Source organism: Colletes gigas, unplaced genomic scaffold, assembly GCF_013123115.1.
Source record: "Colletes gigas isolate AHSC1104 unplaced genomic scaffold, ASM1312311v1 Colletes_gigas_Sc00120, whole genome shotgun sequence".
In the NCBI taxonomy this organism is placed as follows: Eukaryota; Metazoa; Arthropoda; class Insecta; order Hymenoptera; family Colletidae; genus Colletes; species Colletes gigas.
The window spans coordinates 18,111-90,199 of NW_025106744.1; the positions used below are offsets into that span (position 1 = coordinate 18,111).

General features: G+C 41.6%; 1 protein-coding gene and 1 pseudogene across 1 annotated transcript; both read left to right on the forward strand.

Annotated features, from left to right (window-relative positions):
* Window positions 1-13,025: 13,025 nt before the first annotated feature.
* Window positions 13,026-26,382, forward strand: LOC122404191 (fatty acyl-CoA reductase wat-like). Its single transcript, XM_043408121.1, is given in 8 exon segments — window positions 13,026-13,122; window positions 13,125-13,194; window positions 22,184-22,277; window positions 22,352-22,597; window positions 22,711-22,799; window positions 23,003-23,067; window positions 25,517-25,814; window positions 26,070-26,382. Coding segments are annotated over 8 exon segments (1,257 nt in total). The 3' UTR covers window positions 26,368-26,382.
* Window positions 26,383-51,025: 24,643 nt separating this feature from the next.
* Window positions 51,026-69,433, forward strand: LOC122404190 (annotated as a pseudogene).
* Window positions 69,434-72,089: the final 2,656 nt, after the last annotated feature.

Here is a 72,089-nt window from a genome sequence, read left to right on the forward strand (position 1 = left end):
TGGCCCATCAGCTGATTTTCGTTCGGGTCTTCGACCTTGCCATGATCGACAGCGGTGCATTGGCCGGGCCCTATTGTCAGCGCAGTAGGTCAATTTGCAGATGAATGGGTAAGTCGAATTTCAATTATTTCTCTATTAACCCTTTGCATTCGAGAAATGTTTCGGTACGCAGAAATCCAGTCTGCTTTTGCAGTACAGTTTTTAATAACAAACGGTTACAAATGGTTCTTACCGTATTTATTTTAATTTTCTGATAATAATTTTTATTTTAATTTTAAAACACTGGCGAGAAGCGTCACTCGGTTGCGAAGGGTTAATTTCCTAAAAATTCCGAGATTTTATTCCTTCTTTCTCGGAAACAGCGAATACAAATAATTAATAAATTCGATTTAGTAATTTACGTACTAATTACGTAGTAATTAACGAATTAGGTAGCAGTTGTAGTGGTAGTATTTTTAATTATTTGTATTCGTTGCTCGATGTATCTTCAACGCGCATCTTGCTACCTACCCGGCGCGGTGGCTCTCCGAGGTTGGACGGCCCTGAGCGCGCGGAAGGCGAGCGCCGTGATTGGTCAGTGTTTTTCGTTAATAATTCAAAAACGAAGCCCAATCCGACACTTTTGCAAAGGAAATTGTTGTTTAGAATCGTCTCACCTACCCCCCATTTCCGGTTCTTACACTATTTACGGGACACCCTGTATATGATTTTACTTCATTCACGAATGCGCTGCATTGCAAATGAATATCGTCTTCTCGATTTACCATATTTGTGGTTACAAATCTGGTAATTTTTCTGGACACTAATCTAAACATCTTTTTAAAAGTATATAGCCAAGTATATCCGGCTTTAAATGTTTGTAAATTTTCTATGTCCCTCGCTAGTAAAGCCCATCGCCGTAGATCTACTTCATGCACAATTACTCTTAACTGCCGAGCTTCCATAAATTTATTAAATGTATACTCTGCAATACGTTTTATCTTTTCCTTTTTTGTGCCACCCTGTTCAACTTGTAAAGCCCATTTACGAAGCATTCTTTCGGATTTCACGTGACGGAATTTGGAACGTACGGTGTCTAATTTTAATCGCTTCGACTTCCCGCTGTTCCAGTACGCCACAGCTTCCCTTTTATATTCGAATGGGATGTATTCCTTATTCGAATGACATACAACGTCTTGTTCGTATATGTTTGGAATATTCGGTGTCCTATTTTCCTCCTCTTCATCTACCCACAACCAGTTCAAATCAGCATCCTGATATTCTTGGTCGATAGGCGTCCCGTCCATTTCAACACACGTTTCATGTTCAACCAGGAATGCCGTGTCTTCGACACTTCTTACAATTAAATCGAATAATACATCCCTTAAATTTTCTTCTGCGCTATTAATTGGCGTGGGTCCCTGGTTCCACTCAACAAACGCAGCAGACAGTAAAGTTATTACATTAATAGGATTAATATTTACCATCTTTCCGAATACAGTAAAAGCTGGATATATGCAACAAAAGATTGGCTGGATAAGTGCAACGTTTAAATGCCCAGAATCGGCACCTCGGCTGTATGGATAACCAACAATGTTCTACACGCTTATAAAGAGCTAATTGCAATATATATATATCCAAGTTCTCCCACTTATCTACCAACAAATATTATTTTCACATGAGAAGGGCAATCAATTTAATTAACTTTACGATATGTCACGTTATCAAAAGGTATAATACAAACGCCATTTCAATATACCCATTTTATCATGTTTATTACAAAAACCGTCTCGATTTTAAAGAATGTTAATAACAACAGAGATACAGATGCACATACTAATCTCATTTGACACGTATTTTTATTATACAAATTACACAGAATGCTTTCACAACAGTGAAGATTTAGATAACGTGCGTAAACTGCATGATAGGCGAGCCGCAGAAATGACAATATTTATTTATTCAATTTGTATTTTAAAGCAAGTACATCATGAGAATAATAAGTGTATCTTTATCTCCTGGTATACACACTGTATGTATTTATAATTTATAAATCGCTCCCCCTTTGCCACAATGTCATAGGTGGGCATACAAAAAAATCTTTTCATTGCTGTTAAGAAACTTGTTACTGTTATTGTTACTTGTTACTTGTTACTGTATAATTTAGTGCAAGCCTACAATGCTTCACTAAAATCAAAGTTAGAACGGCTACTACCATAATGGATGTGCGCGCAAGATGTAAATCATCAAAATCTGCAAAACTGTAGGAGGCAATTTTAAAAATCGCATACCAATGGATTTGGAATAAAATGCTCGTCATTTTTTGTCATTATGAAAATTTCAATAAAATGAAAAATTAAGTTAATAAATTTTTTTTTGTTATAAACAAATTGTATTTTTTTAAATTTTTTAACACCATGTTATTGTACATAAGAAACCATCAACCTCGCCCATTAACAATTTTTTTGTATGTCTTTCCGTTTTCGAGATAGCCGTTTCGAGCCAAAACTTCAAGGGGTGGTTTCACCCCTTAAACTCGAGTTACCGCAGCTAAAAAAAAATACGTGTCGATTATTTTTGGCTGCTTTATAAGTGTACAAAGTTTCATCAAAATCGAAGCCGGACCGTTCGCGATGGTTCCTTGTCAATTTTTAAAATTATCTCCGGGCGACCGTATATTGGAAATAGATGGTGGAATAAAAAAAACAATTAGGACGATATAACTTTCAATTAAGCTTTATTAAAACACTTGGAAGGTACGTCTGCACCGTTTGAAAGAAACATACAGAATGAAAAGGGTCAGTGACGAAAAATTCGTTCCGTACCCTCAGACCCAATCGGTCCTATACTTTGTCTAAACAAGTCAAGGAAGGGACACAGCTGCACCCTCTTGACTTGTATCTCGAAACTTGAAACGCAACACACGCGTCGATGGTTTTTGTTACATAACGAAAACTTTCTCGTTTAGAAGAGAAAACCCAACACCGTATTTCGAAGATTCAAGAATTGCGTGCATGCTTTAATTGTCTCCAACAAGGCCATAGAAATATGGAATATACGCGTGGAGGATGTAGGAAATGTTCAAAAAGGCATCACACCCTCTTACATTTAGACAGTGGTGTACATAAACCATCAGTATCGACCAATGTTTCCCTCTCGCACGAACAAACACAAAATTTAAATATAGACACGGATACGAACCTTTTTAAAGAACAAGTCATCTCACACACCTACATTTCACATTCAAATGACAATTGCACAATGTTATCCACTGCGGTAGTATTCATAAATGATTGTAAGGGACATAGACAGAAATGTAGAGTATTGTTAGACTCAGGATCCCAGTCTCACGTCATCACTGACGCGCTGATTAAAAATCTAGAACTTCCGTGTAATACACGAATATTAGAGTTTCGGGAATGGGAAATTTAGCACGTAACTTACAATATCAATCATGCGTAAAAATAACGTAAAGATTCAACGGATTCACCAAATCGATTTCTTGTTCATTATTACCAAAAATAATCGGAAATATTCCAAGCACACACATCGACTTATCTGCATTACCGATTCCTGCATATATCATGCTAGCGGACCCCCATTTCCATTAACCCGGGGAAATCGATATGATTATCGGAGCAGATATGTTTTGGTACCTATTGTGCATCGGACGCCACAGAACTACCCATCATTACAGAATACACAACTCGGGTGGATTATAATTGGTAACATGACTCGCGCACATCTTACAACACAAACACGGACCACATGCCATGTTGTAACGAATCAACAGTTACATAATCAACTAGCTGATTTCTGGGAAATTGAACACTGTATTGATTGATTGACCTGTTCCCCTGGGAGCGGTAGTGGTGCCAGTCAGTGGTGGAGTGGGAGCAGTTGGTAAATTGGGTGCAGTTATTGGTGTGGTGTAGTATTATTGGGAGATGATTCGAGGGGAGGTCGTGGATTGTATGGCATTCCGAATAGTGTGGTGAGTTGGTTAGAAATATGTCTATGTTGGATGGCCTAGCATGCGGCTGTTTGTGGGAGTAAGTATCGCTGCTAGCTATGTGATAGGAATTTTTGGACATGTGCGTGTAGCGGCCATTGTATAGCCACTACGCCCTTGCCAGAGTATAAATGAGAATGGAATGTAAGGATAGTTTTAAGCTTTCTATTTTTCCATTTTCCCAGGGTCTCGTGCGAGCCTGGTCGTCCTGTTGAACTCTTGGCGACCAGAGCCGTGCGAGGCGTCTGTTTTCCTTCAAGGTTTCGCCTGGGCCTCGGACCACCCCGATCCGGGCTCGGCGAGCCTCTTGACTTTTATGACTCTCTTTCGCTAAACTTTTCCTACGCTATGTATGTTCCAGTTTCGTTTTTCCGTCTTTCTGTCCTGTCTCTTTTTCTCTACCTTTACTATTAGGGTAAGAAAGTGTATATATTCAGGGGACGTGAAAAGAAAGACCCCAGTCTGTTATCGACGCCCGAGTCTGGTAAAGACGTCGTCGCGTTTGCGAAGCCAGTTTTGGTAACAACTTAACCTACGTGTGGCTACACCCCCACACCCGCGAAATAAACATTAAAATAATTGTTGGGGTACATTGAGGGTTGTCATTTGAACCCCCAGCCCCCCTCATGCGTGTACAGTGTTTTGCCGTTGCTGTTTGTATTTGTGTTGTGCCAGCTGGGGTGCTTGGCATTGAAGTCACCCCCGATGATGAATTTTTGGTTGTGCGAGGTAAGGGTGTTGAGGTCGTGCTGGGAGAAGCGTTTGTTTGGAGGGAGATAGGCTGCTCCGAGGATGATTTTTGGGTTGGTGGTGAGTTGAATGAATACGCCCTCTACTCTGTCCAGGAAAGGTTGGTGGAGAGTGTCAAATAGTAAGGCTGTGGTGGATGATGATGGCTACTCCTCCACGTGGTGTAGGTCTGTCATTCCTGATTATATTGTAGCGGGTTAAGCGGATGGAGGCAGTTGGTTTCAGCCAGGTTTCTGTGATTAGAGCTATTTGGATTTGATGGTGTTCTAGGAAGATTTGGAGTTCTGAGGATTTATTTAGAATGCCGGTCGCATTCCAGAGGAGTATTTTGGGGGGTAGCTTAGCCATTGATGAGTTCAGCAGCTTCAAGGAATGCTTGGAGTTTTTGGACTTTGGTTTGGCGTGAGCTGAGTTTGGTGTACAGGAAATCTAGGGCTGCCGCCATGCTGTTGATATCTAGGATGTCATTAATGGCTTGGGCCCTTAGCAAATAGGTTGGACAGGTTAGGTTGGGAGGTTGTTTGCTCGTGGGTAGGATTATGTGAGGTAATGCTGGCGTAGGTTCTTCTGAGGGGTGGTGCGGGAAGGTTTTGCAGAGGGAGTGAGGCTATTGCTGCTGGAGGTATGCTACGAGGAGTGTTGTTTGGGATTATTTGGGCTTTATCTGGGAGGATGGGAGAGTTTTTAGGGATGGTCTTCGCGCCCGAATTGTTGTAGGTCGGATTGGAGTGATGCGATGTCGTCGTGTTGGAGAGGTTTCAAATGGTTTATTTTTAATAATAACAAAGTGGACTGTATGAATGTTTTCAAGCGCGTTGAACTGTGGGAGGAACTGTTTCCCCCGCGCTTACTTTATCAAAATGCGTTCAACTCAAGTAAAACTGCTGTACTGTTACAGACTTGTTAGTTAGACTTGTTAGACTTAGTCGGTTAACGACTGAACCGAGAATTGAAAACTGGTTTGTCGGTTGACGACTGAAACTCGAATGAACCTGGTTTGTCGGTTGACGACTGAAACTAGAATGAACCTGGTTTGTCGGTTGACGACTGAAACTAGAATGAACCTGGTTTGTCGGTTGACGACTGAAACTAGAATGCCCAATGTGTCCGGAGTCCGTTTCCTCCTCAGCTTAGATCCCCTCCAAGAGGTACACTTGGGGGTGTTTTGCAAATTCCTCTGTGGAATCGTGAGTCGATTGATTGGCCATCGACTTGGGAGAGGAGGACCCATTTTCCTGCCCCAGTTTGGCAGCAAGCTCCTCCTTCACCTCGGTGGTGGAGGAAAGTCCCAGGCCACGCTGGCGAGGGTGGCCGAGGTTTCCTCCCCAAGTCGACGGCCGCGTTAATTTATCGAGGAAGAAACGGAACTCCGGATTATCCACGCAACAAGGGGTTGCGTCTGGTCTACGTCTGCTTTTATGGCTATATTGTTCCGCGTGTCGGCGGTGGCCTTTGTCGTCGGTGCCTACATTTGGCCTCGACGACCGTACCACCCGCGGAACAATATAGCCCTTCGCTGGTCAACTCGAGTGTCGCGTTTCTTTCGTTTTCCAAAAATGCTATTCTTTTACATTGACATTTGCCAGATGCGAGAGACTCGAAGACGTTTGCAACGTAGTACCGATCCCGCATCTGGCAACATAAAGGACCGGAAACAACTCGAGTTGGCCAGCGGAATGAGCGAGCTTTCGTTTACCGAACAGATGGTACGTTTTTTAAGGAATGCTAGCAGGGATAGGCATTGACTGTAGTTATCCGGGCGTGGACCTTTGCAGTTGAAACATGTGGCTGGGGTTGTGGGAGGTTTGGTACAGTCATTTGTAGCGTGTTTACCTGCGCACTTCAGGCAGTTATGGTGTTTAGTGCAGTTGGTGGAAGAATGTTCGTATGCTTGGCACCGGTAGCACTGGATATACGGGCGAGAAATATTAAACTTTTCCCAGTAAGCTCGGGTGTGGGCTAATGTTCTTACGTGGTGGACTTGCTGCAAGGTGGTACCTCTAGCAAGAACTACTTTATATGTGGCAAGATAACTGGGTTCTTTGCGTTTAAGCTCAGAACATGTTAGGGCGTTAAGTCCCTTAGCCTGAATTTCGGTTAGAATTTCTTCTGTGGGTAATTTGGGGAGTTCTTTAAGGACTACTGCTGTAGTCTTTTCAGAGGTTAGTGAGTATGTGTGATATTGGATTCTGTTTTGGGATAGGAGATTTTTGGTAGCAAGGAAGTCTTTGGTTGTGGCTAGGGTGATTTTGGCTGGATTGGAAAGATATTTGATTTCAAATTTACTCTGTGTTGTGTTCTTGATCAGGTTGCATAGCCCGGTGTGGTCCTTGATGTGTGTGAGGATAAATATAGGTGGTGGCTTACCTTGTACCTTGTGCTGCTGGGGTTTGTTGTTCGGTAGGGTATACATTTTCGGCGGGGCTATGCTGTGGTTCGGAGTCATCTTCGATGTCGAAGATATTCGTCAAGATAGCGTAGCGGTTTGGGGTGGGCGTCGCTTCCATTGCGGGACGCATCAGGTTTGCAGCTGTGGTGTTGGGGTCCTTGCAAGTCTTCCTCTTGCGCGGCTGGATGAACTTATCCTGCTGTTCGGTGTTTACCAGGGATGATGTGATCGCTTGAGGAACTTCCATACTGGTGGTTAGCATGGGAGTTGGAGTTTCCGTTGTTCCTCTCCTGGAGTCAGAGAGCGAGACAGCTCTTCTTCTGTATGTTGGTGCATAAGGTTCTCCTTCCAGTCGCGCTGCCTGGCGATGGAGGAATTTCGCTTTGTTTGGCCCAGCAGCCAGGGTTGCTATGGAGTTGCCCTCCTTGCTTGCGCTGTCCTTTGTTTCGGCTTGTGGATCACACGTGTCCTTTTGCTGTTGCTTTTGCTCGCACGCTCGCTCTAGTTAGCCGTTTGTCCGCACTAGGATAGTCCGTTCACTATGGCGTCCCAAGGTCGAATCGAATTGTTTGCAGCTCGCAGTCTACCTTGTGTAGCGACTTCGTCGCCACTACGCCTCCGACGAAAAACGGTATTATATTGAAGGGGCTTGTACGAGCCCGGTCAGGGTCGATGGGCGCACATGGCGACCACCGGTGCAAGCCCGGGTTTTTCCGGCGGCCAGGAAGAGTCATCGGCGTTGGCCACGCGGCCGAAACATTTTTTCCCGCCGAATTTGGCGTCGGATTTGTGCGAAACAGACATACGCGCTGTCCTTGTCCTAGACCGGGTATAAAACCCCGGCACAACAGAGGGCAAAGAAGGCATTACTAACTTGCAATAGACGCCGTGCGCTTCGCACCTCGCCAGCGCGTTTCTTTGTCTGACCGTCGTATACATATACGCATACTGCAAGCAACGTTCAAATAAATTCCATTGCTCTCGCAGTTAACCAGTGGCGTGGATTGAGTAGATTATTACAACCCTCTCCTGTACCGATCCCCCACACTTATATATCTAATTTTAGTGGGTGGAGACGCCGGAATCGGAATGGAAAATTGGGAGTGGTTTATCAGGCATTGGCTAGTTGGGAAAAATGTAGGCTGGGATCTAGGAAAAGGAGTGGAGGTGTGCATAAGGCTGTTTTGGAAAAGGAAAGTCGGTTAAGAGGCACCAGGGCGAATGAAAACATATTGGAAATATGGGTGGTCGAGCGGCGCCTCCAACCACCTAGCCGACGTCTGGCCTTAAGAATATCATTTGCCCAGGTGACGAAAAATGCCTAATAAAGAGGCGAGCAAGTGGTTGGGCCTACCCTAACAATAAGTGGTATATTGCATCGCGACGGGACGTTCGAGGGTCTGCGACGCAACAGAACGCTTCCACCGTCCTGTAAGTGATCAAAAAATGCAACACTTGTAAGATAGGTTTCGTTAGCTACCTCTGTTCGATAAATGTACTATTCACTGACCTTGCGAAGATACGAATACGTACATGTTTGGAGGTGCCATTAAATACCTTTCCCTAACTCCACTAAGTCATTTCACTCGAAATTGCACACATTTTGGCACACAATTTCAGATTTTGTGCAAACTCAAATGTGCCGCTCAATTTTAACATATGAGGGTGGAGTCAATGAATTGTATGCCCATTATAATATAAAAGACTCTATAGACATTTTGGTGCACGCATAGGCAGAAGTTATGCCGGAAAATATACGGCATAGTTGGAATAAAATAATTCCAGCTCCTTCACAAATACAAAACTATTTTACAAACGAGAGTGAAGAAGACGGTTTGGAAGCCGTAATATCTGTGATCAGTGATGGGCAAAGGGCCTAACCGAATAAGCATGGTAAAAGTGCCCCCAAACCAAATTGAACGAGGTTAATACCACTCGATATGTGGTTCGAAAAAAACCCTCTTTACAGAGTTTCAACCCGGTATCTCTAATACAAGGGTAATTACGGGGTGAAAATCATTTTTTAGTTTAACCTTAGTATCTCCCGTTCTGCTCAATTAAAAATTATGAAAAAAATTATGGTTATTCTATCGACTGATGTACATATTCGAGAATTTTTTCAGAATTTTCGGATGCAAATTCGATTTTTAAAAAATTCGAAAATATTTTTACCAACGTTTTTTTGTCGAAGTTATCAAGTGACCACGTTTGTTTTTATACAGTATACAGCTCTCAAACGAATTACTAGTCTCTAATTTTTTCAGTTTTTTCGAAGGGGTGGAACGTAGTCAAAAAAAATAAAAAATGATTAATAAATGGTGAAAAAGCTTTATATTGCCTTAATTACTTATGTGACCATGCTCATAGTTTTACAGCTATAGCGTAACATTATGACTATTGTTAGGGGGAGTAGGTTTGAAAAAACCTCGCCTAACGGTGGTCCGGATCGTGAGGGAAGGAACGTGGAGGAAAGAATACAGATTTTCAATTTAATTTTCGCTTAGTCGAATGACTCGACTAAGCCGTTTATTCATAGTAACTTATGGAAACAAAATCTTAGATAAGAGTTGTCTGCCCGGCCAGACGCCGCTGCAGTTAATCCTGTTTGGTAAATCTGTAACAGAAAGAGACACGAATAGGCGTTAAATACCTGTGAACGTGAGTCACGCTGTGTGTCTTACTTTCTTCCGCGCTCGTCTGGTCTGTGCTTGTCGCACCCAGGAGCGGGGATCTCAGCCGCCGCGATGCGCAGCTAAGCTTGTGGACTGTATGTGTGAGCGTTCCCGTTAAATCGGGAATCGCTTGCTTATTATTGTCGTGTACGAGATTTCTGCTCGTCTAATTTCACGACTTCAATTTATGACTGTCGCAGGAGAAGGTGATCGGAGGGAGGTTGTAAGGCTCCAACCTTTCAGCCGGTCCCCGGCCCTTCACCGCCTTCGTAAGTGCGTACGGGCACTGTGTGGTGCAGGCTTGTCAACGGCGCCCTTAGGGCGACTTACGGTTGGGCCTGAGACCACGTTGCTGTCGGAGTCGCCGTCCTACGCGCAGTGACCGTACTCCACTGGCGATTTTGGGACGTGTCCTAGCTTTCGCCGATAACTGGGGTTTAAAAATGTCTCCCGCTTCGACTAGAAGACGGCAAATCCACCCAGGGTACTCTTCACCCCTGTATGGTGGGTTCGAAGCCGTTTTTGACAGTCAATTGGAGGAAGGAGTTTGAACCTCGATCCTCTAGGGCACGATGATTCCACTCAGGGTTTCTTCCCGCACCTGGATTATGGAGTCGTGCCCTAAGAAAAGCGCGAAGAACCTCGCACCTATAAATTGGGATTGAGTTTAACCCTCTATCCGTGGGGAAACGATTGATCCACTCAGGGTTTCTTCCCGCACCTGGATTATGGGATCGTTTCCCCGGAAGCACTCGAAGAACCTCGAGTCTATTCCAAATTAAATTAATTTTGAGTACCGAGCTCGGTCGTGTACCGACTGGCTCGCTACGATAACTCGCGAATAATTCCTTTGGAACTCCGAGGGTAGTCGAAGAACTCGACTCGGGTCGGAATGTTCGAATTATTCTTTTATGCAACTGCTGAGCGTGTTCGTGTACCGAAGTGCTCGTGGCAGTGGTTTGATAGCGAGTGACGGGCGAGCACGAGCTGCCAAAAGTGAGCGCGTGAGGGGGGAGAGTCTTCCGTCACGCGGCGCTGTCGCCGTGTCTCTCGTCCGTCTCTGTCTATTATAGAATTTTCGTACCTTCTCTAAACTCGGGCGTTTAAACCGCTTGCTTCAAAATCGAACGTTAATTTATCGTTCGCGTGACTTTACAGAAAACCTCGAGAACCGAGTTTTTCTGTCCTCTAATGTTTTGAATAGCGGACGCGTCGACCTAGAATCTTCCTGGTCGGTCGCGTAACCGAAAACAAACCAGGTAACGAATTGTTTCGGATTTAAATTAAATTTCGAATTTTACTCGATATTTAAACAACTATTATTGAGTACTTTTTTCAGATTTTTTGAAAAAGTGTTTTTCAAAAATTGTTAAAGAATTATGTTTCCTAATTTTTCATACGGAAAAGGGGCGCACATGCTTTTAAAATGGATATAATTAAAATATATTTGTTTATACTAGTAGTTAGTACTTTCAAATACGTGTGGTACCGGACTCCTGTTGATTAGAACCGAATTTTGGTAAAGCATCCGCGACATTGCCAACATTTTGTCTGTGTGTTTGTTTGTGTGGTACACTGACAGGGGCTTTAAACGAAGGTGACGAAAGTAATAAAGATATTTAAAAAATGCCGCTACGTCTCCGGTTACACTTCGCCTCACTGGTTCAAGGGGGATCTCTCTAGTGGTGGGGATACAAAAGTATCATTTACGGAACTACTTTTGAGTACATTTATCAAGTTTTCACGTACTATTATACTCATGGTTATAGTCCAAAAGGTTGCTGTTCAAGAATAAATGATCCACTAATTTTCATATGGAGGTGGTAACATTTATATGTGCATGAGGAAATGAATATCGTCTTAAAGGTATTGAAACGGGATCAGACCAGTTCGCAGTTGAAACTTAACCGTTGTTGAATTCACACCAGAAGAATTGCAATCGGTGTTAGTTCGGGACCGGTAGGAAATACTAAATCAAAATTGCCATTTTCTTTACCGATATTTGATAGCATGTTGTCTTTTTTAAATATTTTTTAAACTTCAATACGTTCAGTTTTCATATGTGTACGCATATTTCATATTTAAACTAAAAACAAATAGAAATATTTATTTTATTAACAAAAATTCAAGTATTTATGATATAATAAACAGAATGCAGTTAAAATAATAGCTGAATATGTTTCTGAAAAAATTCATGAACCGTAATATTCCTTAATATAATAGTTTATGCTTTATATATTTTGTTTTTAATTTCTTTTTAGTTGTCTTTATATTTTTTGTATTGAAAAAAAAGTAGCCTTCTTTCACAAATCCATAATTTTGTAATCGTTAGCTCTGATTGATTTAAGGGGCCTTTCTACCTTGTGGGATTTAAATAATCAAATTTTTTTTGCATTTTCTTTTAGTATGTAGTCTCGCAAATATATCTACCAAATATTAAATTGAAATTTGAAAAAATAACGAAGTTATAGCCTGCTGAAACGTACCGCGCGCAGGTATAACAACTGGACGTGAAACTTTAAAGCTGTTTTTCTCGAAACTAGATTTTTCGGCACTGCGTATGTGATAACAAAAAACCTATTCAAGATATCAACATGAAATTTATACGGTATCTTTAGAACTGGTCTCCCTATAGCATGAACAATGATAATTGCGATATATGCAATACTTTTTCTTTTATTAACAAAAAAGCAACCGAATATATGAAAATATTCAGTATTTTTTCGTAAAATAGCTGCCATTGACATTTTTTGTTTTTTTAAAAATATCCTAGTTCATGCTATAAACACACTCATCTACATTAAGAATATCGTTGGTTTTTGGAATTCGGACAACTTATTCGCAAGATATCACATACGCAGTCAGGCGCCGTTCTTAAAAACTATTGTATGTTCATCAACAAAAACAGCGTACTCAATAGATATTATGCATTGCAAAAATTCGTAAATATAGCTAAATATATAATAAATGTATCTACAAAACACGGAATTAATCGCTCTTTAATAGCCCGCAAAAAAAATCACAAAGAAACATGTATTTTTCGCGCCTACAAGGTAGAATGGCCCCTTAAGATAGATTTTTTACAAATGTTCTGATTGATTGTTTTTCACTAAGCTCGAGAAGGAGAGCGCGTATTTAAATGATTGTGTGTCCATCAGATTTGTATTAAGTAATTATTATACTGTACTACGTATATTACGTGTACAACAGGTATGTCATCGAGATGACATCTAAAGGAAGTGATGCGTATTTATATGATACGTTGGATATGTCCGAATCATCAGATTTAAAGAAACAACAAAGTGAAATTGCCAAATTCTTTGAAACACCAACATTTTGATAACAGGAGGGACAGGTTTCTTGGGTAAATTACTTATCGAAAAAATATTGAGGTAATCTTCCGATAACATATACATGATTTTTTTATTATTTAGTAATTTTTTTTTATCAACTTGTATGTGGTGAGTGAGAGGCGTGGCGCGTGAGTGAGACCGCGCGACGCGGTGATAACGTAAACAGGCGGTAGTTTTTAAGACGGGGACCCGATTGAGGAGTCAGTCGTCGCCCTGCGCCAAAGTCGATCACTTGGAAGTATTAGTCAATAAACTATCTTTTAAACATCTGTTCCCGCTGTTTTATTTCATCGTCAGGGGATTCCCTCGTATATTCCAATCTGCAAGGGCAAGAATCCCACATTTGGGGGCTCGTCCGGGATAATCAGGAGGACAGATAAAGTGTAACGAGTGAGATAGTTGAAGTCAATCAAAAGTGTCGCGTGAGGAAAGTTGACCGCCCGCGAATACTCAAGTACCGTGACAGTGAAGTTGTTAAAGGTGGTGCAAAGGTGAAAGTTACAAGAAGCAGGGGTGATGGCTCACGTAAGAATACCTGGAGGAAGTCAGGAAAGTTATGAAAGTGGGCAGGAGGAGCTTGAGGAAACAATCATCGAAAACACGTCGCAAGGAAGGCGACGTCCAGGACGGGAAGACAGAGGGAGGAACGAGACAGGTGAAGTCGTTAGATACACGTATGACCGGATCGGCGTCATGAAGTTAAAAGAATTGAAGGAAGCAGCAAGGAAATTAAGGTTACCCACCAGCGGTAATAAGCTGGAATTAAGAAATCGTTTAAAGGACGCGATGAGAGAAGACGAGGACAGTGAAGAAGAAGCTCAGCAGGGAGAGGACGTGATTACACGACAGGTCGCGTCATTTACCATAAAGGATGTTGAGGACAGCCTAGCACACTTCAGCGGAGACGATAAGTTGCAGATAGATCACTGGATTAGCGACTTTGAAGACACAAGTGAACTATTGGTGTGGAACGAGTTGCAGAAATTCATCTACGGTAAACGGATGCTGAAGGGATCTGCGAGACAATTTATCACCTTCGAGAGGGACATCAAGACATGGAATAGCTTAAAACGTGGGCTACTTAAAGAATTTAAAGCGGAGGTGAATCCAGCGACAATTCACTCGCAGTTATTTAAGCGCAGACAACAACCGAACGAAACTAGCCGTAAGTACGTTTACAGTATGCAGGAAATCGCGAATCAGGGCGATATCGAAGAGGTAGCTCTCGTTCAGTATATTGCGGATGGTTTACAAGGCGAGCGTCGCGATAAAGCAGTATTGTACGGATCTCGAACGTTGTCGGAATTGAAAAAGAACCTCGAAGTATTCGATAAAATTAAAGAAAGTACCGGACAAAGTACGCGTAATAGGCAAGACGAACGAAGAAAGATGGCGTCGCCGCGCGCGGCAACAGTAAAGATAAACCATTGTTACGGGTGTGGGTCGGCTGAACACGATTATCGAGCGTGTCCGGATAAAGAGAGAGGGCTCAAATGTTTTAAATGTAATCAGTTCGGACATATAGCACCTCATTGTAGTAGAACGAATCAGTCGGATAAACGGGTATCCGGCGTTAATTCCATTCATACTTCCGCTGAGAAAGTCGCACTCAAAATTAATGGGTTACCGGTGTATGCATTGTTAGATACGGGTAGCGAAGTAAGCGTTATAAGCTCAGGAGTGTATGAAAAGATAGGAAAACCAGCATTGTATAAGACCATTCGACAGTTCGCAGGATTTGGTAACGCGATCACAAGGCCGATAGGAAAGTTTACGGCTCATATCGATATTGGAGACGAAGTATATCAGACCGAAATGTTTGTCGTGAATCAATCAAGTATGCGTGACGAAGTCCTTCTAGGAAGGGAGTCACTGGGAAGTTTAGACGTTCGTATAAACAAGGGGCGAGTAGAGATACGGCGAACGGAAAAAGGACCGGTTAAGACGAGCGGCAAAAGCGGTCGTTGGAACGGCGATGTATCGGCAAAAATAAGCGGTAAAGGGGCGGCAGAAGAAGTTGATGATATTAGTAGACTGATGCAAATAAATTATATAGAGACTAATGAGATTAACGTAAGACAGCCATACAAGACGGACATCGAAAGACTGATACGAGATTACGAACCGGACGTTAAGACAAACGCGCGAACGGAAACCCGAATAACATTGACAGACGATATTCCGGTTTGTTCCAAACCAAGACGGCTGGCTCCGAAAGAAAAACAAATAGTGTCGCAGCAGATAGATGAGTGGTTAAAGGAAGGTATAATTCGACCGAGCTCAAGCGATTATAGCAGTCCTGTAGTAGTGGTTCCAAAAAAAGATGGAACCTATAGAGTTTGTATAGATTATCGCAAGCTAAACGAGAAAATAGTAAGAGATCGTTTCCCTATGCCTTTGATTGAAGACTGTATTGATGCGCTCACGCGAGCAAAAGTATTTTCAACAATCGATCTTAAGAACGGGTTCTTTCATGTTAGGATAGCGAACGATAGCACAAAATTTACGTCATTCGTTACCCCAGACGGACAATTTGAGTTTCTCAAGACACCTTTCGGTTTATGTAATATCCCTACTAATTTTCTAAGGTTTATCGATGAAGTGTTCGGTGACTTAATAAGACGAAAAGTTGCATTAGCTTACGTGGACGACCTTATCATACCGGGTATCGATGATGAGGATGCGTACAGAAAGTTAGAGGAAACATTAAGGGTGGCAGTTCAGAACGGATTGATTATCAATTGGAAAAAATGTAAATTTCTCCAAAAAAGCATCGAGTTTCTAGGGCACTTGATACAAGATGGGAATATTCGACCATCACCGGCAAAAATAAAAGCAGTGCAAGGATTTCCGGAGCCAAAAAGTCGTAAGCATGTACAGAGTTTTTTAGGTCTGACCGGATATTTCCGTAAATTTATTCAAGGTTACGCCAGTATAGCAAAACCTTTATCTGATTTGCTAAAATCTAATAGAACGTTTGCTTTCGGGACAGTTGAAAGGAAATCATTTTCAGAATTAAAATATCTTTTGGCTAAAGAACCAGTACTTCGTATCTACGATCCAGAAGCCATAACGGAATTGCATACGGACGCGAGTATGGAAGGTTTAGGTGCCGTATTGTTGCAACGATACGAAAACGAGAAGCAGTGTCACCCGATATATTTTATGAGCCGTAAAACGACAGAAGCCGAAAGAAAATACCATTCATACGAGTTAGAAATTTTAGCGATAATCCGAGCGGTCCAAAAGTTTCGAGTTTATCTGTTAGGCGTTAAATTTAAATTAGTTACCGATTGCCAAGCGTTCCAAAAGACCCTCAAAAAGAAAGATTTGTCGCCGAAAGTTGCACGATGGGCATTGTCGTTGGAGGAGTTTGATTTTGAGGTTGAGCACCGCGCAGGAGAAAAGTTAAAGCATGCGGATGCGTTAAGTCGTTTCCCAGTGATGTGTATAGAAGACACATTATTACAGAGTGTTAGGAAAAAACAAGAGGAGGAGGAGAGACTGCACGCTATACGCCGCGTATTAGAAACGGAACCTTACGATGATTATTTAATAGAGAATAATATTTTAATGAAGCGCGTAAACGATAAGAATTTGATAGTTTTACCTACAAGTATGCAGGTTAATATTATTAAAAAAGTTCATGAAAACGGGCACTTTTCAGTGCGTAAGGTAGCTGAGAGGATAAAAGAGGAATTCTACATACCCAACTTAAACGAAAACATAGAAAGAGTTATCAGCTGTTGTATACCATGCTTATTAGCGGAGCGTAAACAAGGGAAGAGAGAGGGACTGTTACAGCCGATCCCAAAAGGAGACAGACCTCTTGAGACATATCACATAGACCATATAGGACCAATGACGGCGACGAGTAAAATGTACAGACATATTTTAGTTATAGTGGACGGATTCTCCAAGTTCGTGTGGTTGTATCCCACGAAGACAACAGCGACAAAGGAAGTACTAGACAGACTGACCGTACAACAAAAGACATTCGGCAACCCGAGACGCATAATTACAGATCGAGGAACGGCATTTACCTCGACAGATTTTAAAGATTATGGTGCAAAGGAAGGAATCGAACATATTGTAACGACTACCGGTGTCCCAAGGGGGAACGGGCAAGTCGAGAGGATTAACCGTATTATTATTCCAATTTTAACTAAATTGTCAATAGATGCGCCGGACAAATGGTACAAAGAAGTAGACAAAGTTCAAAGGGCAATTAATAGTACATATCAACGTAGTATAGACAGGTCACCTTTTGAAATAATGTTTGGAATAAAGATGAAACAGCGCGAAGATACTCCCCTTTTAGCATTGATACAGAAAGAAGCGATAGCGCAATTTACGGATGAACGCGTAGAATTAAGGAACGTAGCGAAAGAAAATTTGTTAAAGGTTCAAGAGGAGAACCGACGTAGTTATAATCGTAGTTGTAAGAAAGCTAATGTATACAAAGAAGGCGACTTAGTTGTAATAAAGCGTACACAATTCGGCACGGGCCTAAAGATTCATAAAAAGTTCTTGGGACCATATAAAGTGGTTAACTATCATGGAAGGAACAGGTACGAAGTGGTTCGTGTGGGTAAAGGAGAAGGACCGAGCTTCACCACGACCGCGGCTGATTATATGAAACCGTATAAAGAGTGTGCTTCGGTGTCCGAAGAATTCGCAGGTATGGCCGAGTGTGGTGAGTGAGAGGCGTGGCGCGTGAGTGAGACCGCGCGATGCGGGGATAACGTAAACAGGCGGTAGTTTTTAAGACGGGGACCCGATTGAGGAGTCAGTCGTCGCCCTGCGCCAAAGTCGATCACTTGGAAGTATTAGTCAATAAACTATCTTTTAAACATCTGTTCCCGCTGTTTTATTTCATCGTCAGGGGATTCCCTCGTATATTCCAATCTGCAAGGGCAAGAATCCCACATGTATATGAACAGTTCTACTGATTTTAATACATTCGATGTTTATTACGATTTTCCAAACCATTTAATATCGTACACGAATATATAAGAATTAATATCTTATAGAAAATGAAAATTTTTTTCCGTGTTTATATTTTTGTAGTAATTATTCATAACGAGTCTAAATAAAATAGCATATTGTAATGAAATAAGGTAGAGACTGCTTGAAAAATGACGTAACATTTACTTAAAATTTGTAATTAATTTTTTAGTTAATTTGTCCATTTCCGTACTTTGTATCATTACATAATACAAAGTATCATTATTGATATCAAAGTATCATTGCTTTATCGAATGTTTTTTAATGTGTCAGATCCATCATTGATTTGCAACATGCATCAATTTTCTGTTCTACGAACAGGTCAAAAGGTACATCCGTTATACAGACTAAAAATATTATACTTACAATTTAATTGAATTAATACTCTAACCACATATTCTGGGGGGGAAAAGAACTGAAAATTTACTTTTTTTTAATGTGAGAAAACTTATCTCGTGTCCTACATCAAAATCGTAAATTTAAGAATAGTTCAAGCATAAACGAAATGGATCCATTAATTATGAAATGACAAATCAATTACTTTCAAGAATAACGTGTGAATAATTAATGAAATTTTTATAGTATTTTTAGGATTGAGACTTTCCATTCTTAATTTCATCGTTCTTCATTATCATTTTATTTCATTTTATGCATATAATTACGTTTCCGGTTTGGCATAAACGAAACTTTAATATACAACAGAACTCAAACAAGCATCAACAGAAAACAACAATAAATATTGCAGCAAAGAAAACTCGGCACTCGAATACGTCAGTTCACGATCGCGTTCCTTCTCCAAGTCTTCGCTTGACAGGTCGATCGATTCGATCGTCTCCTCCCCGCCGTCGCTTGTCTCACTCGCGGCTACCAGTGAGCCATGGATCTCTCCATAGGGTGCTCGCAACACTGCTTCCCCCTCTCGAGAAGCGATCGTCCCGATCGCTGCAGCTCCTCCGTCGGTCGCTGCCGTACCCAAGTACGGAAGAGTGGGAAGGACGCTGCGTGGCCTCTTCCGACTGTCGCCTCGACATTCGCCTTCACGCCCAAGGGAAAACCACCCAAAAACCCTGGGCAAGGCGTGGGTACGTGGTTCCCCGAAAATTCTCCTCGTCCCAACCCTTCTCTTGCGCCTTCGGGCTTGCGCTCTTCTTGCTTGTAAGAGAGGTCCCGTCTTCTTCAGCGATACGTTCTCTTCCTGGGACGAGACGGGCGGGAAAATCCAGTCATCTGACTGCCGGAACCCGACACTCCACGTATCTCCGCTCTCGGTGACGATGTGTCCTAGGTACTTCACTTCCCGGCAGAAAAAGGAACACTTCTTGGGGCTCATCAGTAGTCCGGCTTGACGTAGACGGGAAAACACTGTTCGGAGACGCTCGAGCTCCTGTTCGAAGTCATTCCCGTAGATGATGATGTCGTCCAGGTAAACCAGGCAAATCTTCCACGTGAGACCTCGAAGTACGTCCTCCATCAAGCGTTCGAAAGTCGCAGGGGCGTTGCAAAGCCCAAAGGGCATCACCTTGAACTGCCAGAGCCCCGTTCCAACTGAAAAGGCCGTCTTCTCCCTGTCCTTTACGTCCATGGAGATCTGCCAGTAGCCACTCTGTAAATCTACAGTTGAGAACCACGAAGACCCGGCGAGGGCGTCCAGGGTATCCTCAATACGGGGCAGAGGATACGAGTCCTTCTTCGTGATCTCATTCAGGCGCCGGAAGTCAACGCAGAACCTCATGGTCCCATCCTTCTTCTTGACGAGGACGATCGGAGAAGACCACGGGCTCCTCGACTCTTCAATAATGCCCTGCGCCAACATCTTCCTGAGTAGTTCCTCCGCCTCAGCTCGACGGTGTAAAGGCAACCTCCGCGGCGCCTGTTTGATGGGGCGGTAATCCCCAGTATCGACAGTGTGCTTCACCCAGTCGCAGTTCCCGATCCGAGTCGAATCCGTGGCAAAAACGTCCCGGAACTCACGGAGTAAACCAGTGAATAGTTTTTTCTGTCTTTCCGTCAAGCCCAACGAACAGCGTGTATACAACTCCTCCAAATGCTGAGGTACGACCGCTTCCATTACGAGCGTTTCCCTCACGTCCACCGCCCTCTCCTGGGCAGCAGGCTCATAAAAACGTATCTCCGGCATGCCGGGAAGGCTCAGCACATTCCGGGACAAGTCAATGCTGCAACGATGCTTCCTCAGGAACGCTGCTCCCAGGATGCACTTTTCCACCATGTCGACAACGTAGAAATCTTCCACGCTCGAGAGTCCTCCCACGCTAACCCCTAAGCTTTTCTTACCAAACACCCTCATTTTCTCTCCAGTGGTAGAGCGAATGTCGAGCTTTGCTCGGGCGATATGCGTCGACGCACACAGCCCTTGATCCAAAAGGTTGATGGGAGAACCTGTATCTAGGATTATCTTACAAGGTTTCCCACCGACTTTTCCACACACGGAAATCCCGTTGGCTGGGCTCCATTGACGGCCAGCCGCCTCCTGCATCGCCACGCTCTTGACGACCGGGGAACTGCTCCTTACAGACCGGCGTCTCCCCCTTACGCCGCTCTTCCCCCGTTTCCCCCGAAGGGCTTCCTGGCAGGAGCTGGTCCTGCTTGGCCGCTCCTGGCTTTGGAGCAGTCCCTGCGAAGGTGGCCCGTCTTGCCGCAGAGCCAGCACTTCAGGGCCCTCAGCGTGTCGTCCAATCGATCCCCGGATTCCTCGAGCCTCCGCTGCTTCGCCGGAAACCCTTCAAAAGCGTTGAAAGGTTTAGCCTTCCGTTTTTCCGAGTAACGCTCCCACAACTCGGCCGCGGAACCGCGCGACATTGTCTCAACAGCCTCGATCTCAAGAGCTCTGGTCACGGCGGCCCTAAGAGACGTGAAACCGCCGAGTCGCAGTTCCCGTTGCATGTCTGGGCTCGACAATGCCGTCACGAATTGAGACGCAGCGAGCTTATCGCGAGTCTCCGCCGGACAGTCAGCGAAAGCAGACTGCGCCAATCGCTCAATCTCGGTGGCTAGCGAGGAGATACTTTCATCTCCTCGCTGCCTACGGCCCTGGAAGAGTACGTAATTCAAGTTGGACAAATTTTTCGCCCCGTAGCGGAATTCGAGCGCCGAAACCAATTCCGCGAAACTCCCACATTGGGCAGCGGAGAGCGTTGTGAGGACGCTCCTCGCCGACCCTTCGAGGGCAGCGACCAAAGCCGTCCCTTTTTTTTGATCGTTCCAACCGTTCGCGCGCGCGATCGTCTCAAATTGCACCTTGTACTCCTCCCACGAATTTTTCCCGTCAAACGTCGGCGGCTTCACAACGTATCCCAGACTGAAGACGCGCGATTCCGGAACAGGGGCAGCGGCGACCGCACTAACGGGTGCGGGGTCACACGCCGGGAAAACACTATTTACAACCCCATTCACAACCCTATTTACAACAGGCACATTCTCCCCACCCCGAGAGTCCGCGCCGCTACCGAACAAACTTTGGCCGGTCTGTAACGAGGCGATTACGACCTGTATACGCTCCTCCATGTCCGACAAACGGCCCTCGAAAGCCGCCCGTGCCCGCCGGTCCTTGGCGTCCTTCTCCCTCCACCGGGCCTCGTCGTCCCTACGCTGCTCCCGCATCTGTCCAACGATGCTCAGTTGTAGGGTGGTGAATAACTCCCGCAGAGACCCGTCGCCCGTCGCTCCAGGGGAAGGCTCCGCACAGGCCGCGGATGCGCGAGTGGGCATGCCACTACGAGCGGGCATCCCACTTCTGACACCACTATTACGTTTCCGGTTTGGCATAAACGAAACTTTAATATACAACAGAACTCAAACAAGCATCAACAGAAAACAACAATAAATATTGCAGCAAAGAAAACTCGGCACTCGAATACGTCAGTTCACGATCGCGTTCCTTCTCCAAGTCTTCGCTTGACAGGTCGATCGATTCGATCGTCTCCTCCCCGCCGTCGCTTGTCTCACTCGCGGCTACCAGTGAGCCATGGATCTCTTCATAGGGTGCTCGCAACAATATTTACAGATCCTGTCCAGATGTTGCGACAATATACATGATAGTAAGGCCGAAAAAGGGGAAAAATTCACAAGAACGATTTAAAGAAAATTTTAATGGAATTGTATGTAATATAGATGTAATGATATATGTATATACATAGTTGAACAGTAATAATTGATATGTCATTGTAATCAGGAATTCAGTAGATTGAGACGTGAACAGCCAAACTTTCTCAATAAAGTAATAATGTTAGAAGGTGATGCGGCACAACAAGATTTTGGTTTATCACCGGAAAGTAAAAAGATTCTGATGAATACAAATATTATTTTTCATGCTGCCGCAACTGTTCGATTTGACGAAATATTTCGTGTAGCGATGAATACCAACGTGAAAAGTAAAAAATATATGTTATTATTTGCAAAAGAATTGCCAAATTTAAAGGTACGTTTCACACGTTTAAATATTAAATAAAAAATATAAATAACTATTAACAGTTGAAATAATATTATTTAGAATTTGAATTACATAAACTGTATTTATAAATCATTGTGCAGGCGTTTGTACACGTGTCAACTGCATTCTCACATTGTATACTTAAATCTATCGATGAAATACATTACAAAGTTCCCATCGATGGTGATAAGTAGACTGCGGATGTTTATGCATTTATGGGAAATTTTAATCCTCAAAAAACTACAGAATCCATTTAATATGCAAAAATATGGGAAATACTTAAAGTAAGATACGAATTATTATATTTAGGGGCTGAGACAGCCCTCTGCGAAGCTTTCGTTTCATTAATTCTATTAATAAAAATGTGAATTTGCATAAAGATCCGCAGTCTAGTGATAAGATATTAACATTGTTGGATGTTCTGGATGATGATAAACTGGAGAAAATTACTCCAGTGTAAGAATTAATTCAAAATGGATTAAAAATTAATTCTGCAAATAAGAAAGTTACAGTAGAGATAACAATGATTAATTATAAATTTTCCATTATTGTAGTATACTTGATTGTTAAAATAGGTGCGAGTTAATGTCGCTCTCACCCTTTAACGAGGTGTCCGAATTACGAGGGAGTGGGAATGTGTGGGAAAGTGAATGGTACACTTGCAAATTTCTTTCGCCTAGTCTCTTGGACTAGGCCGTTTATTTAAAAATGTGAAAATTAAACAAAATAAAAACCAAAAATTAAATAAACAAAAGAAGAAATTTGTATTTTAAAAAAAATCCACCACCAGGAAAAAACGAGCTCTGGTTGGGCTCGTAAAAAACCTGGCCGCGCCGTAGGCCACTACGGCTCTCGTCTCGGTCTTCTGCAACAAAAGAGACCGAAATTTGGTTGAAAATATGTGACAACGCTCGTCGCGTTGTCTGACTCGCGTCAATCCACACGCTCCTGTCTCTGTTTATGATAAACAGGAGCGGGATTCCTTCACAGCGATACGCAACTGTGTTAGTGGACTGTATACTTAAACGTTTCTCGTGTGATCGAGAAACGTTCGACTGCAGTTCTGGAAAATTTTATAACAGCAGATGGGGAAGACAAGATTTGAGCCTCGATCTTCCCACTGCTGCTAGCTTGAATTTTGGCTGGAGGTGACAACAGTTGGAGGTTGTAAGGCTCCAAAATTGTCCACTCCGTGATTCAGCGTCGTTTCCTGGTCCGTACGGGACCGGTGTGATGCAAGCCCTTAACTGCGCTAGAAGCGTCTGAAGGTTAAGGTGCTTACACCACGGCGCCCTTTTGAACGTCGCTCTACACCGAGTGTCCGTACACACTGGTGATGAGTGACCGACGTTCGAGCTAATCGAATTCAGCCGAGAGCACCCAGGGAATACGCCGAATAAGGCCCCTATGGGGGTGGTACTCAAACTGAGATTTCGACCCTCGGAAACGACAATCCCACTCAGGGTATACGCCAAAAGGCCCCTATCCGAGTGTTTGAATCGCACAAAAATTCAAGGAAAACCGAGAAGGTTTTCTCGGTTCTCGTTGCACGACAGCTGATTACAGCGGTACGTGCCTTCCACGCAACGGTGGCGACAATCGAACACTATGTAGCGGCTAGCTCGCGCAACAAAAGAAACATCTGGGTGTGCAAATGCTAGCATGGTTTACGACAAGCAAAGTCGAAAAGGCCACTTTTGAGAAAGCCGTTTCTTAAGCGTTTTATTACTTGGCATGTTTTTCGTCGAAAGTCTCGAACGGCCTCAGTGGCATATTGCACATGTCATAAACCATGGATTTCCGAAGGGCTGCAAGGCCGAGTCAAGCGACTCTCGGCGGGTGACATCACCAGGCCTAGACCTGTAGGAAATTCCGCTGCATTGCCAAACTTCCGTCGACAGAGGTACCCCCCACCGAGTCGCGTCGCCTTCCTCAAAAAGCGCGTCAAGGGCGCAAGGAGTAGGCGGCGACTTCCGAATTGCAAAATGCCTAATTGGTTAACTTCGACATATCGGTTCAACCAATTAGGTGGCTGCAAACAGTTCGAAGGAGAAAAAGGAAAATGTAGAACTCAGTCTTCGCCACGACTTGGAGTGGACAACACTGACAATAAAGAACACAAGGCGAACTACGGCGATTTATTTAAAACCTAATTTTATCCTAACACGCAACCCCTCAACTATTTAAATGTTACGACGATTGTTATCAGCCACCGGTTGTTAATGTGGGAAATCGCTTATGATTTGAAACAATTGACACAACGGTGGCGATAATCGAACACTATTGAAGTGCACACACGATTATGATCAGCCACCGGTTGTTCACTGTAAATTGTTTCAATGCTGCGTTTTTCCAGAACGGTTCTGTACACACAACGATCACTAAACTCACGAAACCGTGAGGTACGAAATCCGACTAGGTTAATTCTTTCGAATTTACCACAGTCTTAATTTCGTTCCGTTTCGGTTCTGTGGTGTAACTATACAATTAAACGGATTTAATTGCGCGTATATCGTGATCGCGGTGTTGGACGAGGTCGGCTTGGAAGAAGCGAACTCGTCGAGAACCAGATAGCAAGTGATTGTCGAGACAGACCCTCTTATCCGCGATCGCGAGAGGGGAAATTGTCTGTCTCGTTTTAATTTTGAATCCTCTCTGTTATTTCGGCGTAGTAACACCTGTTCTCATGGAACCGTTACTGGGCCGATCGCGTGACTATGATTGAAGGTAAATTTGGATTTTTTCTACACGGTATTGCTCCCGAAGCAGGTTACGACGCAGAGAAGGCTCTCGAATGTCGCGAACACTGAGGACAACACCGTATAAGAAATGTCCCCTTTTTTTCAAAAGATCACGCGAGAATTTAACCGCCGTTTCTTAATAACGAATTAACGCGTTATTTAAACATAAATGATAAATGGCCCAATACATATGTATTTTCTAAAGCACTTGGAGAAAGTATTGTATTAAAGTACAGCAATAAGCTCCCAGTATGTATTGTTCGACCTTCTATCATGATATCAACAAGCGAAGAGCCACTTTCAGGATGGACAAATAATCTGTATGGAGCAACGGGTGTAGCTATGGGATCTATTGTAGGTTTGGTGCATACACTACATTGTGTAGCAGAAAATATAGCAGAAATTATACCAGCAGATTATGTAATCTCTAATGTCATCTGTGCTGCTTGGGATATTGCCAATAGGTAAGTCTTTAATTGCATTATCACTTTAAAACTGGGACTGAAAATCTAATTTGTTTAATTACTTTCGATTATATATAATTAAAGCATGAACTAATATTGTTCTGCTGTAAATAGAAAAGAATAAAAAGATGACGATACTACTATTATTATGAATATAAACTATAGATGAGGACAAATTGAAAGTGGTAGACAAAATTACAGTTAAAGTAAATATGTCTAAAGCATAATCCTAATGGTAATTCTTATACTCTATAGAAAATCTTCGATAAAATCAAATGATTCCAATATATCTGATGAGGAAAGAATACCTATTTATAATTCTGTATCATCATGTCAGAATCCAATTTCTTGGATAGAATTTATGAAATGGAATGAAAAGTATGGTTTTGCAGTACCTAGTGTAAAAATTGTTTGGTATTATATGTTCATAATGGCACGATATTTCGTTGTGTATCAACTGTATAGTTTTTTCTTCCACATAGTACCAGCAGCAATTGTTGATATGTTGACATACCTCATGGGTCGAAAACCTCAGTATGTATTTAATATATGAAGTATAATGCATATACCGAGTGTACTCGCGTTAATCTGATAAAAAATATTTTAGAGAAAAGCTAATCTGTTTTCGATTGGCTATACATTGCAATCAAAAAAACGTTCGAATTTTTTTTTATTATTGTCGGGGCCATCTTCATTTTTTTAAATGGCACTTTATATTTTTGACTTAACAGTATTGTAGGCCGTATCAAGTCGAAATCAACGACCTAGTACAACATGACCTTCGGATGACCTTGAAGGCAAAGGAATTAAAATTTCAGCAAAAAATGACAATCTGCTTGAGGGAGTGATAAGAACTTGTGTTTATTATTAAGACTCGAAATTACATTCAATTCAGGAATCTTGACTAAATTAACACAAACGATTTCGTGAGAAAGTCGCATCAAATGTTCGAATTGAAGTCCATGTTTTTGTAGCCACAATTCCGCTTTACTTAGTAAGTTTGAATTGGTTGCTGTTACGAACTGTCGACAATTCAAAGATTGATGCAAGGGCTTCCAGAAGATATTCAGTAGCATATTTATTTCCAGGAATATGTTTGCCCATCTCATAATGCGCAAATCGTTCGTAATTACCTAAACTCAACGTTTGGAGAACATTATTGATTAGGCACTTATGGCCCTATTACTTGGTCACCACAATCACCTAATTTGATACCAGTTGATTTGTTCTTACAGGGTCATTTCTAATAGATAATTTATGTTGCTCCAATAGAAAATAAAGAACACTTAAAGCAGCGAATCTGTACAGCATGTAAAGAACTTTGCTACGACAGTATCGTAAGAGCAACCAATGCAAACTTACTATGTGGAGTATAATTGTGCCTACAAGAACATGGACATTCGTACATTTGATGTGAATTTCTCACGAAATTATTATTTTTGTTAAATTAATCAAGTTCCTGAATTGAATGTAATTTCAAGTCTTAATAATAGACACAAGTTCTTATCACTCCTTCAAGTAGAATGTCATTTCTTACTGAAATTCTCATTTCTTTGCGTGATAAAATTGAGATTTTATCGAGAATCTCATGCCTGATACTTTGATCTAGTTGATTATGTTTAAAATTTAATTCTGGGAATAATGCAAAATATGTAGATCCGTAACGATGGTTAATTTGTTTCGAAATCGTCCGAATTCAGCGATGCAATACAGAGGAAGTTCAGATTGCAGAAAGAAACCAGATAAAATTCGAAATTCGTTAATAATCATAGAAAAAAGTTTCTTAAATGAAAAAATTATCAATTGTGAAAATGGGATTTGGTACGTGGGTGTTTCGCCTCAATTCATAATCGCGTTGGGCCAACAATCGTTTATAGGCGTAACTGTCAAGCAAATAATGTATAACTGATTGATTTATTACATATTGAAGTTTAAAGATAGTAATATTGTTGGGAATTCCAACACTTATTAGCGGACTCCTTATTTAGTTAATATTAGTTTAAATTACTTAATTAACAATTTGACAAGTACCTTATGGGTACAAAGCAAGTTGCCGTACTATTAAGCTTTTGAGCACCGTATTTTGGGACCATACCTACCCCTTCGGATCACGGACACCCACTCCTGTACCACCCTCGGTGGTGGGATGTCGAATGTCGGAGGACCGGCCCACGAGGGATAGGTAAGGGTTTGATTGGCGACACCGAATCTCCACCTATTTTGGAATAGGTATAAAATCGCAGGACATAACGCTTTACGAGTTAGAACACCATAAGTACCGTTACAAATTAGAATCGAACCAAGAACATTAAAAATTAAACTGTTAACACATGTACATATTTGTAAATAAATTCAAGTGTTGTAAATAGTATTAAACCTACTATTTACTAAATAAAACGGCTCCACGAACATAGTGGGAGCCTACACAAGTTTTATTTCTGATAATAATAATTATGTATTACGCAACTTAATTATTGTCAGTTGCAGTGAGTAGGCAGGAACAACAATGCCTTTAGAACATATTTTAGTAGAACAATCATTGTTCAATTAATTATCTTTTATGCTCGTGAAGAAATTAAAGCACCGAAGTTACATTATTGCAACACTCACATTTTTATTTATGTTAGATATAGATCTAGGTCATTTCAAACTTATATGTTATCAATTTAATCAAGAAAATAATACCTTAAACATATTTTAGAATTCGAAATGAGAAGGAGTACTTTAAAAGGGAGGTAAACGGATTTAAAAACTGAATATGTACAAGTTTATTCTTAAGAGAATACATCCGTCCTCCTTCGTAACTGCGACAAGACTGCCTGACTGTAGCGTTTCCAGTCGCTCGCCGGACGCGTGCAGACTTATTCCGTTTTCTCTTTAAAATAAACATTGTCGATACTTCATCGATACCTTATCTTTATCTCGGTTGCGCGCTCGAACCCGTCGTAGCGGCCCTTCCATAAACACGCGGCTCGAGTTTCTATTCTCGCCTACAATTCGACCATCCTGACTGTTAATCGTCCCGATTAACTTACAATATTCGATTACAAACTTAGATAAACCAAAATATATTTATAACAACTACCCATAACGGACGTTAATACAACTACAACTAAAGGCGCATGTGATCTTAAACATTCAATAAAAAAACTACAGCTAAGTCGATCTTGGTTTCTATGGACGCATGTAGCTGCTCCCCATGTACCTTGGTAAGGTGTTTGAGTTAACTGAATCCCGTCAACATCTTTCACAACGTATCGATCATTACGTAATACTTTTGCGATTTCATAAGGTCCCTTAAACTGAGGTATTAATTTACTACATACTCCTGGAGTACTATCAAAATTCTTGATCATGACCTTATCACCTTCTTGATACGTTGTAGCCAGTTTATGTTTCTTATCGTAATTGATCTTATTGCGTTCCTGACTTAACAATGTGCGTTCAACCGCTTTTGTACGAATTTCTGAAAGATTACGAACCCTGCCTACGCATTCCTGTTTGTTTAAGTAATCCCTAAGACTATCGAGTACTTTTCCTCGCTGTAAAATTCCGTACAACAATACACTTGGACATTCCCCCGTAGATCGATTTATCGAATTATTCACGGCATACTCCACTTCCTCTAATACATTCGGCCATTTTGTTTCTTTCTCGTCACTCAATTTCGCGATTATCGGTATAATGGTCCGATTCATACGTTCTGCTTGACCATTCGCCTGTGGCGACGCAGTCGCAATCTTAACATGCTGAATATCGTTATCCTTCATGAACTCCACGAATTCATGTGACGTAAAACTACTACCCCGATCCGAGACAATACGTAACGGCTTACTATAATGCGCAAAATATTGTTTCATGCACTTAATAACCTCAGCAGTATTTGTTGTTTTCGTCGCATAAAGTTTTAAATACTTTGTAAACCCATCCACTACTAAAAATATATGTCTCTTTCGGGCGGAGGGCGATTTCGACAACGGGCCTAAGTGGTCTATGTGAATAGTGTCAAATGGCATATGCCCCTTGGGTATGTTATGCAACATTCCTTCGGACTTTCCTGACTTTGGTAAAAATGCAATGCACTTAAGGCAAGACGAAACATAAGCGTTCACTTTCGTTCTCATATTCGGAAACCAATAAGTAGAAAGAATATTTTGCATTGTCTTTTCCGGTCCAATGTGACCCATCTCATTGTGATATGCGTGTAATATGCTGTGTTCCATAGAATATGGAACATAAAACAAAACCTGTCCCTTGATTTTCCGATACACTAAACCATTTCTCAACTCATAATGTTTATCCTCAACCGTTTCCAATCTCATACGTATCTCTTTAATAACTTTGTCGCTATCCTGACTGAGTGCTCGATCAAATGTATTATCTTCAATAACTAATACCTGACGACTAAGGGCATCACATGCATCATCCTCGACCCCGGTCGATGTTCTAAAATATAATCGTAGCTTTGCATTTCCAAAGCCCAGCGTGAAATTCGCGGATTTGTTTCCTTTTTATTTAATATAAGACTCAATGTGTTCCGTCCGAAGGAACACAATACGCGAATATTTCGTTGTCAGTTGTTACGAGCCAGGGCCGTGCAGCGTGCGTGGCCTGCGAGTGCGAAGGAGAGTATGGAATATGGTATCAATTTGTTAATTAGGTGCACGGACGAACCCGATGCGAAATCGGGGAGCCGCTAGGATGGTTGGTAACGAGGACGAACCTGATGCGAAATCAGGGAGCCTCTAGGATGGAGTCACGTACGGACGAACCTGGTGCAAAACCAGGGAGCCGTTGGAGGGTGAAACGTCGTGAACGAACCCGATGCGAAATCGGGGAGTCACTAGGATTCTTGATAACGACGCAGACGAACCCGTATGCGAAATCGGGGAGCTGCTAGGAGGTTGGAACAAACACAGACGAACTCGATGCGTAGTCGAGGAGCTGCTGGGAGGTTGGATAAGTCACAGACGAACCTGATGCAAAATCAGGGAGCTGTAGGATACGGACGAACCTGATGCGAAATCAGGGAGCCGCTAGGATGGTAATAAATTGCGTGGACGAACTCGATGCGTAATCGAGGAGCCACTAGGTTGTAAGAATTTGTATTTGGATTCGGTATATGTTAATTGACCTCGTAACTTTCAATTATTAAATATAATATAACCCGAGCGGTAAGGTTATATTATTGTGGGAACGTTTAACTAACAATAATCGCTTTATATAATGATGGGTTAGAGAAGATAAGTAACTCTGATTTAATAATGAAACTAGATATATTCTTAAAACAAACAAGAAAGATACAAGTGTTCTGTGTATGTTTGTCGCGTCCAAAGAATAATTATAAATACCTAAAATGTTGTTGCTCGATGTTGACGCACTGGCGATGCGGGGGTAAGTCGGTTGAAACTAAAGGCCGTAATAGAATTTATGCCGGTTCACGGATTCTATATGGTTTAATATTGATACGAAAGGGTACTGTAGCCCGATCTCACTAGATATAACTGACTATCAAAACCGTAGACGCGTAACGAGAGACGTGATGTTGACTCTAAACGTGACGGTACGATTATGATCCCCTGAGTAATGAAATCGCGGGGTTTATATACCCAAAAATCTGTGGGGGCGTATTGAAAAGTACGTTAGAAATTACCGCATTCGGTATTCTCCGAATTGCGTTAATTACTGGGCTACTGTATTCTCGGAATTGCGTTAGTTACCGGGCTACTATATCTTGACGGAAGTGACCCCCATTCCAAAGGTTAGATACGTAGCAGGGCGATTTTCCAATGCACGCAAGTGGCAAGAAAAATTTGAGGGACGAAACGTTCGGCATACGTAACACAGTTTATGATAGGTCCGCGACGTAAAGCTATTTTTGAGAAAAGACATTTTATTCCATTGCCGGTGTTACATATCATTCATGCATGGGGCTGAAACGTTTGGTGACTTGGGCGTTGGCTCGAGCATCTAGCGTACAACCCTTTGAACGGGGTTGACTCATGCCGTATGCGAGCACCCGGCCCAATTTTCATTACCTTTTATGGTAATGCCCCGCCTTAGTACTGAGCATTTTTCAACTATATAAGGGCCGCGGTTTCTTACTCGGGGAGTTCAGTTTTACCTAAACTCTCGGCACGACGTTACTGTGACAGTCAGGGCAAGATCGGGCTATAATCCCCTTCAAGCAACTATCTACTACTATCTACCTTAGCGGTTTATCAATGAGTGCCCATTAATCGAGTAGTAGCTCCCGCGAACGCGCCGCGTAAAAGCCGATAACAAATCTTTCGCCTTCGAGGCAATTTAGCAATTGTACAACTTCTTGTAAATCCATAGCTGTACTTGAGCATCGTCAAAAATATATATTGAAGTAGCATTCCTTACGTGTGTTATCCACTCAATTCAACCCTGAACCATATTAACCGTAAGGCTAGGGGTATCTCACGAACCCAGTACACCTTTACCGCTCGAGGTGTACCATCACGACAGAGAGCAAGATCCTAAAAACATCCTAAAACCCTACGTGGCTCCCAGGGTATAAAGCCCCTGGTTCGTCCACTCCTACTAGCGGCTCCCATTGTATAGAGCCCCTGGTTCGTCCGCGAAACCTTACATTTTCCCTATAAATCTAACCCCGTGGCTCCCAGGGTATAGAGCCCCTGGTTCGTCCACGTAACCTCCGCCTACAGCTCCCAGCGTATAGAGCCCCTGGTTCGTCTGGACCTCCTTTCTTTTCCTAACCATACCCAAAACCACCGGTCGAGTACTGCCCCTCGACCGAATTCAGGATCTCGCGCTCGCGCTCGTAACACCGGCAATAATCATTTAACTTTTCGTATAATAAACTTAGAATTTCACGTTCATTTCGTTCTCAATAGCTCAGCCGGTCATAAACTAGGTCTTCCGAAGGGTACGTCGAAAACGGGACTTCGACCTTCGAACAGAAAAACCCAGAGGAAAGCCGCGACATTGTCGGATTTCGAAACATTCGCGTACAACCACGTATCGCCCCACTCTCTCCTAGAAGAAAGCGCGCCAAGGGCGCACTGAGGGTGGTGGCAATGCCTAAGGGGGCACGCTGATTGAATTTTTTGATTTCTAAAGATCAACAATTATCGTGTTTCCCCATACTTCCAACTCCGCGAGGAAGTTCGAACAACGCAGAATACTCACTTTCCAACAGCGATTCGAGTCACTTACATCTTAACTGCTATTCGATACACACAGTTCACTTCGAGTACCTTTTTCGTTCGTTTAACGTTTCGATTTTTCCCCTTCGAGTCAAGCATTCGGACCGAAGGCTTATCGTACGGCTAGTCAGCATTAACGTTCATGCTGTGTAACAACTTTAGAAACATTGTTTCCAGGTTAAGTCCTTGAAACAACGCGTCGCGACGGACCGTTTACCAAGATCGAAGGTATCTTAGAAACTTACAATTTCGAAGACGGGCACCACCGTGCGGGATATCACGACGCGATTGCGAGGTACGAAAACAACCTCGATACGGAACACAATGCTTGACAATCTGTTACTATCTTGAATTTAATTCCAAGAAGGTACGGTCGAAATCGCGTTCGAAACTATGATATTTGACTTCATGCGGTGTGGTCCTCTTAGAAAAATAAAACACCGGGTGAAATTTCCGATCCGCCTTACGCTGCAATAAAATTGACCCGAAGCCCACTGAACTCGCGTCACAATGTAGCTCGGTCTCGTCAAGCGGAGAATAGATACTCAAAATAGGCGCATCTAATAACATCATTTTAAGCCTCTCGAATGCTTGCATCTCTTCTTCGCCGAACTTAAACTTTACATCTTTCCTGGTCAACTCGCATAACGGTTTGGCTATAATCGAAAACTTATCCACTTTACGGAAATATGAACATAAACCCATAAAACTTTGCACTTCTCTAATCGTTTTTGGAACAGGAAATCTTAAAACAGCCTCTATGCCTCGTAATGTAGGTCGTATACCGTCTTTAGTTATAAAATATCCCAGGTATTCTAATTCTGTTTCGAGAAACTTACATTTATCTAATCGCAAAACAAGCTTATTTTCGACTAATAAAATAAATACTTTCTTTAGCAGTTCTAAATGGTGTTCTAATGTTGCAGTAGCTATCAAAAAATCATCTAAGTATATAAGACACATCGCCAGCATCAATTAAATCTCGAAAAATAGATGTAACAAAACGTTGAAATTTCAAAGGTGCTCCTTTTAACCCAAACGGCATTCTGAGGTACTCGTACTGTCCGAGAGGCGTTACAAAAGATGTATGTATATTTAATAGAGTTTTCATGCATTCTCACGTGATAAAACCCGTCTCTCAGATCCAGTGTTGTAAAATATGTCTTTCCGGCTAACACAGTCAATTAATCCTCTATGAGCGGTAACGGAAAATTATCTCTCGCGGTAACTTTATTCAAAGTTCGATAGTCTATACATAATCGAGAGTCGCACGTTTTTTTCTGCAACAAAACTATTGGCGAGGCATAAGCCGAGGTGCTTTCTCTAATTACCCCTTTTTCGCGGAGAGTATCTAAGATTTCCTTCAGCTTAATTTTTTCCATGTGCGAAAGTCTTCTGGGTGTACAATAAAATGGTTTGTTATCTAACAGTGTTAATTCCATAACGTTCTCTACTTTCGGATTTTCAGGTCTTTCCGGTAATTCGTAACGTTTCTTAAAAATCTCGCGAACTTGGAGTTTAACATCCGCTGGAAGGTCATTATTTATACATAAAAAATCGGTCATCGAACCGGTACCAGATGGCTGTACTTCGATATTATCTTGAACTTCTCGAAAACATAATGTTAAATTGGCAACCCTCATAAAATCGCGACCTAAAACTAACGGTCTACGCATTGCCTGATTATGCACAACATGCAATTTTATATCATAACCACTCCCGGTTAAACTAATCCGTGTTTCTACCGAACCTAACACCTCGAGCACGCTATCGTTAATACCGCAAAACCGATTTTTACTTACGGGATCCTTCGTCACCTTCGCTGTCAAACAACCCGCTTTTATAAAACTAATTGGGCTACCTGAATCCAATAATGCGTTCATAACAATGGTGCTAACTTCGCCGCACTCATCTGCAACTTGCAATTCTATCGTGCGCACGAATCCTTGATCTTCTTCTGGTACTTCTGCTACGTAATGCACATTTTCCGCCGTCGTCGCCTTCGTTGTCGTCGTCCGTCGGGCACAGTTCGGCACTCGATGTCCTTGCTCACCGTAGATATAACAGCTACTCCTCTCTCGTTTTGGTCTTCCGCAATACTTTGCGTAATGGCCAGTCTCGTTGCAATTGTAACATCTCTTCGTGGCCTCATTATTTTTACTTGATTGCGTTGCACTATTTGTCTTGACAGCGTTCGGTTTTCCTCCCTGTGATACGATCCGTCGCTGCATCGAATCACTAGGCAGCTTAATTTTTTCAAATGCCTGCAGCATCGCGTCCGTCGATCTGAAGCAGTACATACATACGTACCTGAGACCTAAGATCTGCACTCGGGATCCCGTAGATTGCATATTCTAGTACTTCGTGTTCCTGAAGGGGAACTCGACTGGCCAAAATGATCTTATCGTGAAGATAGTCCGTAAATTCTTCTCCTGACTGCCATATGCGTTTTTCGCACTCTCTATGTATGTAATTCCAAGCTGCTCACGCGATGACCAACAAACATCTTCTGCATTCTTCTTAACAGCTCTTCATAACTTAATTCCACGCAATCCTCCTGTGCATGGTACCATCGTAGAGCTTTGCCCTTCAGTTTACTACATACAAACGCTTTTGCCGTGTAGTCGTCCAAGACATAAGAGCGGACGAATTTTATTACTTGCCGCACCCAAGTATCGCAATTAGTGGAATCGTCATAATCACTAATTGTTTCTCTTGCATCTCTCCAAGAAGCGGTTGTCGATATTGTCGAAGCCGGACTCCCTTCGGTACGATGGCTACTGGCTCGCATAAACTCCATTTCTCGCCTAAGGAGCTGTACTTCTCGTTCTGCTAATTCTTTTTCACGGCGTAGCAACTCTAATCCATCCGGGAATCTGTCGGGAAGGTCTGCACTCGTTCTATTGGTGGGGCCGTCGAAAAAGTCGGCCTTCGTTCTGACTGAACTTCAAAATGCGTCAGCATGATCTCATCTACCGATTAGCATTCTGCTTGTCCCGGAACAACATCCTTAAGGAGATCTTCTTCCGTCACATCAGCTTCCAATAATCTGTGATACAGTTCAGTTTTAAGTCCTGTCGCCGGAAGATCCATCTCACGTAATTTCTCCTTCAACATTGATACCGTGATTTTCGGATTCATGGCGTAAATTAATTCAACTGTTCCTTCCTACTATCAAATTAATTTATAGTTTTTCAAGTCGCAGATATTTCACAAAACAATGAACGTAATGATACGGCTTGAACATAAAATTCCACAAAGGATCATAAGGTTACGGAAGGTTCACTTAAAAAGTTCACAAATATTCACGAACGATTCATAACACACCAAAAAAGTTTAGTTCACAAAATTTCATAAACGTTCAACATAAAAATTCATAAATTTCATAAATCACTCAAGATTTAACTGAGCACTTTGTAATTTGCACTACGCGCACGCCAGCCTTTTATCCCACTTCTGAATTTTAGGAATCGAAATGAGGAGGAGTACTTTAAAAGGAAGGTAAACGGATTTAAAAACTGAATACAAGTTTATTCTTAAGAGAGTAGATCCGTCCCACTTCGTAACTGCGACTAGACTGCCTGACTGAAGCGTTTCCAGTCGCTCGCCGGACGCGTGCAGGCTTATTCCGTTTCTCTTTAAAATAAACATTGTCGATACTTCATCGAAACCGTATCTTTACCTCGGTTGCGCGCTCGAACCCGTCGTAGCGGCCCTTCCATAAACACGCGGCTCCACTTTCTATTCTCGCCTACAATATGTTTAATTTAATTCGGTTTATATTATTTTTAAATTATTAAAATGTTAGAATTCATTTAATAAATGAAAGTTGCGTTTAACCGATGAAAAAATATGCATTCATAATTTGAATAATATCTTGAGTGCTTTTTATCATTTAAAATATTATTATTTCCTTTTATGCTGTTTTTCAATAGTTCAATATTCAAGATACATTGTGTTATTCTACTCATTGTCATAGTCCAAAAGGTTGCTGTTCAAGAATAAATGATCCACTAATTTTCATATGGAGGTGGTAACATTGATACAGGGTGTCCCGTAAATAGTGTAAGAACCGGAAATGGGGGGTAGCTGAGACGATTCTGAACAACAATTTCCTTTGCAAAAATGTCGGATGGGGCTTCGTTTTTGAATTATTAACGAAAAACACTGACCAATCACGGCGCTCGCCTTCCGCGCGCTCAGGGCCGTCCGACCTCGGAGAGCCACCGCGCCGGGTAGGTAGCAAGATGCGCGTTGAAGATACATCGAGGAACGAATACAAATAATTAAAAATACTACCACTACAACTGTTACCTAATTCGTTAATTACTACGTAATTAGTACGTAAATTACTAAATGAAATTTATTAATTATTTGTATTTGCTGTTTCCGAGAAAGAAGGAATAAAATCTCGGTATTTTTAGGAAATTAAACCCTTCGCAACCGAGTGACGCTTCTCGCCAGAGTGTTTTAAAATTAAAATAAAATTATTATCAGAAAATTAAAATAAATACGGTAAGAACCATTTGTAACCGTTTGTTATTAAAAAACTGTACTGAAAAAGCAGACTGGATTTCTGCGTACCGAAACATTCCTCGAATGCAAAGGGTTAATAGAGAAATAATTGAAATTCGACTTACCCATTTATCTGCAAATTGACCTACTGCGCTGACAATAGAGCCCGGCCAATGCACCGCTGTCGGTCACAGCAAGGTCAAAAACCCCAACGAAAATCAGCTGATGGGACGGCCCGATCGCTGTACCTGCTTCTCACCCCGAAAAAACTTCACGCACGGTCACTAACACTTTTCACTTTCACATACCGATGTGTTCCGTTGCATCCCTTCTTCGATTGTTGCTCCTTCCTGGGTTGATAACGGTGCCTGGATGTTGCTCCCTCCTGAATTGTTACTCCTTCCTGAATGGTTGTTGCTCCCTGAATTGTTGCTCCTTCCTGGATTGTTGCTTCTTCGAACCTTGCTCCCTTCAGGATTGTTGTTCCTTTTCGCTGGGATAATGGGCGCGATACGTGCGGGCGGCTTTCTTCGCGTTCCCCTTGGAGTCCGCGAAAACGAAGAACGAACGATAATACTCTGCGTTTACGCGTTCCATCGCGTGCGTCCGGTTCTGTTCAGAAACGCGTAGGTTCTGTGAAAAATTTTGACTGACAAATTGCATTTCCCTCCCCGAAAAAGTTCCAGGTAAAGCAACCCATTGTCGCGCGATTCGTAGTTACCTGCGATCGACGAACGTGCAGACCATGTTTGCCGCAAATGTTTGCTGCTATACCGTACGGTCGGCTCTTCTAATAGAATTTTTAAGATTCACCGTGAATATTTTTCCATGGAAAATTTGTTATAAAAAAGAAAGAAGAATATACCATGAAAAATTAAATATAATAAATAGGTTTTGTTTATAAAAAATAATCCACGAAGAAGGAGTCAATTACATAATAGATAATATGCGATAATAAATAATATTGGCGCAACAAAAAACAAAAATATGTAGCGGCTAGCCGTACAAAGTAAAAACGCATCGGACATGCAAACGGCTAGCACGGTTTATGACATGGACGACAGCGAAGCTATCTTTGAGAAAGCCGTTTCTGGAATTAGAGTTTTTAGAAAGCATGTTCATTGTAAGAATTTGTCGACGGCCTCGATGGTAAATCGCTAGTGTCATAAGCCCTGAGTTTCCCTAAAGGTCTTCGACGCAAGGTCTGGCGACCATCGGCTGGTCACGCTGCCGACCTAGGATCTTGGGAAATTCCGCGGCGTTGCCACCTTCGCCAGCAAGCGCAACCACCGTCAAATCGCACCCCCGTTTCAAGAAGCGCGCTGCGAGCGCAAGAAGGGGAACGGTACGATTTGGCGGAGTTCTAAGTCGCTAATTGGTTAACCCCACCTTTTAGGGGGTTGGCCAAAGAAAACGGCGACAGCCATGTAATGGTATATAAAGAAAGACTAGAGTTTTCTCGTGACAACAAATTTTTACTTGAGAACGACGCGCTAAGAATAAAGACTTCAAAAGTGAACTCTGTGATTAATACCAACACGCATCCTATCCCTTCAAATATTTAAAAAGAATATTAAATAATATTTTTTTTAGTTCTTATTTCTCAAATGAAAATGAAGATATATTTTTTAATATTTGTGTTAAATATTTTTGTTGTACAATTAAATATGTTATCCATGAAGAAATATTCACGGTGAATCTTAAAAATTCTATTAGAAGAGTCGACCGTACGGTTTAGCAGCAAACATTTGCGGCAAACATGGTCTGCACGTTCGTCGATCGCAGGTAACTACGAATCGCGCGACAATGGGTTGCTTTACCTGGAACTTTTTCGGGGAGGGAAATGCAATTTGTCAGTCAAAATTTTTCACAGAACCTACGCGTTTCTGAACAGAAGCGGACGCACGCGATGGAACGCGTAAACGCAGAGTATTATCGTTCGTTCTTCGTTTTCGCGGACTCCAAGGGGAACGCGAAGAAAGCCGCCCCACGTATCGCGCCCATTATCCCAGCGAAAAGGAACAACAATCCTGAAGGGAGCAAGGTTCGAAGAAGCAACAATCCAGGAAGGAGCAACAATTCAGGGAGCAACAACCATTCAGGAAGGAGTAACAATTCAGGAGGGAGCAACATCCAGGCACCGTTATCAACCCAGGAAGGAGCAACAATCGAAGATGGGTGCAACGAAACGCATCGGTACTATGTGAAAGTGAAAAGGGTTAGTGACCGTGCTGTGAAGTTTTTTCGGGGTGAGAAGCAGGTACAGCGATCGGGCCGTCCCATCAGCTGATTTTCGTTGGGGTTTTCGACCTTGCCGTGATCGACAGCGGTGCATTGGCCGGGCCCTATTGTCAGCGCAGTAGGTCAACTTGCAGGTGAATGGGTAAGTCGAATTTCAATTATTTCTCTATTAACCCTTTGCATTCGAGGAATGTTTCGGTACGCAGAAATCCAGTCTGCTTTTTCAGTACAGTTTTTAATAACAAACGGTTACAAATGTGGTTCTTACCGTATTTATTTTAATTTTCTGATAATAATTTTTATTTTAATTTTAAAACACTGGCGAGAAGCGTCACTCGGTTGCGAAGGGTTAATTTCCTAAAAATTCCGAGATTTTATTCCTTCTTTCTCGGAAACAGCGAATACAAATAATTAATAAATTCCATTTAGTAATTTACGTACTAATTACGTAGTAATTAACGAATTAGGTAACAGTTGTAGTGGTAGTATTTTTAATTATTTGTATTCGTTCCTCGATGTATCTTCAACGCGCATCTTGCTACCTACCCAGCGCGGTGGCTCTCCGAGGTCGGACGGCCCTGAGCGCCGTGATTGGTCAGTGTTTTTCGTTCATAATTCAAAAACGAAGCCCCATCCGACATTTTTGCAAAGGAAATTGTTGTTTAGAATCGTCTCAGCTACCCCCCATTTCCGGTTCTTACACTATTTACGGGACACCCTGTATAATCTCTAATGTCATCTGTGCTGCTTGTGATATTGCCAATAGGTAAATCTTTAATTGTATTATCACTTTAAAACTGGGACTGAAAATCTAATTTGTTTAATTACTTTCGGTTATCTATAATGAAAGCATGAACTAATATTGTTCTGCTGAGAATCGAAAAGAATAAAAAGATAATGACACTACTTTATTATGAATATAAACTATACATGATGACAAATAGAAAGTGGTTGAAGTTAAGGGAAATATATCTGAAGCATAATCCTAATGGTAATTCTTTTACTCTGTAGAAAATCTTCGATAAAATCAAATGAGTCCAATATGTCTGACGAGGAAAGAATACCTATTTATAATTCTGTATCATCATGCCAGAATCCAATTTCTTGGAAAAAATTTGTGAAATGGAATGAGAAGTACGGTTTTGCAGTACCTAGCGTAAACATTTTTTGGTATTATATGTACATAATGACACGATATTTCGTTGTGTATCAACTATGTATTTTTTTCCCCACATATTACCAGCAGCTATTGTTGATATGTTGGCATACCTCATGGGTCGAAAACCTCAGTATGTATTTCTATTTTCTATTTTTTTTGGATGCGATACTGGCACTATCGGCTTCGTACTAACACTGAGGGTGCTGGGGGTTCAAATGACAACCCCACGATCTACCCCACAATTGTTTAAATGTTTATTCTTCGCGGATGTGGGTGGGTAGCCACACGTAGGTAATATTGTTCACAAACTGTCTTTACAAACACGACGACGTTTTTACCAGACTGGCCGTGCACGCGTCTTTTACAGACTGGGTCGTCTATAACAGACTGGGGCTTTCTTTTTTTTCTTTTTTTTTTTTTAAACTCGTTTTCCTGTTTCCTGTGCAGTACCTTGGGCTGGCGCCCTATAACCTGCACTTAAAAACGTTTGTTAGGTTCTGGAATGTTTATGAGGATGCGTTATTGTAATTTTCCTTGGTTTAGGGCTCGAGGGAAAACTTTCAAAAACCTCGTTTACATGCATCATGCGATGAATGTGAATTTGATGAAGTTGATGATTAGTCTGGGAGTTTGTATTCGGATCTTTAATGGTATATCTTCGGGTTCGTAATTCCCTAGTGACGCTACTAGGGGTTTGGCTGCTGGGCGTTAGTAGCTTGAGCTGCGGCGGCCAGCTTCATGATATGCTCGCGGATATACTCGATTTTTGCTTCCTCATGCAACGAAGTGATTATGTGATAGCGAGTTTTGTTTAAGATGACGCGGAGGTATTTGTTTTGTACACTTTGGATTCTGGATATATGCGATGTTGCTGCGGTGCACCATACTGGAGCGCCGTATGTGAAGATGGGCCGGATACAGGTTTTGTAGAGCCGGATTTTTAGTTCTGTGGGATGTTACGTATGCCGAACGTGTCGTTCCCCAATTTTTCCGTACCACTTGCGCGCATCAGGAAAACCCCATGCTACTTATCTACCCGTTGGAATGTAGAGTCAGTTCCCACGAAATGCAGCTGGTCGGTGACTAACGAAGTCCGGAGATTACCAAATTGCTCGCGTATAATGATGTTGTTGGATTGGAGATGTATAATGACTTGGGAGAGTTCTATTTTTCCCAGGATTTTGCCAAGTATGCTCAGTAGGCTGATGGGTCTGTAGTTATTTGGATTTAGGCGGGATTTCTTGGGTTTGGGAAAGGGTATGATATGTGCTGTTTCCAGGTAGCGGGAAAGTATGCTAGAAGGTAGGACTGTCTGTAGATATAGTAGAGCTGGAGGATCATTCTGTGAGGGAGGTGTTTGAGTTGATTGGCTGTGATTTTGTCAGGACCCGTGGATTTTTTGTTTTTTAGGTTTCTGGATAAGTTGGGGTGATGAATGAGGGGTTTGGTGGTATAGTGTTGGTGCTGGTTAGTATGCTGACAAGCTGTTCAGCATCATGTTCTGTCAGAGAGTTGTTGTGGGTGATAGAAGGGAGATGGAATGCATCGGCAAGGAGTTCCGTCTTGTCCGTATTGGTGTAGGCTGTGGTATTGCCCTCGGTAAGAGGCGGGATGGTTTGTTTGGTCTGTTTGAGGATTTTGTAGGTAGTCCAGAGCATGTTGGGATTGGCTGCTATTTTGGAGAGTCTGAGCTGCCATGAAGTGTTCTTTAGTTCTCGGATTTTGGATTGTATTTGATTGGTGAGGGAGTTTCTGAGGTGTCTGTGTACTGGGTTGGCTGAATTTTGATATTTGCGCCTCTACCTGTTGCGCAGCTTAATGAGATTTAGGAGTTCTGTGTCTGGTTTGATTGTTCTATGGTAGGCGTGTGTGTTGGTGGTTGCTCTTTTGTAATTTTGTTTGATTGTTATTTGAATTTTGATGATTTCTCTGTCTATGTCGTGTGTGGTATTTAGATGAGGGTTTATGGGGTACCTGTTCCCTTGGGAGCGGTAGTGGTGCCAGTCAGTGTTGGAGAGGGTGCAGTTGGTAAATTGGGTGCAGTTATTGGTGTGGTGTAGTATTATTGGGAGATGATTCGAGGGGAGGTCGTGGATTGTATGGCATTCCGAATAGTGTGGTGAGTTGGTTAGAAATATGTCTATGTTGGATGGCCTAGCATGCGGCTGTTTGTGGGAGTAAGTATCGCTGCTAGCTATGTGATAGGAATTTTTGGACATGTGCGTGTAACGGCCATTGTATAGCCACTACGCCCTTGCCAGAGTATAAATGGGAATGGAATGTAAGGATAGTTTTAAACTTTCTATTTTTCCATTTTCCCAGGGTCTCGTGCGAGCCTGGTCGTCCTGTTGAACTCTTGGCGACCAGAGCCGTGCGAGGCGTCTGTTTTCCTTCAAGGTTTCGCCTGGGCCTCGGACCACCCCGATCCGGGCTCGGCGAGCCTCTTGACTTTTATGACTCTCTTTCGCTAAACTTTTCCTACGCTAAGTATGTTCCAGTTTCGTTTTTCCGTCTTTCTGTCCTGTCTCTTTTTCTCTACCTTTACTATTAGGGTAAGAAAGTTTATATATTCAGGGGACGTGAAAAGAAAGACCCCAATCTGTTATAGACGAGCCAGTCGGTTATCGACGCCCGAGTCTGGTAAAGACGTCGTCGCGTTTGCGAAGCCAGTTTTGGTAACAACTTAACCTACGTGTGGCTACACCCCCACACCCGCGAAATAAACATTTAAATAATTGTTGGGGTACATTGAGGGTTGTCATTTGAACCCCCAGCCCCCCTCATGCGTGTACAGTGTTTTGCCGTTGCTGTTTGTATTTGTGTTGTGCCAGCTGGGGTGCATGGCATTGAAGTCACCCCCGATGATGAATTTTTGGTTGTTTGAGGTAAGGGTGTTGAGGTCGTGCTGGGAGAAGCGTTTGTTTGGAGGGAGATAGGCTGCTCCGAGGATGATTTTTGGGTTGGTGGTGAGTTGAATGAATACGCCCTCTACTCTGTCCAGGAAAGGTTGGTGGAGAGTGTCAAATTTAAGGCTCTGGTGGATGATGATGGCTACTCCTCCACGTGGTTTAGGTCTGTCATTCCTGATTATATTGTAGCGGGTTAAGCGGATGGAGGCAGTTGGTTTCAGCCAGGTTTCTGTGATTAGAGCTATTTGGATTTGATGGTGTTCTAGGAAGATTTGGAGTTCTGAGGATTTATTTAGAATGCTGATCGCATTCCAGAGGAGTATTTTGGGGGGTAGCTTAGCCATTGATGAGTTCAGCAGCTTCAAGGAATGCTTGGAGTTTTTGGACTTTGGTTTGGCATGAGCTGAGTTTGGTGTACAGGAAATCTAGGGCTGCCGCCATGCTGTTGATATCTAGGATGTCATTAATGGCTTGGGCCTTAGCAAATAGGTTGGACAGGTTAGGTTGGGAGGTTGTTTGCTCGTGGGTAGGATAATGCTGGCGTAGGTTCTTCTGAGGGGTGGTGCGGGAAGGTTTTGCAGAGGGAGTGAGGCTATTGCTGCTGGAGGTATGCTACGAGGAGTGTTGTTTGGGATTATTTGGGCTTTATCTGGGAGGATGGGAGAGTTTTTAGGGATGGTACGTTTTTTAAGGAATGCTAGCAGGGATGGGCATTGACTGTAGTTAGCCGGGCGTGGACCTTTGCAGTTGAAACATGTGGCTGGGTTTGTGGGAGGTTTGGTACAGTCATTTGTAGCGTGTTTACCTGCGCACTTCAGGCAGTTGTGGTGTTTAGTGCAGTTGGTGGAAGAATGTTCGTATGCTTGGCACCGGTAGCACTGGATATACGGGCGAGAAATATTAAACTTTTCCCAGTAAGCTCGGGTGTGGGCTAATGTTCTTACGTGGTGGACTTGCTGCAAGGTGGTACCTCTAGCAAGAACTATTTTATATGTGGCAAGATAACTGGGTTCTTTGCGTTTAAGCTCAGAACATGTTAGGGCGTTAAGTCCCTTAGCCTGAATTTCGGTTAGAATTTCTTCTTTAGGTAATTTGGGGAGTTCTTTAAGGACTACTGCTGTAGTCTTTTCAGAGGTTAGTGAGTATGTGTTATATTGGATTCTGTTTTGGGATAGGAGATTTTTGGTGGCAAGGAAGTCTTTGGTTGTGGCCAGGGTGATTTTGGCTTGATTGGAAAGATATTTGATTTCAAATTTACTCTGTGTTGTATTCTTGATCAGGTTGCATAGCCCGGTGTGGTCCTTGATGTGTGTGAGGATAAATATAGGTGGTGGCTTACCTTGTACCTTGTGCTGCTGGGGTTTGTTGTTCGGTAGGGTATACATTTTCGGCGGGGCTATGCTGTGGTTTGGAGTCATCTTCGATTTGGGGTGGGCGTCGCTTCCATTGCGGGACGCATCAGGTTTGCAGCTGTGGTGTTGGGGTTCTTGCAAGTCTTCCTCTTGCGCGGCTGGATGAACTTATCCTGCTGTTCGGTGTTTACCAGGGATGATGTGAACGCTTGAGGAACTTCCATACTGGTGGTTGGCATGGGAGTTGGAGTTTCCATTGTTCCTCTCCTGGAGTCAGAGAGCGAGACAGCTCTTCTTCTGTATGTTGGTGCATACGGTTCTCCTTCCAGTTGCTCTGCCTGGCGATGGAGGAATTTCGGCTTGTGGATCATACGTGTCCGTTCGCTGTTGCTTTTGCTCGCACGCTCGCTCTAGTTAGCCGTTTGTCCGCACTAAGATAGTCCGTTCACTATGGCGTCCCAAGGTCGAATCGAATTGTTTGCAGCTCGCAGTCTACCTTGTGTAGCGACTTCGTCGCCACTACGCCTCCGCCGAAAAACGGTATTATATTGAAGTGGCTTGTACGAGCCCGGTCACGGTCGATGGGCGCACATGGCGACCACCGGTGCAAGCCCGGGTTTTTCCGGCGGCCAGGAAGAGTCATCGGCGTTGGCCACGCGGGCGAAACATTTTTTCCCGCCGAATTTGGCGTCGGATTTGTGCGAAACAGACATACGCGCTGTCCTTGTCCTAGACCGGGTATAAAACCCCGGCAGGACAGAGGGCAAAGAAGGCATTACTAACTTGCAATCGACGCCGTGCGCTTCGCACCTCGCCAGCGCGTTTCTTTGTCTGACCGTCGTATACATATACGCATACTGCAAGCAACGTTCAAATAAATTCCATTGCTCTCGCAGTTAACCAGTGGCGTGGATTGAGTAGATTATTACAACTATCTCCTGTACCGATCCCCCACACTTATATATCTAATTTTAGTGGGTGGAGACGCCGGAATCGGAATGGAAAATTGGGAGTGGTTTATCAGGCATTGGCTAGTTGGGAAAAATGTAGGCTGGGACCTAGGAAAAGGAGTGGAGGTGTGCATAAGGCTGTTTTGGAAAAGGAAAGTCGGTTAAGAGGCACCAGGGTGAATGAAAACATATTGGAAATATGGGTGGTCGAGCGGCGCCTCCAACCACCTAGCCGACGTCTGGCCTTAAGAATATCACTTGCCCAGGTGACGAAAAATGCCTAATAAAGAGGCGAGCAAGTGGTTGGGCCTACCCTAACAATAAGTGGTATATTGCGTCGCGACGGGACGTTCGAGGGTCTGCGACGCAACAGAACGCTTCCACCGTTCTGTAAGTGGGTCAAACAATGCAACACTTATGAGATAGGTTTCGTTAGCTACCTCTGTTCGATAAATGTACTATTCACTGACCTTGCGAAGATACGAGTACGTACATGTTTGGAGGTGCCATTAAATACCTTTCCCTAACTCCACTAACACAATTTCAGATTTTGTGCAAACTCAAATGTGCCGCTCAATTTTAACATATGAGGATGGAGTCAATGAATTGTATGCCCATTATAATATAAAAGACTCTATAGACATTTTGGTGCACGCATAGGCAGAAGTTATGCCGGAAAATATACGGCATAGTTGGAATAGAAATAATTCCAGCTCCTTCACATATACAAAACTATTTTACAAACGAGAGTGAAGAAGACGGTTTGGAAGCTGTAATATCTGTGATCAGTGACGGGCAAAGGGCCTAGCCGAATAAGCATGGTAAAAGTACCCCCAAACCAAATTGAACGGGGTTAATACCACTCGATATGTGGTTCGAAAAAAACCCTTTTCACAGAGTTTCAACCCGGTATCTCTACTACAGGGGTAATTACGGGGTGAAAATCATTTTTTGGTTTATCCTTAGTATCTTCCGTTCTGCTCAATTAAAAATTATGAAAAAAATCATGGTTATTCTATCGACTGATGTACATATTCGAGAATTTTTTCAGAATTTTCGGATGCAAATTCGATTTATAAAAAATTCGAAAATATTTTTACCGGCGATTTTTTGTCGAAGTTATCAAGTGACCACGTTTGTTTTTATACAGTATACAGCTCTCAAACGAATTACTAGTCTCTAATTTTTTCAGTTTTTTCGAAAGGGTGGAACGTAGTAAAAAAAAATAAAAAATGATTAATAAAAGCTTTATATTGCCTTAATTACTTATGTGACCATGCTCATATTTTTACAGCTATAGCGTAACATTATGACTATTATTGCGTAATTTTTTCAGGTTTTTTGGAAAAGTGTTTTTGGAAAAATTGTTAAAGAATTATTAATTCATGTTTCCTTATTTTTCGTACGGAAAAGTACCGCACATGCCTTTGAAATAGATATAATTAAAATATATTCGTTTATACATACTTATGTAACTGGTCGCTATATGTACATAGTTTCAAATACGTGTGGTACCGCACTCTGTTGATGAGAACCGCCACGGTGTGGCGCCGCGCGGCGCGATGCACTGATCATTTTGGTAAAGCATCCGCGACATTGCCAACATTTTGTCTGAATCTGGACAATATTATGTACATGAAGTTTTTTAAATATTCCTTAAATATTTTTGCTTTAATTAAAATAAATGATCTAAACAAGGATCCAAGGATCTAAATAATCAAACTATTTTTATTGGCAGCATTAATAACTTGGTTTGTTCTTCAATCTTCATAGTTATCATCATTTATTACAGGATTTACTTTTTCACTCTCAAATAATTTACTCAGTATTTCCGTAGGTTTTATTATTTTTGAAGTATATCTGGCATGCGATAGATAATAAATTATCACAGCTATATGGAAGCAGCATCCAATTGTTCTATTATCACTTGTACATTCGCAAAAACATCGTCTAATTCCCGAGTAGCCCGTTGAATTTGATGTAGTCTATGTACCACTTGTACAGTTTTTTATTAATGTGTTGTGATTGCGCTTTGAACTAAACTATATTTTCGTTTTGTTCTAGGTAACAAAGATTTATATTTATAATATAATATAATTTATATTTATAAAAACATTATATTTATAATATTGTTTGAGATAGTCTCATCCCCATCTTTCTGTTTATCAGTACATAATATTGTTCAGATTCAGACAAAATGTTGGCAATGTCGCGGATGCTTTACCAAAATGATCAGTGCATCGCGCCGCGCGGCGCCACACCGTGGCGGTTCTCATCAACAGAGTGCGGTACCACATGTATTTGAAACTACATATAGCGACCAGTTAACTAAGTATGTATAAACAAATATATTTTAATTATATCCATTTCAAAGGCATGTGCGGCCCTTTTCCGTATGAAAAATTAGGAAACATGAATTAATAATTCTTTAATAATTTTCCTAAAAACACTTTTCCAAAAAACCTGAAAAAATTTCGCAATAATAGTCATAATGTTACGCTATAGCTGTAAAAATATGAGCATGGTTACATAAGTAATTAAGGCAATATAAAGCTTTTTCACCATTTACTAATCATGTTTTATTTTTTTTGACTACGTTCCACCCCTTCGAAAAATCTGAAAAAATTAGAGACTAGTAATTCGTTTGAGAGCTGTATACTGTATAAAAACTAACGTGGTCACTTGATAGCTTCGACAAAAAATCGCCGGTAAAAATATTTTCGAATTTTTTATAAATCGAATTTGCATCCGAAAATTCTGAAAAAATTCTCGAATATGTACATCAGTCGATAGAATAACCATGATTTTTTTCATAATTTTTAATTGAGCAGAACGGAAGATACTAAGGATAAACCAAAAAATGATTTTCACCCCGTAATTACCCCTGTAGTAGAGATACCGGGTTGAAACTCTGTGAAAAGGGTTTTTTTCGAACCACATATCGAGTGGTATTAACCCCGTTCAATTTGGTTTGGGGGTACTTTTACCATGCTTATTCGGCTAGACCCTTTTACAAAAATAAGCAATTATTTTTCTGAATACGTGCCGTGCAGAAGAAGAAAAAGTTACACAAAGTGACGCAGACAATGACAACGAAAGTGAGCATCACAGTGCCAACGAAATTGACAACAATGATAATAAAAACGAATACAACATACAATCACCGAAAGAACAAATAAAATATAAGTTGCTGTGTTTAAAATACCATCTAATGAGAGCTAATTGTTTAAAAGCAGAATTAGCCCAGCTTACTTCTTCATATGAAAACTTAAACATATTAAGGTAAGGATGAAATTGCAGTGTTTCTTATTCCTTATTTTTCATTCAATCTAATGACCTAATAAACATGAACCGATTTATATCGTGTTCCTCCACATAATACTAAAAATTTTGTTAACAAAAAGTAAAAAATAAAAAACTTTTCTTCTGTACAGTAGTGTGGTCACACTGACAGGGGCATTTAAAGGAAGGTGACGAAGGTAATAAAGATATTTAAAAAAAGCCGCTACGTCTCCGGTTACACTTCGCCTCATTGGTTCAAGGGGGATCCCTCTAGTGGTGGGGATAAAAAAGTACCATTTACGGAACTACTCTTGAGTACATTTATCAAGTTTTCACGTACTATTATACTCATTGTTACACTAATTTTCATATGGAGGTGGTAACATTTATATGTGCATGAGGAAATGAATATCGTCTTGAAGGTATTGAAACGGGATCAGAACAGTTCGCAGTTGAAACTTAACCGTTGTTGAATTCACATCAGAAGAATTGCAATCGCTGTTAGTTCGGGACCGGTAGGAAATTCTAAATCAAAATTGTCATTTTCATTATCGATATTTGATAGCATGTTGTCTTTTTTAAATATTTTTTAAACTTAAATACGTTCAGTTTTCATATGTGTACGCATATTTCATATTTAAACTAAAAACAAATAGAAATATTTATTTTATTAACAAAAATTCAAGTATTTATGATATAATAAACAGAATGCAGTTAAAATAATAGCTGATTATGTTTCTGAAAAAATTCATGAACCGTAATATTCCTTAATATAATAGTTTATGCTTTATATATTTTGTTTTTAATTTGTTTTTAGTTGTCTTTATATTTTTTGTATTGAAAAAGAAGTAGCCTCCTTTCACAAATTCATACTTTTGTAATCGTTAGCTCTGATTAAATATTAAATTGAAATTTGAAAAACTAACGAAGTTATAGCCTGCTGAAACGTACCGCGCGCAGGTATAACAACTGGACGTGCAACTTTAAAGCTGTTTTTCTCGATACTAGATTTTTCGGCACTGCGTATGTGATGACAAAAATACTATTCAAGATATCAACATGAAACTTATACGGTATCTTTATAACTGGTCAATACTTTTTCTTTTATTAACAAAAAAGCAACAGAATATATGAAAATATTCAGTATTTTTTCGTAAAATAGCTGCCATTATGACATTTTTTGTTTTTTGAAAAGATCCTAGTTCATGCCATAACCACACTCATCTACATTAAGAATATCGTTGGTTTTTGGATTTCGGACAACTTGTTCGCAAGATATCACATACGCAGTCAGACGCCGTTCGTAAAAACTGTTGTATGTTCATCAACAAAAACAGCGTAAAAAACAAAATAGCTAAATATATAATAAATGTATCTACAAAACAAGGAATTAATCGCTCTTTAATAGCCCGCAAAAAGAATCACAAAGAAACATGTATTTTTCGTGCCTACAAGGTAGAATGGCCCCTGAAGATAGATTTTTTATAAATGTTCTGATTGAATGTTTTTCACTAAGCGTGTGAAGGAGAGCGCGTATTTAAATGATTATGTGACCATCAGATTTATATTAAGTAATTATTATACTGTACTACGTATATTACGTACACAACAGGTATATCATCGAGATGACATCTAAAGGAAGTGATGCGTATTTATATAATATGATGGATATGTCCGAACCATCAGACTTAAAGAAACAACAAAGTGAATTGCCAAATTCTTTGCTAACACCAAAATTTTGGTAACAGGAGGGACAAGTTTCCTGGGTAAATTACTTATCAAAAAAATATTAAGGTAATCTTCCGATAACATATACATGATTTTGTTATTATTTAGTAATTTTTTTGTATCAACTTGTATATGAACAGTTCTACTGATTTTAATACATTCGATGTTTATTACGATTTTCCAAACCATTTAATATCGTACATGAATATATAAGAATTAATATCTGATAGAAAATGAAAATTTTTTTCCGTGTTTATATTTTTGTAGTAATTATTCATAACGAGTCTAAATAAAATAGCATATTGTAATGAAATAAGGTAGAGACGGCTTGAAAAATGACGTAACATTTTCTTAAAGTATCATTGCATTATCGAATGTTTTTTAATGTGTCATATCCATCATTGATTTGCAACGTGCATCAATTTTCCGTTCTATGAACAGGTCAAAAGGTACATCCGTTATACAGGCTAAAACTATTATACTTGCAATTTAATTGAATTAATACTCTAACCACATCTTCTGGGAGGAAAAAGAACTCAAAATATACTTTTTTTTAATGTGAGAAAACTTTTATCTCGTGTCCTATATCAAAATTGTAAATTTAGGAATAGTTCAAGCATAAATGAAATTGATCCATTAATTATGAAATGACAACTCAATTACTTTCAAGAATAACGTGTGAATAATTAATGAAATTTTTATAGTATTTTTAGGATTGAGACTTTCCATTCTTCATTTCATCGTTCTTCATTATCATTTTATTTCATTTTATGCATATTTACAGATCCTGTCCAGATGTTGCGACAGTATACATGATAGTAAGGCTGAAAAAGGAGAAAAATTCACAAGAACGATTTAAAGAAAATTTTCATGGAATTGTATGTAATATAGATGTAATGATATATGTATATACATAGTTGAACAGTAATAATTGATATGTCATTGTAATCAGGAATTCAGTAGATTGAGACGTGAACAGCCAAACTTTCTGAATAAAGTGATAATGTTAGAAGGTGATGCGGCACAACAAGATTTTGGTTTATCACCGGAAAGTAAAATCATTCTGATGAATACAAATATTATTTTTCATGCTGCAGCAAGTGTTCGATTTGACGAAATATATCGCATAACGATGAATACCAACGTGAAAAGTACAAAATATATGTCATTGTTTGCAAAAGAATTGCCTAACTTAAAGGTACGTTTCACACGTTTAAATATTAAATAAAAAATATAAATAACTATTAACAGTTGAAATAATATTTGTTTGAATATGTTGAAAACTATTTAAATTCGCGTTCGTCCGTGAAATATTATTTCTCGGCCGCGAGTCCCGTATCCGTTTGTGTACGTGACATTCCGGAAGGTTAGGCTGTCGCCGAGTTCGTTCGGCGTACAGACAGTTTAAAACCGCGGCCGTTTACGTGTTTTGTACGCTGACCTCACGCGAAGATTCGCTTCAAACGCCATTTAAACGGCATAGTGACGTCAGCATCGAGAGAGAGAACCGTATCGTTTATTGAAAAGAGATCGACAATCAGATTCGACAGCGCCACGTCGCGACGACGAGGCGCGACCGAGTCTTCGTCTGTCGATGCTCGACGATTTTGGAAATTATTCACGAGCCGACTGCCAACGGGAGCGGATCCCAGACGATCTCGCTCCTCAAAGTACGCGCTCCGCCGAGCAAGCAAAACGCTTCTCGGCAAGAAATAAATTTTGGACTCTGTAAAGAATTCTCATCGTTGCTGCGATTTGAGATTTCAAAAAAGAACAATCTCTTTAAGCGAAGGAAGTGGTCTAGTGCACGCAGCGCGTGACGTGACCGCGGACGCGAGAAGTTGATTGTACGTTGCAGTCGTTGCCGCGACCGCGACGTAAGGGACTCAGGGTGCACGCACCTAGAATCCCTTTAAAGCTATACGGCTTTGGAGCCTCCCAAAGGTCCTACCGATAGTTCGGTACCGCCTCGTGGAGAGCTCTCCGTGCAAAGGTCACTGCGAACCCTATCCGAAAACCCCGTTGGTGTACGAGTCGACCCTACACCCACCGGCGGAGTTCGGGTTCAAAGCGCCTCCCACTCTTCACGCCGCCTACCACATACGGTCCCCGTACAAACGGTCGCCGGGTAGGCTTTATAGTGAGGGTGGACCTGCTTGGGATTTCCTACTGTAAATTCGTTTACTGCACAGTCCCCGAAATAATCGGTCGCTGTGTAGTAGTTATAAAGCGTTGTAAGAAATTCCCTTGCACGACGTACCTACGTCGATCTGCGCGGTGAGCGTGCTCACGGGATCCACACACTTGGAGCTTTACGACCTCCATTTGGTGACCCGTCCGTGGCGACACAGAGCCTCCGACAGTTACGAGTCAATTCTCCGCTGTTCAGGGCGAAAGTCTCGTCGATCGTTTTAATTAATAACGATTCGCGAGCAACAATAAAATACAGTCCACTTGTTTACGCTTAACGACAGCTGATCTCCCCCCTCCAAGCGCGACGATAGTCGCGAGGAGAGCGAGGCGAACAGCTGACGAGCGTGTTTACGATACGTGCAATCACGTATTTAATTCTGGTCGATCCTTTGTTACAGGAATCAAGGGCCAGTACCGCAGCCAGGGCAACGCCAATAGGGCAACCCGGCCCGACAAGAAAAATATATTTATTTTCAATTTTTATTTTTTTATTTTTGTATTTTTTATTTTTTTTTATTACTTTATAAAATAAAAGGCTTGTCGCTGCGCGACAAGCGAAAATACAAATAAATTGTGTCAACTTAACTTTCCCTGAACTTTCCCTCATCCGGACCCCGGTTAGAACCCTTAGATTCTAACAAACGGTCCTTCGAGCCGGATTGAGGTTGAAAGAACAGGAAAGAGTTGCAAGTGCGTTCACGTAAGTCGCTGCTTACGAGACGCTTAATTTCGAGTCGATTACCCAATCCTCGAATTAGAGATCAGCATGTCTGTGTCTAAGGCTGAAGGTCGAAGCGAGTTCGATGTCGATCTCGACGACCTAATCACCCGGTTCGACTTAATGACAAAGGCGATCTCTTATTTAAAGAAACGTGGTCGAGCCCAGTTCACTGAGGAGATCCTCAAAACAAGGCTCGCCACCGTAACCGAACAGTACAAGGAGGCTATACAGCAGTACTTGGCTCTTCGGAGAAAATATGCCCCTGCGAAGCGCAACACGTGCGACTTCCTTGCAAAAGGGGGCGTAGAAGCTAAGGAGGAAGAGTTTATGGAGTTTCAGGAGTACGTTGCCACGGAGCTGACCAGACTGGCCGCTGAATCAAAAGCGGCAACAACGTCGGTCAGCTCACATGATGTCGCAATCGAACTCCCAAAACAACGCCTTCCCAAGTTCGGAGGTGATCCACGAAAATGGAGACATTTCGAGGATCTTTTCACCTCCGGAATAATAAATAATCCGAGGCTGTCAGATGTGCACAGATTGCAGTATCTGAACGCCTGTCTGGAGGACAAAGCGTTGGCGGCGATCGCGCACCTCGAAGTTATCGATGATAATTTCACGGTGGCGTGGAAAACCCTGAAAGAACAATTCGGGATACCACGTATCGTGACTGCCAAATTGCTAAGTCAATTGACAAAATTGAAAACGATCAAAAGAGATGATCTGGATAGCCTAAACCAGGTCGTCGTCGTTTTCAAACAGGCCCTCGCGGCGCTCGAAAAGCAGGGCACAATTTTAGAGCAGCGAAATTGGCTGCTGGCCCACAGCATTCGAAGCCACTTGGAAGGGTCTCTTAAAGCTGAGTGGGAAAGGTCGCAGCGTCTCTCCCCGAACTATCCCTCGCACACCGAGTTGATAGAATTCCTGGAGGGGCATGCACGGGCTCTGACCATGTTAGACGATGGTCCGAGCAAGCCTGCGACCGAACACCCACAAAAGCACAAAATACGGAGTCACAACTCCGTTCTAGAAAGCCCCGCTGGAAAAAGCGTGACTTGCGGATTTTGCGGCCTCGAACACAGAATGACCCAATGTGGTGCATTCCGTAATTTGACGCCGAACCGCCGCTATCAATTTATAAAAGATAGCCAGCGGTGCATTCTCTGCTTGTCACCTCAGCATGGGAACGCGCGTTGTCTTTCCGAAGAGGCATGTACGAAATGCAATGGCAGACATCATTCTCTGCTGCATTTCGAGTCCTTTCGGAGCGAAACCGAAAGTCGCAAACCCGCGACAATGGCTTCGCAAGACAAACGCCAGAAAAAGCGGTCTACGGCCCCACCAAGCCGGCCGCAGCAAGCCGAACGAGCTGCTCGTACCACGACGTCACGGGCAACGACGTCACAGCCTAGTACGTCACACTGTACCGCGATAGGTGCAGACGTACCGACGGCTGTGTTGTTAGCCACGGCGAACGTACGTGTGTACGGAATAAACGGTGCGTCGCGAATCGTACGCGCACTGATAGATCAGGGTTCTGAGTCGTCCTTCATCTCCGCGAATTTGACGAATGACCTCAAATTCTTGCGGAGGAAAACCCCAGCCACAGTGACTGGCTTGGGGGGCGGCAAAACCCAGACAATTAAATTCAGCGTCGAGATGAATTTGGGAACGGTAGAAGGTACCGAGCCGACGGTCAAGACGAAAGCGTATATCGTGCAAAAAATCACGAGCTACGTCTCGCCGTTGGCAAGTGCGCTCAAATGCGACGCGCTAAAGGACCTACCGCTCGCAGATCCCGACCCTGCTTCCGGTCAACCGATTGAAGTGTTGATCGGCGCGGACTTGTACGCGCAAATTATTCGACCGGGTTTCCGTCGAATAAGCAGTACGGGTCCAGTGGCCCAAGAAACTGCATTTGGCTGGATTCTGTCCGGCCCGACAAATGCAAAGGGCAAAATTAACAAAACTTTGCGGACATTGCACTGCAACGTCCTCGAGTCGCTGGACACGGCGATTCGAAAGTTTTGGGAAGTCGAAGAACTCCCTTCGACCTCGGTACGCACCAAGGCGGAGGAGGAGTGTGAAACGCACTTCCAAAAAACCGTCGCTCGTGATGCGACTGGACGATTTGTCGTCCGATTACCTTTTACTCACCCGAGACCGGACGAAGCGCTAGGAAATTCCTATCGCATCGCTCTCTCCGCTCTCGGGAGATTGAGGAAAAAATTGGACGCAGATCAGACCCTCGTACGAGAATACACATCGTTTCTCACGGAATATGAGGAGCTGGGTCATATGACTCGAATAGAGCCCATTGACGAGACCAGACTCTACATTCCACATCGAGCGGTCGTACGCACAGAAAGTGCAACGACAAAATTAAGAGTCGTATTTAACGCGACAAGCCGAACTGCAGGCGGTCGCTCGTTAAATGACATCCTACACGTAGGTCCAAAATTGCAGAACGACATCACGTCAGTCTTGACCCGATGGCGTCTGTATGAATACGTGTTGGTGGCCGACATAGAGAAAATGTTCCGACAGATTCTCGTCGCCCCACAGGATCGTCGTTATCAGTGCATCCTATGGCGCACGCCCGAAACCGAACAGCTGAATGCGTTCGAATTAAATACCGTAACGTACGGTACGGCGTGTGCACCATACTTGTCGATGCGAACCCTTCTCGAGCTGAAAAATCAGGACGGGCACAGGTACCCCCTTGCCGCCCCGATACTCGAGCGGGACATATACGTAGACGACGTTTTTATGGGAGCACCCGATACGTCGTTGTTAGAGAAAATTCGCAATCAAGTTTGCGAACTCTTACAACGAGGTGGGTTTAAGCTGCGTAAATGGGCAGGTAATTCGCCGTTATTACTGCGAAATATTCCCCAAAGCGCTCACTCCCACGCCGTCGACCTTACCTTATTCGATGACAGCGAATTAAAGGTTTTGGGTTTACGCTGGATACCGTCCGGCGATTATTTTTACTTCAATCTGCAGCGGTTTCAGCCGTCTGCCGTGCCGATGACAAAACGAAATTTGTTTTCGGAGATTGCTAAGTTGTTCGATCCGCTCGGCTGGTTATCACCAGTCGTGATTCGCGCAAAGATTTTGATGCAATCCCAATGGCTGGAGAAAATCCAGTGGGACGATCAAATCTCAGCGAATACGCTCAATACGTGGAATACGTTTTGCGTGGATTGGAGCAGCTTAAACGAGTTAAAAATCCCCAGATGGATTAATTACGGAGCCGACACAATGTCCGTGGAAATTCATGGATTTTGTGACGCTTCGCTCGCGGCCTACTCAGCGGTCACATATTTACGTGTGACAGCGATGAGCAATGTCACCTCCTCGACATTGATAATGGCAAAAACGCGGGTGGCTCCGATTAAAACGCAGTCAATTCCTGTATTAGAATTGAACGGCGCCGTGCTCCTCGCCGAGCTCATTGTGCACGTGGAAAGGTCACTTTCACTGAAGGTCGACCAAATAATCTGCTGGACAGATTCCACGATCGCACTAGCATGGTTGAGAAAGCACGCCTCCACATGGAAGGTTTTAATAGCCAACCGTGTGTCAAGGGTCCAAACGTTACTCCCGAATACTGAATGGAGGCACGTTCCCACCCGCTTCAATCCCGCGGATCTGAATTCGCGTGGAGTGGAAGCTGCGGAACTCCTTCAATCTAAGCTGTGGATTTCTGGACCAAGTTGGCTAACAGAATCGAAAGATTGTTGGCCGAAAACACCTTCGTCCATCGAGACCGAAGAAGGGAAGCGCAAAGTGCACGCCCACGTAGCAATTCCGGAGAAAGAATGGGAACTTGTATTTCGATTCTCGACCTGGAACAAGCTACTTCGTGTAACCGCATACTGTCTCAGATTAAGGAGACCGATGCAAGGGGAGCGAAGGTCGTACGATGCGAAGTTCGTTGAGGCGTCTGAGATGCAGCTCGCAAGCGAAAGAATTGTCCGCTACATCCAGCGCACGCATTTTGCAAAGGAGTACCGGTGTTTAAAAAATCACCGGAAAATTCCAGCAAAATCAATGCTGAAAAGTTTGAACCCCTTTCTCGACGATAAAGATGTCTTGAGAGTCGGGGGCAGACTGGAAAATACAGCACTGCCATGGGAAACCAAGCATCCCATAATTTTGCCGAAACATCACGTTTCCACGATGATAATTCGGCAGTGCCACGTTGATACGTTGCACGGGGGATTGCAGTTAACCATGTATACGGTGCGACAAAAATTTTGGATTCTCGGCTGTCGAAATGCAGCGCGAACGGTAATCCACGGATGCATGCGATGCGTTAGATGGAGGGCAAAAACTCCCACGCAAATCATGCAGGATTTAATACCGGAGCGTTGCCGCGAGGCGAGAGCATTTTCGAACTGCGGAGTGGATTATGCTGGACCTTTTCGTGTCCGCGACTCCGCCGGTCGAGGGAAAACCGCCCACAAAGCGTATATAGCAGTTTTTGTCTGTTACGCGACACGGGCTATCCATATCGAACTCGTCCACGATTATACGACGAGTGCCTTTTTGGCGGCGTTAGATCGATTTATTGCACGAAGGGGAGTTCCGTCCTGCATTTTCAGTGACAATGGAACGAACTTTGTCGGTGCAGATCGAGAATTACGTGAAAATTTCGAGGCTGTGTACAACACGCCAGAAATGCGTAATAAATGCAGTCAGAAAGGAATTAAATGGAAATTTAACCCACCGAGTGCACCGCACTTCGGTGGCATGCAAGAAGCCGGCGTGAAATCGGTGAAATTTCACCTTAAGCGGACGCTGGGCGAATTCACTCCCACAAGCGAAGAATTACAGACGTTGCTCTGTAAAATCGAAGCAAGTTTAAACTCGCGACCGATTGCCGCTTTGAGTGATAGCCCGGACGATTATGCGCCGCTCACACCGGGACACTTCTTAGTAGGAAGTCCGCTGAACGCGCTTCCGACGCAATCCGTGGAAATTGAAAAACTCTCTCGTTTGACACGTTGGAGGGCGATTCAAAAATTCCATGAACAAATCTGGAGGCATTGGACACGTGATTATCTCACGCACCTCCAGAATCGTTACAAGTGGCGTACAGCCCAAAAAACATTAAAACTAAACGACTTAGTTTTGGTGCAAAACCCTCTCCTGCCCCCGAATCAATGGGAAATGGGGCGAGTAGAGGAGGTATTCACCGGCAGGGATGGAAATGCACGTGTGGTTAAAATACGCACGGCAAAATCCATTTTTACGCGACCTATAACGCGGTTGTGTAAGCTGCCTGTGGAAGATACCGAGTCGGCGACGGTTAGCGACGCCGACTAGGTCACATAAAAACCATAACATCCAACGGCTGAAAGTGATCGGAAGGTGAGAAACGATCGTTTCTAGAAACAAACGACGTTGATTTTCACCTGACCGTTGTCACTTGAAGTTCAAACGGATTAGTGGGGGTTACGAATCCACCAATCTGAGTTGGGTTATTGGTAGGGCGCACCTGGGAATACGAGCGCCCCCGACACGCCGCGGAGCCGAAAATCGTTCAGTTCAAAAGATACTACGATGAGCGACGCAAGTTCGGAAGCTACCACGTCGTGCGCGGAAGAAACCGCCGTGTCGCTTTCGGGTGACCCCGAAATCGACGAGCGATTCGGGAGGATCTTGCGGCTTGGGGAGACCACCCCGGCAGCACCGCAAAGCAACAGCGAAGAAGAGGTGATGCTCTGCTTCGGCCGGGAACAATTCCACATTCCCGCCCGAATTCTCACCGCCGCACAGTGGGCGATTTTGGCAATCTAGCTTTACTTTATTGAAATATACATTCTTTCTGAAGATAAAAACTTTTATGTCATAATATAATATACAAGTTCCATTAATAGTACCGTTACTCTTTTTATGAATTTCTTTTACAGGTATTTATAAAATGAGGTTTTATGTTTGTACTGTGATTTCATACTTCATTTTTAAAAGTAAATAACTTTGGTGTTCATCTATATTCTTTAATTTCGTTTTTTCTAATGTATTTTGGACAATATAGTAATTATTGCTAAGTTTTGTAAAAACGTTTTTTTTAAGTATTAACATTGTACAGTACATTAAAAGTTTTTTTAACTTTCAGAAGACTTTAAAATTGTTCTGCAGCTCTCTTCAATCAAATTCATGGCACATATCAATTAATGACTGTAGCGGCCATTGTATAGCCACTACGCCCTTGCCAGGGTATGAATGGGAATTGAATGTAAGGATAGTTTTAAGCTTTCTATTTTTCCATTTTCCCAGGGTCTCATGCAAGCTTGGTCGTCCTGTGAAACACTTGGCGACCAGAGCCGTGCGAGGCGCCCGTTTTCCTTTAAGGTTTCGCCTGGGCCTCGGACCACCCCGATCCAGACCCGGCGAGCCTCTTGAGTTTTATTAATCTCTTTCACTACGCTAAGTATTTTCCAGTTTCGTTTTTCCGTCTTTTTGTCCTGTCTCTTTTTCTCTCCCTTTACTATTAGGTTAAGGAAATGTACACTCCCGTCCATAAGTCACCGGACACTTACTCGTTTTCAACAAAAGAATGATTAAAACACAGATATAACTCTCTAGCTTGATTTTATTGTTAATCTTGTAATATTTAGGTATTTTACGATAATTTCGGTATATAAAAATAGAAATAAATATTAGTTATTTAAATAAAGTTTAAAAAAGGAACTGCATGCATAAACACTTATTTCGTTACATTTCCATTCGGTACATGTTGGGATAAATTGTTCGCTTTGGACGTTCAAAACCATCAAAGGACTATATTGGGAACATTGTAAAGAGTTTATAAACACTTTGAGAGGAGTTCTAGACTAAACAGAGATAAGCATGGAGCTGCGAAGGCGAAGTCGCTGTTTCTTCTTCATTTCAAGTTTGACAGTGCATGTGATCAGTATGAGCAGTTCTAGAAAAGAATTATCCATTCAAAAGCGTTCGAGTATTATTACTCTTGCTAAAGAAGGCTATTCTGTGCGGGAAATTGCAATAAAAACTAAAATTCCGAAATCAACAGTGCATGATACAGTGAAAAAATTAACAGAGACTAATACTTTTGAATATAAAAAACGAACTGGACGGCCCAAAAAAACAACAGAAAATGAAGACCGCTATATACAAACGTTAAGTAAACGAAACAGGAGGATGACATCAACAGAAATTGCGGCAGAAGTTAACAAAGATCGAGAGGATCCAATTGGTACGACAACAGTTAAGCGGCGTCTTTTGCAAGCAGGGCTTCGCGGGTGTGTTGCAGTTAAAAAACCGTTATTAAGGACTCAAAATAAGAGAAAAAGGCTGCAGTGGGCAAAATTACATAAAGATTACACTGCTGAAGATTGGGAAAAGGTGTTGTGGACCGATGAGTCGAAGTTTGAGGTGTTTGGTACAAAACGACGAATCCATGTGCGTAGGAAACAAAGTGAAAAATTAATTCCCGATTGTATTGTACCAACCGTTAAGCATGGGGGTCAGTCTGTAATGGTATGGGGTTGTTTTGGGGCAAATCAAACTGGCGATTTAGTGCAAATCGAGGGAATATTAAAGAAAGAACAATATTTGCAAATTTTACATGACCATGCAGTGCCGTCTGGAAAACGCTTAATAGGACGAAACTTTATATTTATGCAGGACAATGATCCCAAACACACCGCAAAAATTTGTGCAAATTATTTAAAAGACCTAGAAAATAATCATGAATTGAAAATTATGGTATGGCCTCCGCAATCACCCGATCTTAATCCAATAGAGAAATTATGGGAAGAAATAGACAGAAACGTACGCAAAGTGTGTCCAAAATCAAAAAAGCATTTATGGGAACTATTACAAAAAAGTTGGACAACAATAAATCCAGAAAAATTAAAAAAATTACTCGACAGGATGCCACGACTAGTCCAAGCAGTGATAGCCGCACGCGGCGGATATATTGACGAAAAGAAAATATAAGACATTTCGGTAAGATATTTGACATTTCTCCACTACTTCTTTATCGTAAAATACCTAAATATTACAAGATTAACAATAAAATCAAGCTAGAGAGTTGTATCTGTGTTTTAATCATTCTTTTGCTGAAAACGAGTAAGTGTCCGGTGACTTATGGACGGGAGTGTATATGTATAATGAAGGGAGATTTTAGCAAAGGGGCTGGCTCAGGTCCGTTTTAGACGCGTTCTATCCGAATCCTGTTAGAGACGCGTTACGGCCAGTCGGGTAAAGACGTAGTGTTCCGTCCGTTCGGCTCGGGTTTTTCCGCGTGTTTATGGTGCCAGATGCGGAAACATGACTTTGTCGAAAAAGTCTTCGAATATTCCGCATCTGGCAAAAATAATCGTAAACCGTTCAAGCACTTTAACTATTCGAAAGCGCAAGGCCCGAGTTGACCGACGAAGGGCTGTATTGTTCCGCGGGTGGCACGGTCCTCTACAACGACCATCGCCAACTCGTGGAACACTACAGCCATAAAACGGCTGCAACGCACGTGCAGCTACGCGAAATCCGGAATTCCGTTTTTTTCCTCGGAAAATTAACGGGGCCTTCGACTTGGGGAGAAAACCTCGGTCACCCTCGTCCAGGGTGACCTGGGCCTTGCCTCCACCACGATCGGGTGAGGGAGGAGTTTCCTGCCCAACGGGGCAGGAAAATCGATCCTCCTCCCCCAAGTCGATGGCCAATCGATAAACGGGAAAATTAACGCGAATTGAAAGACAAACCCCCGAAATCGCGAGTCGGAGGGGGTTCGAGCCGAGGAGGAAACGGGCTCCGGACACTTCGAGCACTCGTTCTTCGATCACCGAACAGTTAACAGCAAAAAGACTTCCATCGCAACCGCGAGTCGATTAACGTACAGTTCGACTCTGATTCGACACCGACGATTTTATTTCGAGAACATTCTTACATCAGTTCAACGTCATTCAGCAGCAACATTCGTGCTGCATTAACCTTAGAATCATTGTTTCCGGGTTAATTCCTTGAAGCAACGCGACGCGACGGACCGTTTACCGCGAGCAAAGGTAGCTTCGAAATTTACGACTTCGAAGACGGGCTCCACCGTGCGGGATATCGCGACGCAATCGCGAGGTACGAAATCAACCTCGAACCGAAACACGTAGTATCATCGTAACTTTAACCTACATGTGGCTGCACCCCACACTCGCGAATAAACATTAATAATTGTGGGGTAGAGTGAGGGGTTTGTTATTTGTCTCCCCAGCCCCCTCAGTGAGAAAACTTTTATCTCAAATTCTATATTAAAATCGTTTTAAGAATAATTCAAGCATAAACGAAATCGATCCATTAATTATGAAATGACAAATCAATTGATTTCAAGAATAACATGTGCATAATTAATGAAATTTTTATAGTATTCGTAGCATTGAGACTTTCCATTCTTATTTTCATCGTCCTTCATTATCATTTTATTTCATTTTATGCATATTTACAGATCCTGTCCAGATGTTGCGACAATATACATGATAGTAAGGCCGAAAAAGGGGAAAAATTCACAAGAACGATTTAAAGAAAATTTTCACGGAATTGTATGTAATATAGATGTAATGATATATGTAAAAAATATTCACGGTGAATCTTAAAAATTCTATTAGAAGAGCCGACCGTACGGTTTAGCAGCAAACATTTGCGGCAAACATGGTCTGCACGTTCGTCGATCGCAGGTAACTCCGAATCGCGCGACAATGGGTTGCCTTACCTGGAACTTTTTCGGGGAAGGAAATGCAATTTGTCAGTCAAAATTTTTCCCAGAACCTACGCGTTTCTGAACAGAAGCGGACGCACGCGATGAAACGCGTAAACGCAGAGTATTATCGTTCTTTCTTCGTTTTCGCGGACTCCAAGGGGAACGCGGAGAAAGCTGCCCGCACGTATCGCGCCCATTATCCCAGCGAAAAGGAACAACAATCCTGAAGGGAGCAAGGTTCGAAGAAGCAACAATCCAGGAAGGAGCAACAATTCAGGGAGCAACAACCATTCAGGAAGGAGTAACAATTCAGGAGGGAGCAACATCCAGGCACCGTTATCAACCCAGGAAGGAGCAACAATCGAAGAAGGGTGCAACGGAACGCATCGGTATGCGAAAGTGAAAAGTGTTAGTGACCGTGCTGTGCAGTTTTTTCGGGGTGAGAAGCAGGTACAGCAATCGAGCCGTCCCATCAGCTGATTTTCGTTGGGGTCTTCGACCTTGCCATGATCGACAGCGGTGCATTGGCCGGGCCCTATTGTCAGCGCAGTAGGTCAACTTGCAGATGAATGGGTAAGTCGAATTTCAATTATTTCTCTATTAACCCTTTGCATTCGAGGAATGTTTCGGTACGCGGAAATCCAGTCTGCTTTTTCAGTACAGTTTTTAATAACAAACGGTTACAAATGTGGTTCTTGCCGTATTTTTTTTAATTTTCTGATAATAATTTTTATTTTAATTTTAAAACACTCTGGCGAGAAGCGTCACTCGGTTGCGAAGGGTTACTTTCCTAAAAATTCCGAGATTTTAATCCTTCTTTCTCGGAAACAGCAAATACAAATAATTAAGAAATTCGATTTAGTAATTTACGTACTAATTACGTAGTTATTAACGAATTCGGTAACAATTGCAGTGGCAGTATTTTTAATTATTTGTATTCGTTCCTCGATGTATCTTCAACGCGCATCTTGCTACCTACCCGGCGCGGTGGCTCTCCGAGGTCGGACGGCCCTCGGAGCGCGCGGAAGGCGACCGCCGTGATTGGTCAGTGTTTTTCGTTAATAATTCAAAAACGAAGCCCCATCCGACATTTTTGCAAAGGAAATTGTTGTTTAGAATCGTCTCACCTACCCCCCATTTCAGGTTCATACACTATTTACGGGACACCCTGTATACATAGTTGAATAATAATAATTGATATGTCATTGTAATCAGGAATTCAGTAGATTGAGACGTGAACAGCCAAACTTTCTCAATAAAGTGATAATGTTAGAAGGTGATGCGGCACAACAAGATTTTGGTTTATCACCGGAAAGTAAAAAGATTCTGATGAATACAAATATTATTTTTCATGCTGCCGCAACTGTTCGATTTGACGAAATATTTCGTGTAGCGATGAATACCAACGTGAAAAGTACAAAATATATGTTATTATTTGCAAAAGAATTGCCAAATTTAAAGGTACGTTTCACACGTTTAAATATTAAATAAAAAATATAAATAACTATTAACAGTTGAAATAATATTACTTAGAATTTGAATTACATAAACTGAATTTATAAATCATTTTGCAGGCGTTTGTACACGTGTCAACTGCATTCTCACATTGTATACTTAAATCTATCGATGAAATACATTACAAAGTTCCCATCGATGGTGATAAGATATTAACATTGTTGGATGTTCTGGATGATGATAAACTGGAGAAAATTACTCCAGTATAAGTATTAATTCAAAATGGATTAAAAATTAATTCTGCAAATAAGAAAGTTACAGTAGAGGTAACGATGATTAATTATAAATTTTCCATTATTGTAGTATACTTGATAAATGGCCCAATACATATGTATTTTCTAAAGCACTTGGAGAAAGTATTGTATTAAAGTACAGCAATAATCTCCCAGTATGTATTGTTCGACCTTCTATCATGATATCAACAAGCGAAGAGCCACTTTCAGGATGGACAAATAATCTGTATGGAGCAACGGGTGTAGCTATGGGATCTATTGTAGGTTTGATGCATACACTACATTGTGTAGCAGAAAATATAGCAGAAATTATACCAGCAGATTATGTAATCTCTAATGTCATCTGTGCTGCTTGGGATATTGCCAATAGGTAAGTCTTTAATTGCATTATCACTTTAAAACTGGGACTGAAAATCTAATTTGTTTAGTTACTTACGATTATATATAATAAAAGCATGAACTAATATTGTTCTGCTGTAAATAGAAAAGAATAAAAAGATGACGATACGACTATTATTATGAACATAAACTATAGATGAGGACAAATTGAAAGTGGTAGACAAAATTACAGTTAAAGTAAATATGTCTAAAGCATAATCCTAATGGTAATTCTTATACTCTATAGAAAATCTTCGATAAAATGAAATGATTCCAATATATCTGATGAGGAAAGAATACCTATTTATAATTCTGTATCATCATGTCAGAATCCAATTTCTTGGATAGAATTTATGAAATGGAATGAAAAGTATGGTTTTGCAGTACTTAGTGTAAAAATTGTTTGGTATTATATGTTAATAATGACACGATATTTCATTGTGTATCAACTGTATAGTTTTTTCTTCCACATAGTACCAGCAGCAATTGTTGATATGTTGGCATACCTCATGGGTCGAAAACCTCAGTATGTATTTAATATATGAAGTATAATGCATATACCGAGTGTACTCGCGCTAATCTGATAAAAAATATTTTAGACAAAAGCTAATCTGTTTTCGATTGGCTATACATTGCAATAAAAAAAACGTTCGAATTTTTTTTTATTATTGTCAGGGCCATCTTCATTTTTTTAAATGGCACTTTATATTTTTGACTTAACAGTATTGTAGACCGTATCAAGTCGAAATCAACGACCTAGTACAACATGACCTTCGGATGACCTTGAAGGCAAAGGAATTAAAATTTCAGCAAAAAATGACAATCTGCTTGAGGGAGTGATAAGAACTTGTGTTTATTATTAAGACTCGAAATTACATTCAATTCAGGAATCTTGACTAAATTAACACAAACGATTTCGTGAGAAAGTCGCATCAAATTTTCGAATTGAAGTCCATGTTTTTGTAGCCACAATTCCACTTTACTTAGTAAGTTTGAATTGGTTGCTATTACGAATTGTCGACAATTCAAAGATTGATGCAAGGGCTTCCTGAAGATATTCAGTAGCATATGTATTTCCAGCAATACGGTTGCCCATCTCATAATGCGCAAATCGTTCGTAATTACCTAAACTCAACGTTTGGAGATCATTATTGATTAGGCACTTATGGCCCTATTACTTGGTCACCACAATCACCTAATTTGATACCAGTTGATTTGTTCGTATAGGGTCATTTCTAATCGATAATTTATGCTGTTCCAATAGAAAATAAAGAACACTTAAAGCAGCGAATGTGTACAGCATGTAAAGAACTTTGCTACGACAGTATCATAAGAGCAACCAATGCAAACTTACTATGTGGAGCATAATTGTGTCTACAAGAACATGAATATTCGTACATTTGATGTGAATTTCTCACGAAATTATTATATTTGTTAAATTAATCAAGTTCCTGAATTGAATGTAATTTCAAGTCTTAATAATAGACACAAGTTCTTATCACTCCTTCAAGTAGAATGTCATTTCTTAATGAAATTCTCATTTCTTTGCCTTCAAGATCATGCGAAGGTCATGATGTATTAGGCCGTTGATTTCATTTTGATACGGGCTACAATACTGTTAAGTCAAAAATACAAAGTGCCATTTGAAAAAATGAAGATAGCCCCGACAATAACAAAGGAAACAAATTTCGAACTTTTTTTTATTGCAATGTATAGCCAATCGAAAACAGATGCTTTTGTCTAAAATATTTTTTTGTCAGATTATCGCAAGTACTTGAAAAATTGTAAAAACTGTTATGTGGGACACCCTGTATAACAGATTACAATTAATCAAATGTATGAATAATAGCATAAACCATTAATAATGATTAATATACTCTTATGTAATACACTTTTTAGGTTCTTGAATATATATAAAAAAATACATAAATTTAGCAACGTGATACATTACTTCTCAACAGGCGAATGGCATTTAAGGAATGAAAATGTTGTGAAGCTTTGGGAAAAATTGAATTCTGTTGACCAACAAATCTTCAGACTTAATGTAGCATGTTTCACCTGGCACGACTATTTCTATTATCATGTAAGAGATATTCGTTTATACATGTTAAATGATCCATTTGAAACTTTAGATGAAGCAATGAAGAAGGCTAGAAAGTACGTTTCTTTTTAAAATATTATTAATAATGAACTTAATAATATTCAGTGTTATAGAATGTAATTTTTTTGTATTTTAGGTTATTTATAGCACATTACTCACTAATAATATTAGTCTCTGTTCGGTAAACGAAAGCTCGCTCATTCCGCTGGCCAACTCGAGTTGTTTCCGGTCCTTTATGTTGCCAGATGCGGGATCGGTACTACGTTGCAAACGTCTTCGAGTCTCTCGCATCTGGCAATTGTCAATGTAAAAGAATAGCATTTTTGGAAAACGAAAGAAACGCGACACTCGAGTTGACCAGCGAAGGGCTATATTGTTCCGCGGGTGGTACGGTCGTCGAGGCCAAATGTAGGCACCGACGACAACGGCCACCGCCGACACGCGGAACAATATAGCCATAAAAGCAGACGTAGACCAGACGCAACCCCTTGTTGCGTGGATAATCCGGAGTTCCGTTTCTTCCTCGATAAATTAACGCGGCCGTCGACTTGGGGAGGAGACCTCGGCCACCCTCGCCAGCGTGGCCTGGGACTTTCCTCCACCACCGAGGTGAAGGAGGAGCTTGCTGCCAAACTGGGGCAGGAAAATGGGTCCTCCTCTCCCAAGTCGATGGCCAATCAATCGACTCACGATTCCACAGAGGAATTTGCAAAACACCCCCAAGTGTACCTCTTGGAGGGGATCTAAGCTGAGGAGGAAACGGACTCCGGACACATTGTTCATTCTAGTTTCAGTCGTCAACCGACAAACCAGGTTCATTCTAGTTTCAGTCGTCAACCGACAAACCAGGTTTCAATTCTCGGTTCAGTCGTTAACCGACTACGTCTAACAAGTCTAACTAACAAGTCTGTAACAGTACAGCAGTTTTACTTGAGTTGAACGCATTTTGATAAAGTAAGCGCGGGGGAAACAGTTCCTCCCACAGTTCAACGCGCTTGAAAACATTCATACAGTCCACTTTGTGATTATTAAAAATAAACCATTTGAAACCTCTCCAACACGACGACATCGCATCACTCCAATCCGACCTAAAACAATTCGGGCGCGAACAGTCTCCTTATTACTTCTATGGACATTTGTACGTTTCATAACTTTTGCCTGGTCGTTTTGTCCTTTGGCATATTAACGATTAGTGTAAACAACATTTTAATCTTGTGTTCTAAATGATAAATTATTTAAACTTAATTTTATTTTTCTAATTATGCGTACACATGTTATTTGGAATATCTGTGTACTGTTGATTATGTGAATCTGTTTGCTACAATGCTAACAGATGTTGCCACTAATCTGTACGTTCGTTACTTGAATATAACGTAGGTATGTGTGTCTGCATTAACTATTTTATGTACAGTTTTTGTTACATCGTATTTCCTAAATTGTAAAATAAAAGAACATGTGTTATTTAAAAAATATAGAACTATTTTAATTACTATTTCGTTAATGTGTTTGTCATTAAACATTAATTATAATTCAAAATCAGGAAGTCGAGAAAATATAGAGGGAGTAAATTAATTATGAAACAAAGGTATATCTACATACATACAATGTTCAATGTATCCTTTTTTTATTATTCAAAAATATCCAAAGTATATATTATTTAATAAAAGGAAGTTATTTGTCATTCTTACACAAGGGAAGCCATATTTTCCAGTGATATTTAAGTTTAATTTTGTAATTATTTCAGACAATTATTGACCCGTATAATTATCAATGTGACAATCCGAGTGTTTACCGTAATTGCAGACTATATTAACACGTTAATATACTGAATATGGCATCATTACAAAACATGACGAGTGATAAAATTGAGATTTTATCGAGAATCTCATGAATGATACTTTGATCTAGTTGATTACGTTTAAAATTTAATTCTGGGAATAATGCAAAATATGTAGATCCGTAACGATGGTTAATTTGTTTCGAAATCGTCCGAATTCAGCGATGCAATACAGAGGAAGTTCAGATTACAGAAAGAAACCAGATAAAATTCGAAATTCGTTAATAATCATAGAAAAAAGTTTCTTAAATGAAAAAATCATGAATTGTGAAAATGGGATTTGGTACGTGGGTGTTTCGCCTCGATTCATAATCGCGTTGGGCCAACAATCGTTTATAGGCGTAACTGTCAAGCAAATAATGTATAACTGATTCATTTATTACATATTGAAGTTTCAAGATAGTAATATTGTTGGGAATTTCAACACTTATTAGCGGACTCCTTATTTAGTTAATATTAGTTTAAATTAATTAATTAACAATTTGACAAGTACCTTATGGGTACAAAGCAAGTTGCCGTACTATTAAGCTGTTGAGCACCGTATTTTGGGACCATACCTACGTCTTGGGACCGCGGACGCCCACCCCTGCACCACCCACAGTTTGTTTGATTTCGAATGTCTGAGGACTGGTCCAGGAGGGATGGGCAGGTGTTTTATTGGCGACACCGAATCTCCACCTATTTTGGAATAGGTATAAAATCGCGGGGCATAAGACTTTACAAGTTAGAACACCTCAAGAACCGTTGCAAATTAGAATCGAACTAAGGATTAGAAATGAACCAAGAACATTGAAAAACTGTTAACACATATGTATATATTTGTAAATAAATTCAAGTATTGGTAAATAGTAGTGAACTTTCTATTTACTAAATAAAACAGCTCCACGAACCTTGTGGGAGCCTACATTTGGTCCTTCGAGCCGGATTCAGTGTTTAATGTGTACAGTATTTGTGAATAATTGTGGACGATAAATTGAACAATAAGGACATCGTCTTTGCGTCGAAACGCCACGGATGGACATCAAGGAATTCTACGCTTTCGACTTCCACGTAACCGACGCTGATCCATGTGAGAGACGGACTACAGGACTTGGAACGTCGTTGCAGAATCCACAACGGACATAGAAGAGGTAGCTAATCTGCGAAGCATTCACTGATCACCTTCTTATTTACTCATCTAATCCGTAAGTCATTCTTGCATTTCTCGAATTGTGTTAACAATATTAATTATGGACCCAATCTTGGAAACACACATTTCGGATTTTACGAAGGTGAAGACTGCCTTGACTCGTTCTAAGAAATTTTTCGAATCATACGACCGCTCAACTTCGGTAACAGCACTGAAAATTCATTTGGAAAAAATTTCGCAATTGTATGAAAAATTTGATAAGATACAGTCGTTAATAGAAGATATTGTAGAAGGAACCGATCTCGAAGAAAAGAACGCGAACGAACGAGAAACATCGTATTGTACAATAATATAGTTGCCGCTGCAAAAGATTATATTGCGTAAATGCGAGTACAAAATTCTCTGCACACGAACATATCAAACCAAAGTACGTCGTCTTCGAGAACTGAACCTCAATTTCGCTTGAAATTACCTACGATAGAATTACCCACGTTCGATGGGACGTATAGTTTGTGGTTAAAATTCAAGGAGACATTCGAATCATTAATCCCTAACAATGAAGCTCTAGGCAATATTGAAAAATTCCATTACTTAAATTCCTCGTTAAAGGGCGACGCAGCTCGCGTAATTAAATCGTTAGGAGTTTCTGAATTAAATTACGGTCTTACATGGAAGGCGTTAAAGAACAGATTCCAGGATCGCAATACAATCAAGCACGACCACATCCGTACGTTATGGAACTTGCCAGTATTAATTTGTTAGAGAATATATTTTAACGTCCGAATTTTACCGAGGTTCTGGGGTAAGTGCCGTGGGGTTCATCACAGTCCTCTTACCAAAAGGCCAAGCCTTCCCCACTCCGTGGCCAGATCCTTCTAGAAAATCCTTATCTTACTACACGTGTCGTACAGCACCATGACTTCGGGTCATCGGCCACACGCACGGTACCTTTTGAAGATCGGCGATGGGGCTCCCTATCGCCGACATATAAACAAAACATCCGCGACTCTTGGAATTCGTCGCGCCTCAAGTATCGACTACATGTGCCCAAGTCTGATGACAGACTTATGGTTCCGGTATCGATACCTACAATACTCTTGAGAATCTGGTCAAAGCCC